This window comes from Pinus tabuliformis, chromosome 4_1 (genome assembly GCF_031772625.1).
Source record: "Pinus tabuliformis cultivar Carrire ecotype Pingquan chromosome 4_1, CPIR1, whole genome shotgun sequence".
NCBI lineage: Eukaryota > Viridiplantae > Streptophyta > Pinopsida > Pinales > Pinaceae > Pinus > Pinus tabuliformis.
This window is the reverse complement of record NC_142303.1, coordinates 56,966,181-57,038,269: the sequence shown is the minus strand read 5'-3', so window position 1 is coordinate 57,038,269 and position 72,089 is coordinate 56,966,181. Positions and strand designations below refer to the sequence as shown.

Genomic DNA, 72,089 nt, shown 5'->3' with positions numbered 1-72,089 from the left:
TGAAAGGAAAGAAAAGTATTAAAAGGAAAAAAATATTTATATATTTAATGGACAAAATCAAACATGATATATTTAATAAGAGATCAGAGATTGATTTTTGAAGATTATGTGGTGAGAATTTTGATTATTAGAATTTGGAATCAATTCCACAGTAGTCATTGTTTATGTCGACGTTTCGAGTCTACAACAAGACCGATCATCGAATCTACAACAAGACTCATCATCAAAACAATTTCCTTGTAGAAAAGAGTGAGAAATGATAGAAATTTATATTGAATGATAGAAATGAAAAGGAAAAAAAACCGACCATCTAAACCTAAAATTTTTATAATTAGGGAGAATTAATAGATTTAATTAAGGAGAACATCACATTGAAGAAATCATATTGATATTAAATATATGCATATTACTACTAAATATAAGAGTCAATTATTATTTTATTAATAATTAATAATAAAGTTATAATAATTATTCTTATTATTAGTTAATTATTATTATTGGTATTAATTAATATTATTATTGGTATTAATAAAGTTAATTAGTAATAATGATAATGATAATAATCATTTTTATTAACTTTGTAAGCTAATAATAATTATTATAAACTTATGGAGTTAATAATAATAATAATTATTAATAGAATTAATAATAATTATTATTGTTATTATTTGTAATAATTATTATTATAAATATAATAATTATTATTATAATAATTATTATAAGGGATGGTAATGTGATTGTTAGGGCTAATCAATAGAGATTGTTAGATGATGTAGTTATTAATGAGATAAGGAATTAGAAAGGGAAGAGGGACAAAAAAAAAGAAGAAGGAAGAGGTGAGAATATTCAAAAGGGAAATAAATATGATGGGGCGGGTTAGAGAGAAGGTCAAATGAGGGTATAGAACGAAACCAAGGGAGAGGAATAAGCTAAGGATGATTGGTTACTTGAGCGATTAAGAGGATCCAACTCCTGCTTACTTCATGTTGACCACTACCAGTCAACTACCCATGCAGTACCTCCCCTTTTCTTGGCAGAAAGGGGCAACACTTGATCGACGTGTCCGTGCCAGCCTGCAGTCATCAGCAGCTTGATCATTTTAATTGTAAACCCAGTCTGCATGTATAAATTTGTAAATAATCTTAGCAGATATGAGTCGTTTATGTAAAATTGCCTAGGTGGACCTAACTTTCTAATGATAATCTACGTCCCGGAAGGTTTTTCGTCTCACCGATCTACGATCGGCAGAGTTTTCCTTCAGCCTGACCCCAAAGCCGGGATGCATTTTGTTATTAGAACTTCAGGAGAATCCTAGTGTGTTAATCTGCTAGATTATAGTTGTGTCGCAGAAACTGGGTAATTTATGAGGGTCTATGTTAAATGGGTTTTTCCCCTTAAGATGTAAAATTGTAAAATTCATGATGTAATATGTCTTAAGGGTTGGAAAATGTTTTAAATCCCCTCATGAGTCCTAAGTCCTAGGTCCTAGGTGATGTTTCCAAAGGCTTAGTTCGATGATCCATTTAAGAAAATAAATAAAAATAAAATAAATTAAAAATAAAAAATAAAAAAATGAAATAAATAAAAAATAATAAAAAAATTATAAAATAAAGCAAAAACCCTAAATAATAAAATAATAATATTTTTTGTGAATGCATGCAAAATATCATTTTTTAATAAATCGACGGATGAGATTAAGAGATGTCTTGATCCTCATCGACGGTCGAGATCATTTCGACATGGATCACTCGAACTAGCCGTTGGGATCATTTCCTTTAAGTAGGGTGCTAGGGGTCATTTCAGCATATAGGATCTGTGAGTCTGGTACTGAAGAAGCTCTCTTGTAAATCTGTTTCTGGTTAATAAAAGAAGACTTTGGGGTCCAAATCTTGCTGGTGTTACTCTCTGGAAGTGCTGTGAGCTAATTTAGTTTCTGCATATTTTATTTTCAGCCATTAATAATAGCTTATTGTAGAGTATTGTGAGCACAGGTATCTTGTTCACTTGCTAGGGTTTGAGTGGTGTTACGGTTTCTGAAGTAATGGCAGGTATCTCCATTACTTTTTGAGATTTAGCAGCATTTTTGTCCTCTTTACTGATGGTTGAAGTGAGCTGTGCAGGAAAACTCTTACTGAAGAAGATTGTCGGGCGTTAGGGGAAGTTCTCGGCTGAACCAGCCAACTCCCGCAAGCATTTTTTGCTGAGCCCAGTTGGATTTGATCCTGGGTCTATCATTCAGTTTATTTTTTCTAATTTGCATGAGAGATTTTCTGAAGTTCTTCACAGTGAAAACCTGAAGTTTTTATTCTTTAAAATATTTCTGTGCTTATTGCTGAATTTGGTTGTTAAGGGGCCAAAAATCTGTACATTAATCAGCTGTTCTAGGGTTTCAAATTTTTTTGTATACAATTTTCATTAGGGTTTTGTCTCTTTGCAATTGCAGGACCGCTGTGAATCTTCTCGCCCACTGCACCTGTAATGATAAACGCCAATCTGGTATATTTATGATAAATCAATGACAGTTTGCACTGGATCCATTTCAAGGAGCATATGCATGTGCGTAAAGCAAAACTGCCAGCGTGAAAATATTCTGCTCCAGCATTTTGATCGATATTCATAGTGGACACCAGGTTACGTGCTGGGCATTGTATGTGCTGTGCGGAAGAGCATTCAAACACTAAATTCCTTTGGGTTTCGTGGTAATTATGATCAGCGTGAGGTGAAACGACACTCAGTTCAATTGCTCAGCATTTCGCACTGGCATCAGTAACATTGACCAAGACTCCTTCACGATTAAACACCTTTCTCCGTCAAGCACCAGTCAGCATTTAAATTCGGTTACGATTTCAGTGATTGCATGCGACCAATAGCTCGACATTCTCAGCTCCCAAAATGTTGCCGTCAAGGGTATCCGCAGATAGGTTAGAGATCCTCAATGACTGCGATCTGTCTGTCGACTTCACCATCGGGCCAGGGTTTGACGTATTCATTTCTTATGCAATCGTTGAAAATCTAATATACGCTGCTCTGTCCTCCGTCTAAATCGCACCTGCAAATGCACAAAGAAATCAAACGATACGGGCCAGGTAATCCGAAGCGTAAGGCAGGTAAAATCTGAAATCCGATTTGCATATTTTTCATAGCCGTCGACCGTGTTATCATTTTTGTTGCCTGCGTTAAATTTTTTTTTGAGCCGGGGTCACGATTTTTTGCAAATCTGTGGATTAGATTATCGTAGGTTGCAGTGCGCTTCGACTTCAGTGGCCAGGTCTTAGTTCTGCGTTCAATGGTTAAAAAATGCGATTTTACTTTTTTCATTTTTGACTTAGGTTTTCGTATAGTTATTTTTTTTTTTTTTTTGATTTAGTTTTGATTTTAAATTACACTTTAGATTTTAGATTTTATTGATAATAAAAAGAAAATTTCGAAATCGTTGTATTGTTTTTAGATTTTCATTTAGACTAGTTTTTAGGTTTAGGTTAGCATAGTTAATTGTTATATTAAAGTTTAAGATTAAATTAATTTATATTTTTTTTGTGTTAGACTTAGGTTTTCATTTAATGTTTTAGTTCAGAATTTTCTTAGGTTTTATTTTATTTAGATTTTAATTAAGTTTTAATTTTAGATTTAAAAAAAAATAAAAATAAAAATTTAAGTTTAGGAATTTAATTTTTGATTTAGTTTATTTTGATAAAAATAAAAAATAAAAAAAAATTGAAAAGCGTAAAAGCATCGTGGATATTTTTGCCAGTTTCAGTTGTTTTACTCAGGGAATTATCATGTTATATCTTTTATGTTGAGATTGAAATTTTCAAGTCTAGATACAAATATGATACCTGGTTAATGATTTATGATTCTCGTGGTGGTTTAAAGCATTCATCTTTTCAAAATTCTCAGTTGCTGGATATCGTTTTGGTCATTCTGAGAGCATTGTGAGTTTAGTTGATATCTTGTGATGACAAATGATTGCTGTTCACGGTTTATGTTTCTATATCATCTAACAAGTAATCGTTTTAACAACAATCTCTTAAGGCACTGGTCTACTAAATTAATCAAATCCATCTATTGCTTATCATATCGTGTCTCGTGTCTCCCAACCAACTGATCGACAGTTGGTCATCATCATCTCGCAGGGTCTACCCCCCTTAGCCGCGGGAGACAGGCTTAAACGGAGGGATTGGGGATCAGAGTGACAGCCCCCGATCTGAGTGTTGTCGTGTCAATCTGGGCGACAACATTTTTTGGTGCCGTTGCCGGGGAAACTTTTTTCTCGGCGTTTCAATGACAATCTTCCTTCTCATTTTTATCTTTTCGTCTGGCCCGGCAACGCCAACATCTTTTGGCGCCGTTGCCGGGGACATTTTATTCTCGGCGTTTCAACGACAATCATCCTTCTCATTTCTTATCTTTTCATCTAGCCTGGCAACGCCAACATTTTTTGGGCCGTTGCTGGGGACAGAGTTCTTCTGTTCCTGGAGTTTCATCGACATTCATCTTCTCATCGTTCTCATCTCTCATTTGAGCTGGAAGATTCAGCCTTTTTGGGTTATCATTTGGATCTTTTATTGCCTTATTTTTTTCGCCATATCAGCAACTACTCTTCAGTTCGTTTCTTGTTTGGATGGTGACTCCATTTTCTCATTTTTCCCAGACAAGAAGCCTTCTTCATATCTGCTTGTTGGTTGATTTTTGGATCTTAGAATCAGATTCATTGTTCAAGTGGCGACTCCACTTCTTTCATCTATTGACTTTCTTGAGCAGAGGTCTCGTTCTATCATCCTTTTGATCCCTTATCATTCATCATGGATTATTCATTTAAATCATGTCGTTTTACTGAACGTCTCCATGATTTTCCAGAAGAGGCCATTTCTAAATTACCTATTTTCTCAGGTGGTGATTCAATCGCTGTTAGAAGGCATCTAGGCTTGTTTACTCGCATAATGATCATATATTTAGACCCCCTCAGTTTAATCATGAAGATATCAAGATGCGTCTATTTGTCCTTTCTTTAGAAGATGATGCTTTGAATTGGTTTAACAATTTTCCTAAGGATTCTTTCACTTCTTTACAAGACATTGTCAATGCTTTTAAAGATAGATATGGTTATCCAAACAGCATGCCTTCTGCCCCTAAAATTGTGCAAAAGAAAGAAAGTAATCTTATTAAAGGTCCAGCTATTGAAGAAAGATTTCAAGATCAGAATGTGTCATCCACCAGTACTATTGCAGATCAAGTCCATGATAGTGGAAAATCAGGGACAAATGACAATGAAAAGGAAGAGAAAAAGTAAATTATACAAGAACTAATGATGCTGGTAAAAAATATGGAGGTTAATCAAACTAATTATGTCAATGATGTGAGAACTTTATGCACCCACCTGGAAAAACGTAATAGAGAGATGGAGATCACGCAAAAGCAGCATGCTAAAGAAATTGAGGCCATGAAGACTAATCATGAAATAGAAATTAGATTCATGCAAAGCAAGATGTCAGGCTTAGAGGAAAATATGGCGACCATGAAAGCTGATCATGATAGGGAAATTGATTCTATGCAAAACAAGTTATTAATTATGGATGAAGAAATGACTATCATGACATTCAATCATAATAATCAGTTGGCTAACATGCAAGCAAATCATAGAGAAGAAATAAATTCCATGCAGCATTGCTTGATGAACATAAAGGAAAAGAGTGATAAAGTAATAAAAGATATGGAAGAACACCATGCCAGACAAATCAGTGATATAAAGGTTGAATACTCTAGTCAGATGGATGCCATCAAAATACAGGTTCAAAAGTTTCAACAATGGTCAGAAGATGAGAGAAACCAGGGGACATCAACGGATCAAGAACCTTCTCATTCATTGCAACAAGCTCCATCTTATTATGAGGAGGTCATTGGTTCAATTGAAAGATGGTTAGTTGAAGGTGATCCAAATAGACTTAAAAATGATAAAGATCAGATGCAAGATAAAGAAAGACATGTCACGCATATCTTACATACTTCATCTGGTAGCTTTGAAACAGAAAGTTCCAGGTCATCAGTAATTCAACCTGCCACAAAGAAAAAGCGCAAGAGAAAGAAAATGAGAAGAAGATTTGATGCATCAGACGGCCGTGAGCAGCTTGATTTTCGGATAGGAAAAAGTCCTACCATATGCAGAATTGGACATGGCACATCCGACAAGCAGCCGACAGATTTGCCTGAAAGCAGACAAATGCTCAGTATACATTATATTGAACACATCTTATGCCATGGGGCATCCTTTGTATTGTATTTCTAACCCTAATTGTCATTTCAGAATTTTCATTTCGGTTTTAGGATTAGATTTTCTTTTCTAGATTAGTTAATAAATGAAGAGCTTATATCTTTCCTGTGCTTAATGTTATATGATGATTTTTGGACGGATGCTACTTATATTTTGTTGTGTGTTGCATGGATGCAGATTCTGGATTCTCACATTCCTGCAGTGCAGCAACGTGTCCCCAAGTAGAGCCAGATGTTGACCACTACCGGTCAACTACCCATGCAGTACCCCCCTTTTCTTGGCAGAAAGGGGCAGCACTTGATCGACGTGTCCGTGCCAGCCTGTAGTCATCAGCAGCTTGATCATTTTAATTGTAAACCCAGTCTGCATGTATAAATTTGTAAATAATCTTAGCAGATATGAGTCGTTTATGTAAAATTGCCTAGGTGGACCTAACTTTCTAATGATAATCTACGTCCCGGAAGGTTTTTCGTGTCACCGATCTATGATCGGCAGAGTTTTTCTTCAGCCTAACCCCAAAGCCAGGATGCATTTTGTTATTAGAACTTTAGGAGAATCCTAGTGTGTTAATCTGCTAGATTATAGTTGTGTCGCAGAAACTGGGTAATTTATGAGGGTCTATGTTAAATGGGTTTTTCCCCTTAAGATGTAAAATTGTAAAAGTCATGATGTGATATGTCTTAAGGGTTGGAAAATGTTTTAAATCCCCTCATGAGTCCTAAGTCCTAGGTCCTAGGTGATGTTTCCAAAGGCTTAGTTCGATGATCCATTTAAGAAAATAAATAAAAATAAAATAAATAAAAAAATAAAAAAATGAAATAAATAAAAAATAATAAAAAAATTATAAAATAAAGCAAAAACCCTAAATAATAAAATAATAATATTTTTTGTGAATGCATGCAAAATATCATTTTTTAATAAATCGACGGATGAGATTAAGAGATGTCTTGATCCTCATCGACGGTCGAGATCATTTCGACATGGATCACTCGAACTAGCCGTTGGGATCATTTCCTTTAAGTAGGGTGCTAGGGGTCATTTCAGAATATAGGATCTATGAGTCTGGTACTGAAGAAGCTCTCTTGTAAATCTGTTTCTAGTTAATAAAAGAAGACTTTGGGGTCCAAATCTTGCTGGTGTTACTCTCTGGAAGTGCTGTGAGCTAATTTAGTTTCTGCATATTTTATTTTCAGCCATTAATAATAGCTTATTGTAGAGTATTGTGAGCACATGTATCTTCTTCACTTGCTAGGGTTTGAGTGGTGTTACGGTTTCTGAAGTAATGGCAGGTATCTCCATTACTTTTTGAGATCTAGCAGCATTTTTGCCCTCTTTACTGATGGTTGAAGTGAGCTGTGCAGGAAAACTCTTACTGAAGAAGATTGTCGGGTGTTAGGGGAAGTTTTCGGCTTAACTAGCCAACTCCCGCAAGCATTTTTTGCTGAGCCCAGTTGGATTTGATCCTGGGTCTATCATTCAGTTTATTTTTTCTAATTTGCATGAGAGATTTTCTGAAGTTCTTCACAGTGAAAACCTGAAGTTTATATTCTTTAAAATATTTCTGTGCTTATTGCTGAATCTGGCTGTTAAGGGGCCAAAAATCTGTACATTGATCAGCTGTTGTAGGGTTTCAATTTTTTTTTGTATACAATTTTCATTAGGGTTTTGTCTCTTTGCAATTGCAGGACCGCTGTCAATCTTCTCGCCTACTGCACCTGTAATGATAAACGCCAATCTGGTATATTTATGATAAATCAATGACAGTTTGCACTGGATCCATTTCAATGAGCGTATGCACGTGCGTAAAGCAAAACTGCCAGCGTGAAAATATTCTGCTCCAGCATTTTGATCGATATTCATAGTGGACACCAGGTTACGTGCTGGGCATTGTATGTGCTGTGCGGAAGAGCATTCAAACACTAAATTCCTTTGGGTTTCGTGGAAAATATGATCAGCGTGAGGTGAAACGACACTCAGTTCAATTGCTCAGCATTTGGCACAGCATCAGTAACATTGACCAAGACTCCTTCACGATTAAACACCTTTCTCTGTCAAGCACCAGTCAGCATTTAAATTCGGTTACGATTTCAGTGATTGCATGCGACCAATAGCTCGACATTCTCAGCTCCCAAAACGCCGCCGTCAAGGGTATCCGCAGACAGGTTAGAGATCCTCAATGACTGCGATCTGTCTGTCGACTTCACCATCGGGCCAGGGTTTGACGTATTCATTTCTTATGCAATCGTTGAAAATCTAATATACGCTGCTCTGTCTGCCGTCTAAATCGCACCTGCAAATGCACAAAGAAATAAAATGATACGGGCTAGGTAATCCGAAGCGTAAGGCAGGTAAAATCTGAAATCCGATTTGTATATTTTTCATAGCTGTCGACCGTGTTATCGTTTCTGTTGCCTGCGTTAAATTTCTTTTTTGAGCCGGGGTCACGATTTTTTGCAAATCTGTGGATTAGATTATCGTAGGTTGCAATGCGCTTCGACTTCAGTGGCCAGGTCTTAGTTCTGCGTTCAATGGTTAAAAAATGCAATTTTGCTTTTTTCATTTTTGACTTAGGTTTTCGTATAGTTATTTTAATTTTTTTTTTTATTTAGTTTTGATTTTAAATTACACTTTAGATTTTAGATTTTATTGATAATAAAAAGAAAATTTCGAAATCGTTGTATTGTTTTTAGATTTTCATTTAGACTAGTTTTTAGGTTTAGGTTAGCATAGTTAATTGTTATATTAAAGTTTTAGATTAAATTAATTTAGATTTTTTTTGTGTTAGACTTAGGTTTTCATTTAATGTTTTAGTTCAGAATTTTCTTAGGTTTTATTTTATTTAGATTTTAATTAAGTTTTAATTTTAAATTAAAAAAAAAAAAAAAAAAAAAAAATTTAAGTTTAGGAATTTAATTTTTGATTTAGTTCATTTTGTTTAAAAAAAAATAAAAAAATGAAAAGCGTAAAAGCATCGTGGATATTGCAAGTTTCAGTTGTTTTACTCAGGGAATTATCATGTTATATCTTTTATGCTGAGATTGAAATTTTCAAGTCTAGATACAAATATGATACCTGGTTACTGATTTATGATTCTCGTGGTGGTTTAAAGCATTCATATTTTCAAAATTCTCAGTTGCTGGATATCGTTTTGGTCATTCTGAGAGCATTGTGAGTTTAGCTGATATCTTGTGATGACAAATGATTGCTGTTCACGGTTTATGTTTCTATATCATCTAACAAGTAATCGTTTTAACAACAATCTCTTAAGGCACTGGTCTACTAAATTAATCACATCCATCTAGTGCTTATCATATCGTGTCTCGTGTCTCCCAACCAACTGATCGACAGTTGGTCATCATCATCTCGCAGGGTCTACCCCCCTTAGCCGCGGGAGACAGGCTTAAACGGAGGGATCGGGGATCAGAGTGACAGCCCCCGATCTGAGCTTGTCGTGTCAATCTGCGCGACAGCACTTCCAAACACCAATATCTATTAAGATTGCGAGGATGTTTAATAATTTCAAGGGCTTCGTGGATCTTTTGCTTATATTGATGTTTTTCTTTGGCAATTATCTTTGTGTTTTCAAGGCAAACCTAGTGAGAAGGCTTATATGCGAGTTCCACAAGAGCTGAAGATCAATTTCTACCATTTTTAATGTCAATGCCATGTTCTTTGAGTCTAATTTTGAAGGATCTCTCTGTCTCTCCAATATAAAATTCTCCACATTTATAAACCCCTTTGTCTTAGAGGTGATCAACACTGCATTTTACTGATCTCATCTTTTGTCTGATGGTTGTTAAGGGCTTGAAAGAGGTATCAAATTTTTTCTTTTTGAGAACCCTGGCTAGCATATCAATGACTCCTTGAATGTATGGTAGATATGTCTTGATACTAGCAGGTGGGGAGTTTGTTGAAGAGGACCTTGTTTTATTTTTGGTTCTAGCTTTTTTAATGGTTTTTATGATGTCTTAATTTAATAAAAATACTAATAATTCAACCTTATATAAGGGCTAAAATTTTATAAGTTTTTTAAAAAAGATGATGATTAAAATTATATGGGAAAAATAATTTCATATTTAACATAAATCCCATAAAAATATAAACTTTAATATAAAAATAAATAAATTCTATATACTACACCCTGATTTAAATTTCATTGATAAATGAAAATGTCTCGTCTTTCATATTTTTGCTTATTCTCAATCCCAAAATTATAACCTTTTATATATAATCGAATCTCAATCCAATTACACTTTGAACGGCATACATTTCTAGCGATAATTAAGAACGTAATATTTGACATTGTCTCCTCATATGATTTGACAATATTACTTTCTCAAAATGATTGTAATCATTGTGGGGACATGATTATAAGGTATTGCTTTCTCAAAATCAGAGATCGTTTTGCTTCAACAACTCTTCTTCTTTTCTTTATTTCATAAAGATGAAAATAAAGCGACCACAAGGTTGGAAAAACGAAGATGAACGGCCAGAAGGCTGCTGTGACATAATATACCTTCCTAATTGAATCCACGTGCACATCACCTTCTTTTCCGTTCCCTGCGACTGCGAACAACCATTCTACATGCACATGCAGCTTCTTTTCCTTGTATTTGTTTACCAGAGAAAAGTGGTGGTATTTAAATGTATCTTTGTTTAAATTTTAGGGTTAGTACTATGTGGCTCTATCACAGTTGTCTAAAATTTATTAGTCACAAATGTCAATTTAAATTTATTAGTCACAAATGTCAATTCAATTTTATTTTTATTTTGGTATTCTATATAAACACAACTATAAATAATTTCACATTGAAATAAGCTATATTCTCGCTGAATACCATAAACCAGTACACCATAAATTTTCACACAAATGGAACTCATAAGAGAACACAGTGTGTAAGAAAATCACACAAGAAAGTCTCTACAAAATGACATACTTTTCATGGTACGGCTCCACATAATCTGTTCAATGATTTTCGATTTATGATGGTTGGTCAACAAGTCAATGATTACCGATCTGCTACTTCGCCAACCAGGGAAACAAGACTGAAATCTATCACTTGAGTCGTAGAATATTTGCGGTTCATAGATCTATTCATACTCTGTCACGTCGTAATTTTATGATCCATTACTGTTTCCTAATTTGATGACCCAAACGAGACAGACAAGCTGACATTGTCTGCAATCTGATCAATATTTCTCATACTAAGCATTGGATCCCATTTCACCTGTCCTTAGTTACAATTGGAAAATCACTATTTTCCAAATTTTTGTACGTTTACAGTGCTCATTGATCTCGGCACAGTGAACAATAATATAATTTAATTGTTTCTTTATTTCAGTTCCATCTTGTAGTATACATTCATATGTTAGACTTCTGCAGAAGTAGACATATGTTAGCACACCTGGTTCTAGCTTGGCCATAATGGGACGCAAGCCATGCTATAATGCAAAAGATGGACTAAATAAAGGCCCCTGGACAGAAGACGAAGATCTTCGCTTGATCCAATCTATAGAAGCTCATGGTGAAGGACGCTGGTCTGCTCTAGCCAAAAATGCAGGTAAGAATTCTGTAGAAATCTGCAATTTATAGTCTCTCAATATTACTGTGGATCTAATGAAATAAATCATCATCACTTACCTATTATTACAAACAATATATAGTGCATGAGTCTTAAGGGAGCAGTTAATTTCCTAGTTATTTATAATAATATATGGTGAATGATTTTTTTATTAATGGGCTATTGTTTTGATAATGAAGTCTTATATATTAAGAAATTTTAGATTAATTTTTTTTATTTACCTGAAATGCTATATATTTAGAGATTTGAAATGTTATGTATTCAGAGATTCTAGGTTAAAATCTTTTTATTTACCTGAAATATTATATATTAAAAGACTCAGGTTAAAATCTCTCTATTTAGGAAATTAAAAACCTTCTCTTTATCTGTAATTGCCTTAAAAAAGACAAATAAACAATTACCATTAAATCAATTATAGCAATTGACCCAGTATCATTGCCAGAACCATTTACCAAGTCCTCTAATCATAAACAATACAAAACAATATACATAGTAAATGTATTGGTGATCCCTGAACATCAATCGCATGACTGCATACAGGTCTGAAGCGTTGTGGAAAGAGTTGCAGGCTTCGTTGGATGAACTATCTTCGGCCAAACCTCAAACGTGGTAACATTTCACCGGATGAAGAAGAACTTATAATAAGACTCCATAAATTGCTGGGAAACCGGTAAGGAAATATCGATTTTCTAATAGATTATGTTGTTTCAGTTATGTTTTTAATCCATCTTTGGAGTTGTAATGGCAGGTGGTCATTAATTGCGGGGCGTATACCGGGCAGAACTGATAACGAAATCAAGAACTACTGGAATACTCGTTTGAACAAGAAAGCTCATGGCAATGTCAGCATTGGCAGATTGAAGTCCGTTAGACCGACAGAGCCAAATGTTAAGGAAGCGGCTGTGAATTTGACACAAACCTTAAACACCAACACCAACCAGTTGGGTGAAAGAGACGAAGTTATTGCTCAAGAGTTGAACAAGGGATCGACATCTTCCAATTCTATTGAATCCGAAAACTCAATGTGTCCCACGAAACAAAATCCAAGCTCCTATTTACATGCAGGTACCGTATCGGCAGAGATGAAGTTGTGGAATCAGTTGCAATTAAATTTTATCCTTCATTCATCATGGACCAATTCGAGTTTCCTGCATATTGACCACTCTAATGTTGATTCTTGTACCTTTGATACTGTAAATGTCTGTCAAGATTTCATTGACCAGAAGATGTATGCAACCCCTCACAGTTCTTTGCCCTTCCCTGAAGTTGTCCCCACAGACACTCTGGAGGATGAGTTTGCAGATTTCTTCAATTTTATTCCCTATCCATATTGATCTGCATCCCGGCACTGCATTCAAAGGATGACTGGGCAAGTACATAGTTGGGTTTCATGACCTATTGATGTTTTGTGAGACCAGGAAGTGGGAAGCTATTAGTGTTCAGCTGATTTTAAGAGCCTATATTTTTGGTTGGATTCAGAGTTGGATGTGGAGAGCTCTGAATGTTGTACAGAAGTTAATTGTATATGATGTACAGTATTTAATCGTATATGGTGATTAACGTCCAGCTACAGCATCTATGTTTTCATTGAAGTGAAATACCAAAAAAAATATTATATTAATATTCAATTTAATTGAATCGGTTAAATATATGTTAAAATCTTTATGGTTTTTTTTACCACCACAAATAAATTTATGATTTTTGCATTTTAGGTCAACATAAAATATTATAATTATAAATTTAAGAAAAATATACCTTGAAAATGGATCTTGAGTGGGGTTGTGGAAATTTTTTCATTGGTTTAAGAATAAACTTGTTACATGTATTAATTGTGTCAAGGAAACCACATGAAAAAATAGGATGTTCATGCTATAACCGGTTAATATGGGAGTTATATTATCAAAACATATATGGTGTATATGTATGTTTTGAATTGATATATTGGGTATTAATTTGGGAGTTATATTATCAAAACATATTTATATATGTTATAAATATGTTTTGAATTGATATATTAGGTATTTATGTTTAATTTAAATTTATTATAAATATATAATATTTATTTTTAAGTATTGTTGGGTTTTTACAGTGAATATATTATATATCATTTTTGGGATTTAACAACGTTAGGTAAGTTATTCATCTATGACCATTTCCATGTATATATTAGAAAACCTCTCAATACTTAAATTGAAGGGAACTCTACTTGAATGGTTCATGAGGCACAATAATTGCTAAGCAAATGGTGTAGCAAGCTATGTATAAATTCTCACTGTAGATCACCTAATAATGCAATGTTACTTGATCTACTTCTACTATCAAACTTTGCGGAAGCTTAATCAATTTGAGCAAGATCAATCAGAACACATATAACAGAGAAGAAGAAATCATACACATGAAACACACAAGAATACTCAGGGTAAAACCTCAGCTAAAAAAAACCCCACTATCTGTACTATCATACAAGTGGAAATATCTCAGGATTAGACAAAGCTTTAGCTCTCAAGCTATCCAGCGCTCAGTGCAATCCCTCACTCCTGCTCATAGACAGAATAGACAACACATATGCCTTCTTTTAGTCCTCCAAGCCTCCTATTTCCTTGCTCAGTTTCTCTAGGTCCTCAATTGGGTCTCTGTCTGAACTGCCATGCATGAGTTATTTATGAGAGAATATTTAGTTATCTAGAGAACACTAGTTGCATGCATACATGCATTTACTGACTGAACTCACAATTAGTTCCTCCAACTGTTTGGAACTAATTTAACTGGACTTAACTCAGTTAACTAACTAATTACAACTCAAATACAACTCATCCTTATCTCCTTAATTAAGGGATAACTTCCTCAATCAAAGGGATAATTGTTGCATGTCTTCACAAAGACTTCATGTTTGAATTTCTCCAACTAATTAACTCAAGATGAATTAATTAATTATTTTTCAAATAGCTAGGGAGACTAAATTTGAATTTGAATTTTCAATTTTGATTCAAGGACAACTCAAAATTGGAATATATCCCAATATTCTATTTATAGCAATGCTATTTTTAACATTTCTATTTTTTTCTATTTCCAACAGAGTTGGAGTATATCCTGAAATGCTATTTATATCATTTCTTGTTGTTATTTTCAATGCTCCCTCTCAACAAGAAAGGGATTATCCATCACCCCGATCTTATCTCTCTGGAACTCGAATTTATGCTTTGACAATGCCTTAGTTAAAATGTCATCATCTTGCTCCTCGGTCGAAACATACTGCAACAACATGATCCTCCTTGCCACACTGTCTCTAAGATGATGATACTGAATGTCTATGTGCTTGGACCTGTCATGAAATACTAGATTCTCAGAGAGTTTGATACAACTCTGATTATCACAATAGATCACAGTTGGATCCATCCTCTAATAAAAAAAACCAACTAGAATTTTCCGCATCCAAATGGCCTCACATGTTGCCTAACTTGCAACCATGTATCCAGCCTCTGTTGAGCTAAGTGTAGCTGACCTTTGTTTCCTGCTGTACCAAGAAACTGCAGTTGAACCAAGGTTGAAAATTCCTCCTGATGTGCTCTTCCGATCTGATGGACTCCCTGCCCAATCTACATCTGTGAATCCCTGTAGCTTCACTCCCTCTGACTGTCTGTACCATAATCCAAACTGAGATGTGCCTCTGAGGTATCTCAAAACATGCTTCGCTGCCTTCCAAAATAGCTTTGTAGTCTGAACCATAGCTTGACTCAGTTGGTTCACCGCAAAGCACAAATCTGGTCGTGTGTTCACTAAGTACATTAGTGAACCCACAAGTTGCCGATACACAGTAGCCTCTACTACCTCACCTGAAGTATCATCCTCCTTCCTCCAGTTACCTGCTAGAGGAGTCTGCATGGGTTTGCGCTTCTCCATGTGGAATTTCTTGAGTATCTCATTGGCATACTTGCCTTGAGACACAAACACTTCCCCATCGTTTTGCCACACTTCCATGCCTAGAAAGTAGTGCATGAAACCCATGTCTTTCATCTCGAACTCTCTTGCAAGGTCCTCCTTGCAAGACATGATCAACTGATCATCACCTGTCAATATCAGATCATCAACATAAAGAACAATGATCAACTGCTTACCTTCCACCATGATGTGGTACAAGTTCGCATCTGCTTCACTCTTTATGAAGACCAACCCGGTGAAGTAGTTGTCGATCCTGGTGTACCAATTATGGGGTGCTTGCTTCAGCCCGTACAAAGCTCTCTTGAGTCGGCACACATGCGATTCACGATCAAAGGTCTCAAATCCTTCTGGCTGCTCTATGTACACCTCTTCCTCAATCTTGCCATTGAGGAATGCAGTCTTCACATCCATCTGATGGATCTTACAATCCATCTGTGCTGATAGTTCCAAAATCGATCTGATATATGAGTACCTTGCTACAAGAGCAAAAGTCTCATCATAGTCGATCCCCTCGACCTGTGAGAAACATGGGCAATAAACCTTGCCTTATGTTTCTCCACACTACCATCAGCATCATGCTTTACCTTGTAAAGACAACGGGAACTCACAACTGACTTGTTCTCCGGTCTTGGAACCACATCCCAAACACTATTCCGAACTATGGAGTCATACTCCTCCACCATAGCATCAACCCAAATCGGTTGATGCACTGCTTCCTCAAAGGAAGATGGCTCGGTCTCAGCACATTCCCCAACAAGGGCCATGTATCTAGTGTACCTCTTAGGTGACCTCCTCTCTCTGCACTCAGAAGATGGTTCTCCCACATTCCCTCTCGCATCCGACAACAATCTATCAGCTTCTCTCGTACGCTTCCGCCCATCTCTGGAAGACTCTGCATGAGTGGATGTCTCCACTCCTGGAACCTCTACATGCGGCTGCTCTGCATCAGTCTGAGGCTCCCCCTCCTTAGGAACCAACAGTTCCTCCACAGCCTGTAGTTTGAGCTCCCTCTCAAGGGAAACTCGCATGGACTTCTGGTCATCAAACTTGAGATCTCTGCGAACCCCTATCCTCTGACTGGTAGGCAAGTACACCCAATAGTTGTGGGGTGTATCAATGTACCCCACAAGTATCCCCAACTCTTCTGTCATCTCGAGCTTCTTTCAGGCATCCTTGGTCACATGGAAATAAACCAATGAGCCAAAGATCCTGAAGTGTCTCACATCTAGTCTCTTCCCGGAGAAAGCTTCCTCTGGTGTCTTCATCCCAAGTATGTGATGTGGGCTTCTATTATGCAAGTAAGTCGTTGTGTTGCATGCCTCAGCCCACAAATGAAGTGGTAGGCCTTGGTCATGCAGCATTTCCTGAGTTGCTCCCATAATCATTATGTTCTTCCTTTTGGCCACCCCATTTTGCTGTGGGTTATGGGATGTCGTCAACTCCCGTTTAATTCCTTCTACAACAAATAAGTCCTTAAACTCTTGAGAGACATACTCTCCACCACTGTCACTTCACAAGGCCCCGATCTTCTTTCCTGATTCTTTCTCAACCAAGGCTTTGAACTCACAAAACCTTGAGAAGGTTTGATCCTTCTTTTGAATGAAATAGATCCAACATCTATGAGAAAAATCATCAATGAATATAACATAGTACCTTTGTTTAGCGGTGGAGGCTATCGAGAATGGTCCACACACATCTGTATGAACTCGCTCCAAGATTGCTTTAGCTCGACAGTCTCGATCTTGAAAGGAAGATTTTTCATATTTACCCAGGGTACAACCTTTGCATGTGTCCACTTGCTCAAGTTTACCTTTGGGAAGTCCGGCAGAAAACTGCTGCATTATCTTCAAGACCCCATGATGTAAGTGGCCCAACCTTCTATGCCATAACTCGCCAATATCTTGGCTTTGCACCAATTTTGCTTTGGAACTCAATGTAGCACAGTCATATACCTCCAGCTTGTAGAGATTCTTCACTCGAATCCCAATCCTCTTGGTCTGTCCCATGCCTATGTGTCTCAGGAATGCCATTCCTTTACTGAAGACAACATCGTAGCCTTTGTCCTCCAACATCGTGACCGATACCAAGTTCTTTTTCAGTCCTGGCACATACTTCACATCAGTCAGGGTGAGAGGAGCTCCAAGCTCCCTCTGAAACACAACTGTACCTTCTCTTGAAAAACGGTACTTTCCATCATCGCCCATCTCTATGCGCATCTGGAGGTCCTTCTCCTCCAAGGTACTGAATAAACTTTATCGCTGGTCATGTGGAATGAGGCTCCACTTTCAATATACCAAACACAACCCATCATCGATGACACCATGCATGCGAAGAGGGTAAAGTCCATTTCGAACTAAGAGGCCAATGGATCACCTACAGATCCTTCTGAGGATCCCTTCTTGACTTATTTGATGGGAAATTAGTTGCATAATGTCCCATCTTTTGAATTCGGTTTGAACATGCAACTTCGAACTTCAAACTTCAAATTATTCTCAGTAAAATGTTCACAACTATGATAACCTTTGCTCTGATACCATGTAGAACTTTTTCTACAAAACCTCGCTCTGATACCATGTAGAAATTCTGCTCTCTACACATCTTGTAGAGAAACTGTAGATTAGACTGATAATGCAATGTAACTAAAGCAAAATACTTGATCTACTTCTATTATCAAACTTTGCGGAAGCTTAATCAATTTGAGCAAGATCAATCGGAACACCTATAACAAAGAAGAAGAAATCATACACATGAAACACAAAAGAATACTCTGGGGAAAGCCTCAGCTAACAACCCCGCTATCTATATTATCATACAAGTGGAAATATCTCAGGATTACATAAAGCCTTAGGTCTCAAGCTATCCAGTTCTCAGTACAATCCCTCACTACTGCTCATAAACAGAATAGACAACACATATGCCTTCCTTTAGTCCTGCAAGCCTCCTATTTCCTTGCGTAGTTTCTCCTGGGTCTTCCAGCTGCAACCCGTGTGATTCTCACCTCACATACAACATTGACCTCTGAAGTAACTACGTAATCCTGAAGGAGTTAATTCCTTCTGCATGGATGAGTTTCCTTTATAGGAAAATTCCTCCAATTGATAGTACAATGTCCTTGTCTTTAATCTCAACTGGGTCTTTGTCTGAACTGACATGCATGAGTTATTTATGAGAGAATATTCAGTTATCTAGAGAACAATAGTTGCATGCATGCATGCATTAACTGATTGAACTCACAATTAGTTCCTCCAACTATTTGGAACTAATTTAACTAGACTTAACTCAGTTAACTGAGCTACCTAATTACAACTCAAATACAACTCATCCTTATCTCCTTAATTAAGGAATAACTTCCTCAATCAAAGGGATAACCATTGCATGTCTTCACAAAGAGTTCATGTTTGAATTTCTCTAACTAATTAACTCAAGATGAATTAATTAATTATTTTTCAAACAGCTAGTGAGACTAAATTCGAATTTTAATTCTCAATTTTGATTCAAGGACAAATCAAAATTGGAATATATCCCGAAATGTTATTTATAGAAATGTTATTTTTAGCATTTCTATTTTTTTTCTATTTCCAACAGAGTTGGAGTATATCCTGAAATGCTATTTACAGCAATGCTATTTTTATAATTTCTATTTTTAGCATTTCTTGTTGCTATTTTCAACACTCCCTCTCAACAAGAAAGGGATTATCCGTCACCCCAATCATGTCTCTGTGGAACTCGAATTTACACTTTGACAATGGCTTAGTCAAAATGTCAGCATCTTGCTCCTCGGTCGAAACATACCGCAACAACATGATCCTCCTCGCCACACAGTCTCTGAGGGGATGATACTAGATGTCTATGTGCTTGGACATGTCATGAAATATTGGATTCTCGGAGAGTTTGATACAACTTTGATTATCACAATAGATCACAGTTGGATACATCCTCTAATCAAACAAACCAACTAGAATTTTCCGCATCCAAATGGCCTCACATGCTGCCTGACTTGCAGCCATGTATTCAGCCTCTGCTGAGCTAAGTGCAAATGACCTCTGTTTCCTGCTATACCAAGAAACTGCTGTTGAACCAAGGTTGAAAATTCCTCCTGATGTGCTCTTCCGATTTGATGGACTCCCTTCCCAATCTGCATCTCTGAAGCCCTATAGCTCACTACCTCTGACCATCTGTACCACAATCCAAACTGAGATGTGCCTCTGAGGTATCTCAAAACATGCTTCGCTGCCTTCCAAAACAACTTGGTAGGTTGAACCATAGCTTGACTCAGTTGGTTCACCACAACGCACAAATCTGGTCGTGTGTTCACTAAGTACATCAGTGAACCCACAAGTTTGTCGATACACAATAGCCTCTACTACCTCACCTGAAGTAGCATCCTCCTTCCTCCAGTTACCTGCTAGATGAGTCTGCATGGGTTTGCACTTCTCCATGTCGAATCTCCTGAGTATCTCATTGGCATACTTGCCTTGAGACACAAATACTTCCCATCCTTCTGCCGCACTTCCATGCCTAGGAAGTAGTGCATGAGACCCATGTCTTTCATCTCGAACTCTCTGGCAAGGTCCTCCTTACAATGCATGATCAACTGATCATCACCTGTCAATATCAGATCATCAAGATAAAGAACAATGATCAATTTCTTACCTTCCACCATGATGTGGTACAAGTTCGCATCCTCTTCACTCTTTGTGAAGCCCAACCTGGTGAAGTGGTTGTTGATATTGGTGTACTAAGCATGGGGTGCTTGCTTCAACCCGTACAAAGCTCTCTTGAGTCGGCACACATGCGGCTCATGATCGAAGGTCTCAAATCCTTCTGATTGCTCTATGTACACCTCTTCCTCAATCTTGCCATTGAGGAATGCAGTCTTCACATCCATCTGATGGATCTTCCAACCCATCTATGCTGATATTTCCAACATCGATCTGATATATGAGTACCTTGCTGCAGGAGAAAAAGTCTCATCATATTCGAACCCCTTGACTTGTGAGAAACCACGGGCAACAAACCTTGCCTTATGTTTCTCCACACTACCATCAACAACATGCTTTTCCTTGTAAAGCCAACAGGAACTCTCAACTGACTTTTTCTTCAGTCTTGGAACCACATCCCAAACACTATTCCGAACTATGGAGTCATACTCCTCCACCATAGCATCAACCCAAATCGGTTGTTGCACTGCTTCCTCAAAGGAAGATGGCTCGATTTCAACACATTCCCCAACAAGGGCCATGTATCTAGTGTACCTCTCAGGTGACCTCCTCTATCTACACTCAGAAGATGGTTCTCCGAGATTCTCTCTCGCATCCGACAACAATTTGTCATCTTCTCTTGTGCGCTTCTACCCATCTCTGGAAGACTCTGCATGAGTGGATGTCTCCACTCTTGGAACCTCTGCATGCGGCTGCTCTACATCAGTCTGAGGCTCCTCCTCCTTAGGAACCAATAGTTCCTCCACAGTCTCTAGTTTGAGCTCTCTCTCAAGGGAAACTCCCATGGCCTTTTTCTCATCAAACTTGATATCTCTGCAAACCACTGTCCTCTGAATGGTAGGCAAGTACACCTGATAGTTGTGGGGTGCATCAGTGTACCCCACAAGTATCACCAATTCTGCTGTCGGCTCTAGCTTCTTCCGGGCATCCTTGGTCACATGGCAATAAACCGATGAGCCAAAGATCCTGAAGTGACTCACATCTAGTCTCTTCCCGGAGAAAGCTTCCTCTATTATCTTCATCCCATGTATGCGATGCGGGCTTCTATTCTGCAAGTAAACTGTTGTGTTGCATGCCTCAGCCCACAAATGAAGTGGTAGGCCTTGGTCATGCTGCATCGCCCGAGCTGCTCCCACAATCATTCTGTTCTTCCTTTCGACCACCTCATTCTGTTGTGGGTTATGGGGTGCCGTCAACTCCCGTTTAATTCCTTCTGCAACGCATAAGTCCTTAAACTCTTGAGAGACATACTCTCCACCATTGTCGCTTCGCAAGGCCCTAATCTTCTTTCCTGATTCTTTCTCAACCAAGGCTTTGAACTCACAAAACCTTGAGAAGGTTTGATCCTTCTTCTACATGAAATAGATCCAGCATCTACGAGAAAAATCATCTATGAAGATAACATAGTACATTTTTTTAGTGGTGGAGGTTGTCGAGAATGGTCCACACACATCTGTATGAACTCGCTCCAAGATTGCTTCAGCTCGATTGTCTCGATCCTGAAAGGAAGATTTTGCATACTTACCCAAGGTACAACCTTTGCATGTGTCCACTTGCTCAAGTTTACCTTTGGGAAGTCTGGTAGAAATTTGTTGCATTATCTTCAAGGCCCCATGATGTAAGTGGCCCAACCTTCTATGCCATAACTCGCCAATATCTTGGCTTTGCACCAATTTTTCTTTGGAACTCAATGCAGCACAATCATCTACCTCTAGCTTGTAGAGATTCTTCACTCGAATCCCAATCCTCTTGGTCTGACCCATGGCTATGTGTCTCAGGAACGCCTTTCCTTTACTGAAGACAACATCGTAGCCTTTGTCATCCAACATCGCGACCAATACCAAGTTCTTTTTCAGTCCTGGCACATACTTCACATCAGTCAGGGTGAGAGGAGATCCATGCTCCCTCTGAAACACAACCGTACCTTCACTTGAAACATGGTACATTCCATCATCGCCCATCTCTATGCACATCTGGAGGTCCTTCTCCTCCAAGGTACTGAATAAACTTTTATCACCGGTCATGTGGAATGAGGCTCCACTTTCAATATACCAAACACAACCCATCATCGATGACACCATGCATGCAAAGAGGGTAAAGTCGATTTCGAACTGAGAGGCAAATGCCTCACCTTCAGATCCTTCCGAGGATCGCTTCTTGAACTTCTTTGATGGGCAATTAGTTGCATAATGTCTTTGAGAATCTTTTAGAATCTTGAGGGAATCTTTCAGATTCCTTGGAGGCTTAAATTCGCTAGAGTCAGAACGAAACTAACTTTATACTCATTCTTCTCAGAATTTCACAAGGATCTCAATGGTGGGATCAGTTTTATGATTTGAGTTACAGATCTCCAGTCAACCCGGAGGAGGGAATCTTTGGAGAATCGTGAGGGAGTCTAAAAGATTCCTACGGGCCCAAATTTTGCCGGTGTCAGAATTCAGAAAATGGATAGTTGATTTTACACCTCTCAACGACACAAATTCAGTGGTGTAGTAAGTTTTTGCAATTACACCTTCTATTTTTCAAACATTTTCTATATTGCAGTGACGGTGTCAGATTTAAGAGTGTCTGTGCCATTCGATGCCACGACATCGATGGTGCATTCAGATCCAGCAATTGAGTATGTCATTCTTCAGCCAACAAAAGAGTTGAGGTATATGGAGTGTTGATGTCATGTACTTCTTTGATCATTTGCCATGAGATGTATGATGTTGTTTTGATTCCTGCTTGATGTGTGATGCAAAATCTTTGTGTCTATTTCATGTGAGATGTATTTGTCATGGATTATTATGTATGTTTTGATTGAGATCCCTTTGTTACCATGATGGTGGGATACTTATTATCACCATGTGTAAGTTTATGTCATGCTGATAGGAGGTCTGTTGTGAGTGATAGTTCCTGTAGCGAAACGTCTTGTGGAGAGCCTTTGCCACTCATGTAGAGGGCACATGTACTTGTATGAAAAAAAATATCATCCATGTACATCTTCACCATTTCCAGCACTGAATGAAGCGGCCAACACCATCTTCACACCAGGCCCGGAGACGCAGTCCACACTGGACGAACTCCGTTATCAATGTCTTTTGTTTTATGTTTTTGATTCTTGTCATGTCCCCTCTTCTTTACAACATGCATATGTGTTCATTTATGCTCTTTTAAATGCAAATCTAACAACATCACGAAAGTAAAAGATCTTGGTTAAATCCAAGAGTTGAGTCAACTCGGATCAAGTTTGGTATTAGAGTGGTCTTTGGTTGGATGTGAATTGCGAGTGTCAACAATTGAACATGAAACGATGGAGGATGACAAAGCAATGTACGAGACCATGCTTAGAATTTCCCAAAAGGTGGAAATAATGTATGAAGCTCTACAAAAAGAGACAGAGGAAAAGCAGCGAGTGCAACTCCAGTTGCAAGCCATGGAAGAGGCCCTAGAAGAACTAAAGCACAACAACCAAAGTCTTCAAGCAGATACCGTTGAATTGAAGATGCTTCTACAAGAAGAGAAAGAGGAGAAACATAGTTTGCTACGACAACTGCAAGCTAAGGACAAGGCCTTGGAGAAGATGTAGTGTGACCCATGTGGAGTAAAAAGTAATTCTCTGAATTCATGTATGTTTCCTGATAATGATTTCACTGTTTTTGAAAATCATACCACAGGAATTGGCTCTAAACTGTTGAAGAAAATGGGGTATGAAGGAAAAGGCTTGGGCATTAATGGCAAAGGCATTGTCAACCCCGTCAAAGTAGAGGAATTACCCTGTTGAACAAGACCTGGATATGTTGGAAAGGAAGTTGAGGAATGCACCAGGATAAATAGTGAACCACCAACAATAGATTATGAGAAGCCCTCATCAGTTCTTTCCAAATCGACAGTGGAGGTAAAATATGTTGATTTCCCTTCAATTTCGTCTTCACATAGTATGATTTCTATTGTAAATGTGGAGATACCAATTACAGGGACAAACATGAGGCTCCTTACCAAGATGAGGTGCAAGGAGGAAAAACTTGGTGTTAATAGCGAAGGCATAACTCAACCATTGAAGGTTTTGCAGAGACCTCGATTTGCAGGCTTGAGATACATCGAAGGAAATGCTCGAAGGTGTCATATTCTTTCAAGACATCATTGAAATCGTTGATGAAAGAGAATGATGGGAACACATTACCATCATCCCATGACAGTGCCCATTGAAGGGAAAGAGCTGAGGCAATCTCCCATCGCCATATTGACACCAGAGGAAGCAAGGAAGGTATAACCAGTCTCGATATTCGAATGTTTATTTCAATTACAATCAAGTTGTTAAAGATGAACATAAATCATGGAATCAAGAAACATGTACTTTTGTGGATTACATGACCATACATTTGTTGAGTCCTGGAAAAGAATAGTAGCACACAAAAGGATGAGGTGTGAAAGACCATCTCAACAACAGGCAAAGAAGAAGGTAAAAAAGATCGAGAGGAAGAAGACCTATTACGGTCATTGCAACAGAAGTGGTCACCAGAGGGCCACATGTGAAGGCTCCATCCAGAGCAGCGCCTTAAATACAAAGCGTCGATGCATAAACCAGATGAAACAGTTATTCGACAAGAAAAACCACCACAGGGGGATGACCCATTCACATCAATAAGTGAAAAATGGTTTCTAGATAGGTAAGCTTGTCATGGTCGTGCTTTTGTAAATCATTTGTTGCATTTTAAAATGTAAAAGTGATGATGTGTTTTCCATCACTTGTTAAGCAACAAAGATGTCTGGTCTTATTTTGTGATGCATTTTAAACTGTGAAAGTGATGTTGTGTTTCCATCACTTGCCAAAGAAACAATAGTGTTTTTCCTTATTCTTGTAAATCATGTGTTGCAGTGATGATGTGTCTTCCATCACTTGTTGAAGAAACAATGATATTTTGGCCTTGTTTTCGTTGCTGGGGTATTGTTTCCATTTTGATGTAAACTTGACCACCGAGTATGTGTTATAAACTTGTGGCAAGTACGGGATGCTTGGGTCATTAGTTGGTCTTGTAAGTTAAGCATGTAATTTGTAGAATTGTACTACAGGTTTGCAGAGGGTGCAGGTGTTGGCTCATTGCTTATGGCTCCGAAGGGAAAAGGTGAAGGAGAAGGAATGGTGATTTATCAGACACTTGTAAGTGCAGACAAGGTACAGAGAAGTTGCAGATTATTTTTCATGCTTTTGGAGGACCAAAAGCTCCTCAGTGGGGAGGATTGATCCAGGTGGCTCCAGACACAGGCAGAAGTCCAAGAGGACTCAGAAAGGGTCAAAATTCAAAGTGGTCAGATTTCTCCCAAACTAGCACTAGATCGAAGTGCTCGTCGCCTTGATTCCAATGGTGTGAACAGAACTCAAATCTGAGCTCGTATGAGGGAGATAGAGTGCTTCAAAGTTTGGCATGACAAGGGAAAAAGCGAGACCCACAGTGCATCACATGGCATCCCAGTCAGCAAGTGGGACTCACATGGAAGCCCATCAACCATTAACACTTGGCCTCTAGTCATTGGTTCATTTTCCCTGCAAAAAGATAAGAAAATAATATTAAAATGGCCTCATAAAAACAAAATCCATATAAAAACCAAAAAATCATTTTTAAAATATCAAAATATGGTTATAACCATATGAAATATCATTATTATTAAATGGGCATTATAAAACAAATTAAAAGAATATTAAAATGTGGTGGTTTATGGAAAATGGTTACCAATAAACCAACGAAATATATAAATGAGGTTATATGAGTGGGTTTGTTATATTATAAACCAAACCTTAACATATTACAACCATAAACTGTTTCAAATGAATATGGTTGTATTAATATAAAACCAAAAATTCTCGTGTACATAACATGTAACATCAAATGTGGAGTTGGCGGGGATTGAAACCACCCGGTCCACGTAAGCTGGCACCCGCTGGGCGGCCCCATGTGGCAGCACATTTAAATCTGTCCATATCACACACAACGGTTACAACATGCATAACCGCATACCCAAAATCATAACCCTGCCTCCATTTAAAACAAAATAAAAAGAACATTTATGGTTAATGCGCCAGGTTTGGCATGGGCGAGATTTGATCCCCCGACCCCATGCTTTTCATTCCTAATTTTCACCACTAAACCAGCGACCATTTGATTAATATCTTCGCCCAAAAACAGATAAATAAACCTTCCTCACACATTTGCACGGGAGAAGAACGGAGGTGGAAAGGAGGCCGAGAACGAAGTTTTGAGTAGTGGAACCATGACACAGTCCATAGAGGAGGAACCATGATGGCATGCTTTTCGAGACAAAATTTTGCAAAGAATCTTAAAGATTCTTTCAGAGGTAAAAATTCATTTTATCAAAATGTAATCAAGTTTACAGTCATTTTCCTAAGATTTTCATAGAGAACACAATGGCGAGGTCAGATTCACCTTTTGACTAGTAGATATGCAGATTCCCACCGGAGGAGAATGTTTGAGAATCTTGAGGGAATCTTCCAGATTCCTTGGAGGCTGAAATTCACCAGACTCAGAATGCAACCAACTTTGTACTCATTCTTCTAAAAATTTCACAAGGATCTCAATGGTGAGATCAGTTTTGTGATTTGAGTTGCAGATTTCTAGTCAACCCGGAGGAGGGAATCCTTGGAGAATCATGAGAGAATCTAAAAGATTCCTAGAGGCCCAAATTTTTCCAGCATCTAAAAGATTCTATGCCATTTGATGCCACGACTTCGATGGTGCATTTAGATCCAGTAGCTGAGTATGTCATTGTTTAGCCAACAGAATAGTTGAGGTATATGGAGTGTTGATGTCATGTACTTCTTTGATCATTTTCCGTGAGATGTATGATGTTGTTTTGATTCCTGCTTGACGTATGATGCATAATCTTTGTGTCTATTTCATGTGAGATGTATTTTTCACGGATTATTATGTATGTTTTGATTGAGATCCCTTTGTTTCCATGATGGTGGGATACTTATTGTCATCGTGTGTAATTTTATGTCATGCTGATAGGAGATCTGTTGTGAGTGAGAGTTCCTGTAGCAGAATGTCTCATGGAGCGACTTTGCCACTCATGTAGCGGGCACATGTACTTGTATGACAAAAAACATCGTCCATGTACATCTTCACCATTTCCAACACTGAATGAAGTGGCCAACACCATCTTGACACCGAGCCCGGAGACGTAGTCCACACTGGATGAACTCCATTATCAATGTCTTTTGTTTTATGTTGTCGATTCTTGTCATGTTCCCTCTTCTTTACAACATGCATATGTGTTCATTTATGTTATTTTAAATGCAATTCTAACAACATCACAGAAGTAAAATATCTTGGTTAAATCCGAGAGTTGAATCAACTGGGATCATCTGGTTATCACTAGGTGCCCATCGAACCCTTTGATGTGTGGAAGATTTCCTTCAAATCTAAGGAGGGCCTTTTCAAATGGTTGGTCATGCCTTTTAAGTTGACAAATTCCGCCACAACCTTCATGAGATTGATGGACAAAACCTTGTGACCCTTCACCAATGCATTCGTGGTAGTGTATTTAGATGACATCTTGATCTTCATCCAGGTTGGGAAGAACACCTCCACCATGCTTGATAGGTCCTTTAGACCATACAACAACACAAGATGTGTGCCAATTTGGAGAAATGAACTTTTGGCTTGACCTAGGTTCAATATCTGGGGTACATCATTAATGAGAAAGGTTTACATGTGGACCTAGCCAAGATACAAGTCATTCAGGATTGGCCAGCCCCAACCACTCTAATAGAGCTCCGCAACTTTCTGGGTCTTGCCAATTTCTACCACAGGTTTGTGTTGGGGTTCTCTCATATCACTTGGCCTTTAAGTCAAGTCACCAAGGGTAGAGCAAAAGAAAAGTGTTTTTGGTCTGAGACCCAACATAAGTTGTTTGCCGAGTTGAAGCATCACCTCGGCTCTGCACCAGTGCTCACATTACCAGACCTACAACAACCATTTGAGATTGAGACGAATGCCTCCATCTATGCTATTGGTGTAGTTATTACTTAGTAGGGGCATCCAATGGCTTACCACAATGAGACACTTTCAGGCACAGTTCAAAAGTATCCCACTTATGATAAAGAAATGTATTCCATTATGCATGCCTGTCGTCAATGGAAGAATTACATTTTGGGGAAGGAAACGGTCATCCACGCATACCACCGACCCCTGCAGTCCATATAGACACATGAGAATTTGAAAAATGAAATCCATAGGAAATGGTCCACATAGCTGCAACAATTCCATTTGAACATTAAGTACAAGAAGGAAAACACCAATAATGTTGCAGACTGCCTCAGCCGACCGCCAGTCATGGCACTGATCAGTGTGCTCGACTCCTATGGGAATGAGACTTCGGGGTGGCCACATCTTTACAAGAGTGATCCATAATTCAGCAACACATATGAGACACTCCTGGAAGGTAAGAAAGTTCAAAATTTTCACCTCCAAGATGCACTGTTATGCATCCTGGGACACATCTGTGTTCCTTCAAGCGAGTGTGCCAAGATTATTTGGGAGGTACACTGTAGTCAGGTTGCTGGACATTTCGGGATAGAGAAAACAATGACAGTCCTACAGAAGTATTTTTATTGGCCAAACCTTCATCCGGATGTTGGGAGGTACATTAAATCCTGCAGTTCCTGCGCCATTTCCAAACCAACCATCGAGAAGCAGGGCCTATATACTCCTCTTCCAACTCCTAGTCAACCTTGGGAATCCATCTCCATGGATTACATGTTGGGCCTTCCTTCTTCTATGCACGACAACGACTGTGTTTTCGTGGTCATCGACAGATTCTCTAAGATGGCCATTATGGCCCCCTCCAAGAAGAATATCACAATAGAGGCCACTACTAAAATCTTCTTTTATCGAGTGTGGGTACACTTCAGGATCCCACAATCCTTTGTCTTAGATCAGGACAATAGATTCTTGAGTGCATTTTGGTTAAGTCTTTGGTCGATGCTGGATACCAAACTTACTAAGTCCACAACTTTCCATCCCCAAACTAATGACCAAACAAAGGTCGTCAACAAGATGATCATACACATTCTGCACATGTATAACTCAACGCATCCATGCACATGGGATGAAAGCCCCCCTATGTCTAGCACAACTAAAACAGAACTCTCCACAACTCAACGGGCCAGAACCCCTTTCAAGTAGGGATGGGATTTTAGCCATTATGTCCCATTGATGTGGCCATACCATTTGTAGCTACTCATGCAGATTTGACTCACGTCTAGTGTGAAGCCGACAGAGCTAGCAACTTCATTGAGAACATTCAACACCTCTGCCAACAATTCCATGATATATTGGATAGAGCCAATGCAAAGCACAAGTAGCCCCATGATCAACATTGGGTTCTGCACAAGTTCCAGATGGGTGACAATGTTTGGTTACATTTGCAGAAAGAGTGCCTCACTAGACCCCACTGCAAGCTTCACCCGCTCCAATATGGGCCATACACCCTCACCAAGGATGTGGGGGATAATGCCTTCAAGCTCAACATTCCATTGTTCCTTGGTCTACACCCAGTGTTCAATGTAGACTACCTTTGACCATAATTTCCACTATTGCTGGACAAATCCGATATTGCAGAACAACTCACACAAACAGAGCTGAACCCAGACTGCATGAAATAGGCCACAACTGATTAGATAATGGATACACAGATCAAGAACACTCACCAACAGATGATCTAGTTATATCGAGTTTTCAAAGCAGGCCAACTCCTTCACGAGGGCAAGTGGTTCACCAGGGACAAGGTTCAACAAAAGTTTTCTCACATCATGGAGGCTCTACATGCTATGGGGACCATTGCTTCCTAAGGAGGGAGGACTGATCCAGGTGGATATTGGTGGCCACCTGCCTATTACAGCTTGACCTCCAACCATTTTCATATGTTTCCTTGTTTATTTCAACATTTACTATTTTTAGTAGTTTTTCGGGTCCTAAACTTCTGGAGTAGTTTTGACCCCCTAAATGGTGTTCTTTTGAGGTCCGCAGTAGGCTCATAGTTGTCTACGAGCCTATCGCAAATCCTATAGTATTAAAAGAGACCTTTCCAACAAGGTATCGTATGCGCCAAACGGAGATAATATGACCAAGCTACGACCCCGGGAAGTTGGCTAGCCAACTAACCCTAATGGGGCCCACAAACTCTTGGCGTTCCATCTCCTGGGGTTAGGATTTTGGTTGTTTAGGGTTTTCCCTTGTTGTTCAATAATTAATAGGCCCTAGAGCCTCATTGTAACGCATTTTAGAGGCATTTAGTAGCCACATCTCTTCTCAGAGATAAGCTACCATCACCCGAGATAATTTATTTCCATTCTAAATGACTCAAGTTAGACCCTCAACTCAAATTAATTGAACCAACTAAGTCAAATTAACTTAGTTAAGTCTCACAAGTTGTCTTGTGATGTGGAATTACAAATTTTTGTCCTAATTTAATTCAAGGGAAAATTAAATCAGGATTTTCTTGTTGCCATTTTCAACAATGAGACCTCAATCCTCTTCTCCTCCAACATTTGTTCACTTAAATATGACAACCCACACCTTTTCAACTAACACTTGCTGAATCACAATAAAAAATTAGTAAAACACATGATATGTCGATGTTGGAGATTTATTCCAACACCCTCTCTACAACTAAGCATACACCAAGTTAAAAAATGGGCACACCTCTACCCTTATCAAACCTCAAATGCATACATCCTCTAACACCCAACTTGGAGGCATGTCATTGAAGCTATATTTTCCACAATCTTATTTTAATGGTGTTTGATAATCCTAATGCATATAGCAACTATTAAAATAGTGTGACAACTTCATCATTGACCTTATCAATAGTGTTATCAATTAACATGCTTCTTCATTGCTATTTTTTCTAATAATGTATTTGGTACCTCTATCGATCGATTGTTTCCTTAGACATGTCATCTTTCTCTTTGACTTCTTATTCTATTGAGCCTTGGGTATAAAGAATCCTTATTTCTCTTCCCTCCTTTGACAACTCTAAATTTTAGTCTCATTCAAGCATATTTAGACATGGGACTTTGATCCAAACTTTTTTTTTTTTCAATCTAACAATTTATTTAATAATACTTATATACTCATAATTGGTTAGTCTTTGATTGATCGCCATTCTCATTGAAATTATATCTTGGATCGAATAATCTCATTCATAATATCCACCAAAACCATTTTAGACAAAATCTTGTAGCAACAACTATAACATTAAAATCACAACATATATTTCAATTCTAGAATCTCAAACTATTGTGTAATAAAATTGATTATTCTATTGCATTATTTAAATGAAATAAAAAAACTCTATAGTGCTACTATAATAGAATGGTTCATTTATTAGGTTTCATGATCTAACTCCTCTCTAATGGGAGTTAAGGGTTGCCAAAAACATTGATTCCATGTGCAAAATATTAAGAAGTTTCAAAAAAATACATAAATTACTCAAAATATATAGATTGTTTTAACATGTGGCATAACTTGAAATTGCTTTTATGACTATAAAATATCCTCTCACAACAATGTTTATTATCAACAAAAGAAATTAGATTCAAGTTATAAAGTTTCATACATTTTAAATATATTATGGATTATCTCTATGTATTACACATCTTGTAAGGAAGAGACATGTCCCCTATGAGTCTAACATGTTCATTTCAATTTGATAAGGAGAAATTTTGGTTGACACACACATTAAATGTAGAGATTGGATATTATTTCTAACCCAAAGTAATAAAATTAATAATATAACATTTTATATGATTTGGAAATAATTCTTACATTGGTAAATATGTAGATTAGTTTGTTGGTTTTGTTGAGAGATTCTCTCGTCAAGAAATTCCTTCTTTAGAATCTGTTGGATCTCATGAGCATTATTTATATGACTTGTAATTTGGTTTTGGTGTGAGTAATATGTATAGTTTTGTGAGTAATATTTGTACAATGACTGCTCCTCCAATTTTCTTGTTGGTATCAGAGTAGGTCTGAGCCTGACTCCGTCACGGGAGGGCTTAGGAGAATGAAAGAGATGTGAGATTTGATGTTTTGTACATAGGGTAGTTTGTGTGTGAGAATGTTTCCTGATTGCTGATGTGTTGAATTTGATATTTATTTTTGGTTTATTTTGCTGTGCATGATTGTGAGTACAAGACAAAAATAATAGATGACTCTCACCGTTGTGTCAAGAAGTTCTTTCGTTGTGGTGGCCTCAATTTATTTTCTCCAATTCCCGTATTAATTCGGTATAGGTTCCTTCAAGCAATTATGCTATCGCTGCTTTCATTAATTCTTTATAATAGCAAGTTACGCTATGGATGTTTCCATTAATTCTTTATTTATTTTCTCCAATTCCTATATTAATTCGTAATAGGTTCCTTCAAGCCATTACACTATGGCTTCTTTCATTAATTATTTATAATAGTAAGTTACGCTATGGCTGCTTTCGTTCATTCTTTATAATAACAAGTTTAAAAGGAAGTTATTGTATGCTCTGTTGAAATTAATGGAGAAATGTATTCTTCGAGAGATTTTGTTTATTTGTTATGTGTGAGCCTTAGATTAGGATTTAGTTCCTACTTTTGAGGACGTTGTTCTAACTCTCCTATTTTCTTGTAAACTATATATATATTCATGATGTTTAATGATGAGATGTAGAGCGTTTTTCCAGAGGTAGTCTCCAAGTGAAGCTCTGTTAGGTCCCTATACTACTAGTGTAACCCCATATTGTTATTAGTGAAACCCCCTTATTGTGTTATTGTGCCCATATAGTCTCCATGTTGTTATTATTATGCCCCATAGAAGCCCACTATTGTTATTGTTGTGCCCCTACAATATTATTGTTATGTAGGCTCTGATTGTATTGGGACCCCTTAGAATCCTATATATAGAAAGGAGGTCTTATCATTTGTATCATGCAAGAATTGTTCATTTGTAATGTAAAGGAGGTTTCCCCCTCGAAGAGGCTGTTTTTGAAGTCGTTGATCTATATTTTCTATCTTTTTGTGAGCTAGTTTCATAACATTTGGTATCAGAGCTTTGGATTATAGGGTTTCGCTTCTCCAAACAGGTCATCATGGAATTTTCGCCATAAATTTTTATATACGAATTTTCAGAAGCTAAAAGAAAAATCCATTTGAGCTGAAATCGTTCTGAACCTCAAGTCTGAATTTCCGATCTTGTCTCGCTATAATTTCAGAGATATGATTTGAGGAATTTAGGGTTTTTGCAAGCTACAGAATTCCATCTCAAATAGGTCATCGTGGAAATTTAGCTATACTTTTTTTTTACAAAGGTTTAGACGCTATAATTAAAATCCATTTTAGCCGAAATCTTAATGAATCTTGGGCCCAAATTTCAAATTTTTTTCTCTATATTTTCGAAGATATGGTCGAAGACGTTTAGGATTTTTGTAGGCTCCTGAATTACATCCCAAACAGGTGACCTTGGGAAAATCATCATAACGTTCTCTCTCAGCATCATATTTAAATTTCGTAACAAGTTATAGAAAGAGGATGGAATTGACTGTTCTGTGTATATTTTTTAGATCCGAAGGTCAAAATAGTGACACGTGGAACTTCATACAACTTCACTCTACTGAAAAGGTATATAATCAGGCCATCTTGGGAGATTTGGCATAAATCTTTCTTGGAGAATCCAATTTTGATCAGATTGGTGGCATTGGAAAGAGAATGTAGAGGGCTACCACATTTCGTAGTTTCAGACCTTGGAGATGCCAAATTTCAGAGATACAACAGATTCAAGATCGAGATCCTAAAAACAAAAAAACTAATCACTCGAATTAAGAAAATAGAAACACCTAGTAAGCAAAATTGGAGGGATAATTTGAAGAATGTGATCAAAGATATGTTCAATAAGACAAATGGTATATAAGAAAAATTGAATGGAAACAAGGAAGATTTGAAGAAAGACATGGAAGGTTTGAAGGAAGGTGGGACAAAGTCACTACAAGAAAGCCTTCCTAATGTCGAAAAGGTAGTAGAGGAAACTCATGATGATAACAAATAAATGTTAATCATGATTTCATAGACTCCAATGCTGGATTGAAGACCCACCATATTCCAGATATAGATATGAGGAAATTTTATGGCAAGGATCCGGTAACTTGGATACTACAAATGGAGAAATATTTTGATCTACATGATGTGCAACCACCACAAAAGGTATGTATTGCATCTTTATATTTAGAACTGAATTATTTTGTATGGTATGGATTTGTTGTCATAAACAACTTGTCACCTGGTTAATTTTCACGGAGGAAATTATAGCACATTATGAGGATACAAAGAGCAACACCTTCTTTAGCCAATTGATAAATCTCAAACAAAAGGGTTCAATGGAAGAGCACATTGAGGACTTCTAAAAATTGAATATAAGGGTTACAAAAATTGAATATAAGGGTAGATGATATTCTAGAGAAGCATAGGATTGAAATATTCATAGGTACTTTAAATGATTACATCCAACATGAGGTTTTCCTTTGGGAACCTGATTCCTTGGAGAAGGCATATAGGTTGGCAAGAAAAATTGAAAGAAAAATTATGGCAACAAGGAAGCCTACCACTCATAACTATAAAGATGGAAGTGTTGTTGCTCCTAACCTTTCACCACCTACAAGGTTGACACCACAACAGTTGGAATAAAAATAGAAAAATGGCTTTGTTACAATTGTGATATAGAATACACTAAATGTCATAAGTGTGTTGAGAAGAAATTAATTTACATAGATGGGGAAGAGGAACAAGAAAAGGAACAAGAAACGTCAAAAGAAAAGGATATACACTAAGAACCAATCCAAGAGAAAAAAGAAATGAATCTGACAATATCTTGTAATGCATTGACAAGAATTACCACTCCTCAAACTCTCAAGATTGAAGGGTATATCAAGAAGAAAAAGGTAATAGTGTTGATTGATTCGGGTAGTACCCATAATTTTATTCATTGTAAGATAGCTAAGGAATTGAATTGCTTCCTATATCCAACACGAGAGTGTCAAGTAATGGTTGAAAATGGAGGAACCATAAATTGCTCTGGAAAGTGCCATAATATCAAGCTATCCATGGGAGAATATGTCTTGAATAGTCCAATGCTTTCCATTCCAATTGGTGGTGCAGATGTTGTACTAGGAGTCTAATGGCTACAATCTTTGGGTATGATAGCTTTTAATTTTCAAGAACTTTTCTTGAATTTTTTTTGGGAAGGAAATGAACTTGAATTAAGGGGTATTGCAGGGAAACTGGGAAATACAATCAACTCTAATAGGATGAAAAAGCTTCTAAAGAAAGAACAACGGGGCGTAATTTCACAATTATGTTCACTAGAGGTTCCCACATCAAAATCATCTATTTCTCCAGATCTCAAAAACGTTTTGGACAATTGTTCCAATGTATTTGAGACTCCCAAAGGTGTCCCACCTATTCTTGATCATAATCATGCTATTTATTTGATTCCAGGAAGTATTCCCACAAACATAAGGCCTTACAGATATCCTTATTCCCAAAAGGATGAAATTGAATGGAAGAATGATGAAGAAGAGGCTGTCAGAGGCCTGCACTGCTCTGTGTTAATGTTGATGATGGTTGCCCAAATGATGAGGACGTTAACCGCATTATTTAATTAATCGGTTTATGCATCGTTGAATTATTTAATTAATCGGTTTATGCCAGTGAAAAATAACAGGTCATGGTATCTACGCATCGGTGGATATTGAACGGTTCATGGATCACATCAGTTCCGGTGGAGATCGAACTGTGTAGTTTGATCATGGATCAAACTGTGTGGATGCTCCGATCTCATTGCAGAGCTACTGGATTGAGGTGGCACATCAGAAGCGTGGTGTGGTCTGTCCACAAATGTGTATATTTCTTGCAGAGTCATGGTAACACTTTGGTGAACTCGGCTGGGTATTTTGTCATTATATCTAACCTCTATTTTGGCAGATCGGTGCTTTGAATTCTAATTGACCAACAAATCGGTGAGTTGTGACCTCGATAGCAGAGCTTTTTTAAATATTGGCTAGAGAGGCAACGAGCATTGATACGTCAAAGTTGAGAAGAGGGTATTGTTCAAATATGTTTTATTTATTTTCAATCGTGCTCAATTGAGGTAGTGGCCTTCACGTGTGGTCCACTTGGTCCACGATCTTCTGTTGAAAGGGAAATGACTTACACTATAGAGTGCAGCCTTGTGAAGCGAAATGGGAATTGGGAGTTGAGCCTCATGTCACCATTTTCCAGTGTTGAAATGAACCATCAAATCCCTTCTGCCAAGTCTGCCAAGCATCTCCCGATGGAGCACAATGGGTTTACTATAACCATCGTTGTAAATCCATGAATCCTTGTTTTACTTTTCTAGCAGTGCCGTGGAAACAAACGGTAAAATGAATTTGATCCAGTGCTTAAGAATTGATTTCGTTCACCTTACAGGATTGCAAGTGAGCATGATATACTATGTTATCACTGAAAATTCTGTTTCCAAAAATTGCTCAGACTAGCTTAAGGATAAAGTGTTTTCGCAGCGCTACATGTTTAGGTGGTTTCGTAGCGTGCTACGAAATTGGGGATTTGTTCAAACAATAAATCAGGTCATTACTTTGGGTCGTTTGTGAGGTATTTTTCTAATTTACTTCCACCTAATGATAAGGTTTCTGCCCGAATGGTGCTTACTACTATTGACACTGCAGGGTTTAGAGCCATACCAGAGCTTTTTTGGTCTATCACAAACAGTTGTTCAGTTGCAGCCCATTAAGATTAATCTTCAAGAGGAATCATGTTTAAGAATTACTTCTTTTGTGGCTGATGGCATTGTGGTAAATCCTGGTGATGTTTCACCTGATACTTCAGTGAACGCCCTTTACTTCAGTCTCAAGGAGATTGACCTTACAATTCCGGTAGATGCAGCAAAGCTAGATCAAGACATTTGCAAAATTGTTGATAACTGCTTCACAGGGGCAAGACTTCATGTTGAAAGATTGATTTTTATACAGTCACCATATTTGTCATTTGAACTTCTCAATCTTGAAAAAGATCCAGCTTGTTTTTCTTTATGGAAGGGCCAGCCTATTGATTCCAGTTAAAGAAAATGGTTTTTGCGGGCAACACACTTGAGTTTATCTCTAGGACGGGAAGTACTTGTTTTTCTCAGTCCGGCTGCTAGAAATTCACATAACCCAAAACCGATTCCAGATGTGCCAGATGACTTTTATGAGTTTACTACAGAGGATTATAATCGACTGTTGTCCAGCAAGAAAGAAGGTGATTTTTAGTTTGGTTTATGGTTTCTGGAATTCAGGATTCATAGGCCGATAGGTTCACAAATTAAATATATTCTGCAAATAATGAAACTACTGTTTGATGAATTGTGAACATGCCACCATGCATACTGGAGACATGGTTATTGTTTCTTTCCAAAAGGTGCTGGCAATAGGAAAATGCAGTCACTCCCTAAAGCTGTTATATACATAGAAAATGCACTTTTAGCTAAAGGCCGCAATGGTGAGATGTCGTGGCTTATGAAACGGACTTTCCGCATACCATCAGAGCGGGGTAACGAGCACGCGGCACTTTAAATTGGGATGCCTTTTATTATGGATGAGATGGCACGTGAATCATTGTCATTTTGGGTGAAAGCCTTCTCTGAGGATACTGCTAGGAGGCTTGAAAACTTCGGCTTTCTACAGTTTAGACCTGGAGGTGAATATCACGGCAATAATCCAGAGATGTCAAAATTGTTACATAAAGCTTTTCGTGAGAAAAATGAAAACGCATTTTCAGTCTACCAGCAACACTTTGCTAACCGGCCAGTAAATGTCCTTCGTGACCTCCTAGAATTTGCAAGTGATCGGCCTTCTATTTCTGTTGAGAAGGTCGAACCAGCTTCAGAAATTGTGCAGCGCTTTTGCACTGGGGGCATGTCACTTGGTGCTATTTCAAGGGAAACACATGAATCGATTGCCGTGGCAATGAACAGAATAGGAGGAAAATCAAATTCAGGGGAAGGTGGTGAGGATCCTGTGCGTTGGAGACCTCTATCAGATGTAGTTGATGGATATTCATCAACATTTCCACACCTTAAAGGTCTTCGAAATGGTGACACTGCCACTAGTGCAATTAAACAGGTTGCTTCAGGTCGGTTTGGTTTACTCCAACCTTCCTAGTTAATGCAGATCAGTTGGAGATCAAGATTGCACAAGGAGCAAAGCCAGGCGAAGGAGGGCAACTGCCTGGAAAGAAAGTCAGCACTTACATAGCAAGATTGCGTAACTTTAAACCTGGTGTACCTCTGATATCACCTCCTCCACATCATGATATCTACCCTATTGAGGACCTTGCGCAATTGATGTTTGACCTTCACCAGGTCAATCCAATGGCAAAGGTTTCTGTCAAGTTTGTAGCAGAGGCTGAAATTGGAACTGTTGCCTCTGGAGTTGCAAAAGGCAATGCTGATATAATACAGATATCAGGACATGATGGGGGCACTGGAGCAAGTCCAATAAGTTCTATCAAACATGCAGGTGGTCCTTGGGAGCTTGGTCTTACAGAGACACATCAGACACTTATTGAGAATGGGCTGCGCGAAAGGTGGCAGAGCAGTAAAAATCTCAAGGGAAATGGAAATTGTTTACAATAGTTTCGCAGTTTCGTAGCGCGCTACGAAATTGCGAAACTGCTGTAGGTGTTGTTTTTAAAACGTAGGCAAATAGTTTGAAGGAAGAATCAGAAATTTGCAAAGGGAACACCTCAGTGACATGAAAGGGATCAAAGGAAGCTGCTACAGCCATTCAACATTTGCCAGGTGTACCTTTAACAAAAGGTGAAATCTTTTAACCTAAGTTTAAGATTTTTGGTTATAAAGCCACTTTATTCTCGGTGATTAGGGTTTGGAGAAGAGCTGCATACGAAAAGTTTTGGTTGGCACACCTGTCTACCAAGGAAGCCTCCAGCATATCAGGAGCATGGTGTTACCCTATTCTCTTGGGTTATTAAAGAATTAAAGTATCCACTGCTGCATACTCGGTGATGGGGGACCAGAACCGAAAATTTAGGGATATTTTCAGCCAATACAGAACAGATCAAAGCCTTCGGTATTCAAAGCCAGCATGGGACATTAATTGCCCATCTTATGCCATCTCATGCCATCTCAGCTGATGCCATCTCAGCTGAATGAAGAGAAAGCCAGGTGTCAAAGCTGCGAGGAGGATGAAGTTTGAGTTTTGATTAAATTAGGACTCTTTGTAATTACAGTTTAGCACTTATGTAATTAATGAATTAGTTAAACAGTAGATAGGGGTAGTTAATAGCAGCCTTCGAGCTCCCCTCATGCTGGAGGAGGAAGCTCGAGGTGGTTAAGCATGTATTCCTATATATGGATCAGACTTGGATATAATTGGGGTTGGATGTTTTGATAAAGAACAAGTCTATTTTGGTTTATGTAAAGCAGATTTCAGTAATGCAAATAGCTGTTGTTTCTTCTCAGGATTCTCAATAGATCATATTGTTCAAATGTATGGTGGTTTATTCTCTTAATGTTCTTTTACAGTCTTGTTATGGCATAATCACTCAGAACTCATGCATCATGCTCTGACTTCCTGTATGCTTTGGCAGACTGTGTTTTATGTAAGTTGTGTTTGAACATTAGATGTAAAGAGCCCTGATTTCTATGAAAGGATAGTGTTTTTTTTGTTTGCTGAGATGTGTGAGACTCCATAAGCCCAATGGGAATCACTTTGATATTTGTCCAGCCAGCTTATTTTTCATGTGTTTTTTAAGAGTTAGCCATCTTTCCTTGTCATTAGTCAATATTCATAGTCTGTGAGAGAGCCCTCTCTGACTAAGGAGGCTAAGCCTTAGTCTAAAGCCTGGTTTGAAATAGTTACACAGAATCTTGCTGATTGGCAGCCTTCAGTACCTGATTTTGTGATAACATTTTGGTGCGTCTGCCGGGAGCCTGAAGATTACTCATTCCCGAAATCATGAAGCTGAACTTCTGAAGGTAGCAGGAGCTCAGACATCTATTTGAGGCTGCAAAACTACCTTGGCGACTCCACACATCAAATAAGAAATTGGAAGGTGACTCCACTGCTAGAAGATCAGTAGCTTGATGAAGTTTCAAGATGGATTCTACTGCAAGAATGAATGCCAGGTATGCTCCTATGGATCGGTCTCATATCCCTGGTTTTCCAAATCCTTTGCCAAAGGTTGATTGGTTAGATGATCTTCCAATATTTAAAGATGAAAAGAAGGATGATGCTGCTCTCCATTTGGTTAAATTCCATATGCATGTACGCAGTCTTAAGGTTCATTTCCCTGAGGATTGTCTCATGAAGATGTTTATGACCACTTTAGAAGGAAAAGCATGGTCTTGGTATAAAAGTGTGGAAAATGGTTCAATATATTCTCTTGCTGATTTCCATGATGTGTTCTATGAAATGTATAAAGAATGTTATCCTTCTTTATTGCTGCTCAAAGATTGCTGTAGGCATTCTTTAAATCTTATTCAGTATTTGGAGGATTGTTATGGTGATGATGAATTTATGGATGAAGAAATTTTAGAGGCTCTCCATAACAATGCATTTCAGCACCAAGGAGAAAGTATATCATCCCATGAAACGCAGCATGAGGAGCAGCAGGGGTTCACTTGTGAAAACCGTGTTTCATCCCTTGATATGAATGAAGAGATGCAGCAGTATTCTGAAGATGAAATTGATTGCAAACAGCAAGAAGAAGTACTGGAAGATAGCTTTTACGACCCTCAGGCAGAGGAAAAGCTTGTTCAATTTTGTAATTCCTTGCAGCAGCTTTCTTCAAATAATAATCATAATAGTGAGGAAAATTACATTGTTTGTGAGCATCATTCAGAAAGGCAGTTGGATAGCATATCAAATAAATTTGGTGTGGCTGAAGATAAGTTGTCTAAAGATACAGAAAGTTTTGAGAATCAGCAAACTAACCATGTGTTTTTTGACGTTATAGCTGAATACATGGAAAAGATTTACTGTTCAGGCGGCTTCCAGTTATATTTTCATGTTGAAGAACAGTTACATCTCATGCTGCCTCGGTTACTTCAGTATCTGATTTATTTTTGTTTCAAGCATAGCCAAAGAATTCAAGTGTTAGATAAGATAAATGATTGGCTACATTGGAAATTTCATATTGATTGAGCTGAAAGAAGTTTGAAATTGATAGGGTAGGTAGGTAGGAAATTGCAAATAAGCTCAAGGTTGACTGAGCATTTTTTTTAGTAGATGTAGTTTTCTTTCTCCTACAGTGATCATCCAGCTAAAGCCCGAGGTGAAGGCCCAAGGAAATTAAAGAAGATGTTTGTCAAATAAATTTTATAAGGCACTGGACCTGCGAGTTCTTAGTGTACCACAAGGGCACACTATCCCAAGTGGAGCCACTGTTATCACTGAAAATTCTGTTTCCAAAAATTGCTCAGACTAGCTTAAGGACAAAGTGTTTTCGCAGCGCTACATGTTTAGGTGGTTTCGTAGCGTGCTACGAAATTGGGGATTTGTTCAAACAATAAATCAGGTCATTACTTTGGGTCGTTTGTGAGGTATTTTTCTAATTTACTTCCACCTAATGATAAGGTTTCTGCCCGAATGGTGCTTACTACTATTGACACTGCAGGGTTTAGAGCCACACCAGAGCTTTTTTGGTCTATCACAAACAGTTGTTCAGTTGCAGCCCATTAAGATTAATCTTCAAGAGGAATCATGTTTAAGAATTACTTCTTTTGTGGCTGATGGCATTGTGGTAAATCCTGGTGATGTTTTACCTGATACTTCAGTGAACGCCCTTTACTTCAGTCTCAAGGAGATTGACCTTACAATTCCGGTAGATGCAGCAAAGCTAGATCAAGACATTTGCAAAATTGTTGATAACTGCTTCACAGGGGCAAGACTTCATGTTGAAAGATTGATTTTTATACAGTCACCACATTTGTCATTTGAACTTCTCAATCTTGAAAAAGATCCAGCTTGTTTTTCTTTATGGAAGGGCCAGTCTATTGATTCCAGTTAAAGAAAATGGTTTTTGCGGGCAACACACTTGAGTTTATCTCTAAGACGGGAAGTACTTGTTTTTCTTAGTCCGGCTGCTAGAAATTCACATAACCCAAAACCGATTCCAGATGTGCCAGATGACTTTTATGAGTTTACTACAGAGGATTATAATCAACTGTTGTCCATCAAAAAAGAAGGTGATTTTTAGTTTGGTTTATGGTTTCTGGAATTCAGGATTCATAGGCCGATAGGTTCACAAATTAAATATATTCTGCAAATAATGAAACTACTGTTTGATGAATTGTGAACATGCCACCATGCATACTGGAGACATGGTTATTGTTTCTTTCCAAAAGGTGCTAGTAATAGGAAAATGCAGTCACTCCCTAAAGCTGTTATATACATAGAAAATGCACTTTTAGCTAAAGGCCGCAATGGTGAGATGTCGTGGCTTATGAAATGGACTTTCCGCATACCATCAGAGCGGGGTAATGAGCACGCGGCACTTTAAATTGGGATGCCTTTTATTATGGATGAGCTGGCACGTGAATCATTGTCATTTTGGGTGAAAGCCTTCTCTGAGGATACTGCTAGGAGGCTTGAAAACTTCGGCTTTCTACAGTTTAGACCTGGAGGTGAATATCACGGCAATAATCCAGAGATGTCAAAATTGTTACATAAAGCTTTTCGTGAGAAAAATGAAAACGCATTTTCAGTCTACCAGCAACACTTTGCTAACCAGCCAGTAAATGTCCTTCGTGACCTCCTAGAATTTGCAAGTGATCGGCCTTCTATTTCTGTTGAGAAGGTCGAACCAGCTTCAGAAATTGTGCAGCGCTTTTGCACTGGGGGCATGTCACTTGGTGCTATTTCAAGGGAAACACATGAATCGATTGCCGTGGCAATGAACAGAATAGGAGGAAAATCAAATTCAGGGGAAGGTGGTGAGGATCCTGTGCGTTGGAGACCTCTATCAGATGTAGTTGATGGATATTCATCAATATTTCCACACCTTAAAGGTCTTCGAAATGGTGACACTGCCACTAGTGCAATTAAACAGGTTGCTTCAGGTCGGTTTGGTTTACTCCAACCTTCCTAGTTAATGCAGATCAGTTGGAGATCGAGATTGCACAAGGAGCAAAGCCAGGCGAAGGAGGGCAACTGCCTGGAAAGAAAGTCAGCACTTACATAGCAAGATTGCGTAACTTTAAATCTGGTGTACCTCTGATATCACCTCCTCCACATTATGATATCTACCCTATTGAGGACCTTGCGCAATTGATGTTTGACCTTCACCAGGTCAATCCAATGGCAAAGGTTTCTGTCAAGTTTGTAGCAGAGGCTGAAATTGGAACTGTTGCCTCTGGAGTTGCAAAAGGCAATGCTGATATAATACAGATATCAGGACATGATGGGGGCACTGGAGCAAGTCCAATAAGTTCTATCAAACATGCAGGTGGTCCTTGGGAGCTTGGTCTTACAGAGACACATCAGACACTTATTGAGAATGGGCTGCGCGAAAGGTGGCAGAGCAGTAAAAATCTCAAGGGAAATGGAAATTGTTTACAACAGTTTCGCAGTTTCGTAGCGCGCTACGAAATTGCGAAACTGCTGTAGGTGTTGTTTTTAAAACGCAGGCAAACAGTTTGAAGGAAGAATCAGAAATTTGCAAAGGGAACACCTCAGTGACATGAAAGGGATCAAAGGAAGCTGCTACAGCCATTCAACATTTGCCAGGTGTACCTTTAACAAAAGGTGAAATCTTTTAACCTAAGTTTAAGATTTTTGGTTATAAAGCCACTTTATTCTCGGTGATTAGGGTTTGGAGTAGAGCTACATACGAAAAGTTTTGGTTGGCACACCTGTCTACCAAGGAAGCCTCCAGCATATCAGGAGCATGGTGTTACCCTATTCTCTTGGGTTATTAAAGAATTAAAGTATCCACTGCTGCATACTCGGTGATGGGGGACCAGAACCGAAAATTTAGGGATATTTTCAGCCAATACAGAACAGATCAAAGCCTTCGGTATTCAAAGCCAGCATGGGACATTAATTGCCCATCTTATGCCATCTCATGCCATCTCAACTGATGCCATCTCAGCTGAACGAAGAGAAAGCCAGGTGTCAAAGCTGCGAGGAGGATGAAGTTTGAGTTTTGATTAAATTAGGACTCTTTGTAATTACAGTTTAGCACTTATGTAATTAATGAATTAGTTAAACAGTAGATAGGGGTAGTTAATAGCAGCCTTCGAGCTCCCCTCATGCTGGAGGAGGAAGCTCGAGGTGGTTAAGCATGTATTCCTATATATGGATCAGACCTGGATATAATTGGGGTTGGATGTTTTGATAAAGAACAAGTCTATTTTGGTTTATGTAAAGCAAATTTCAGTAATGCAAATAGCTGTTGTTTCTTCTCAGGATTCTCAATAGATCTTATTGTTCAAATGTATGGTGGTTTATTCTCTTAATGTTCTTTTACAGTCTTGTTATGGCATAATCACTCAGAACTCATGTATCATGCTCTGACTTCCTGTATGCTTTGGCAGACTGTGTTTTATGTAAGTTGTGTTTGAACATTAGATGTAAAGAGCCCTGATTTCTATGAAAGGATAGTGTTTTTTTTGTTTGCTGAGATGTGTGAGACTCCATAAGCCCAATGGGAATCACTTTGATATTTGTCCAACCAGCTTATTTTTCATGTGTTTTTTAAGAGTTAGCCATCTTTCCTTGTCATTAGTCAATATTCATAGTCTGTGAGAGAGCCCTCTCTGACTAAGGAGGCTAAGCCTTAGTCTAAAGCCTGGTTTGAAATAGTTACACAGAATCTTGCTGATTGGCAGCCTTCAGCACCTGATTTTGTGATAACATACTATAAAAGATGCGATCCCCATCAGATTGTAATAAGTGAAGTCCTGAGCTTCAAGACCATGTTAGCTCTCGCTCCTTTGAGGTTTCCTGAGAGAATCACGATTATTGGTGATTGTGGTCGCTTTTATGGGATGAATAAAATTTATTACATGTGGAATTATTTTTTATGGAATGTTGTCAATGGAATTGTCTTTATTGTGACTTTTTGGAGATTCCAGTGACGGAACCTAGCGGACACAATTGAGGTTAAATCTTGATTTGTATTATTGAAAATGGTTTTTTAACTGCATATTTGGATTCAACACCCTGAAAAACCCCTAGGACGCTTTGATTGTGCAGAAATTAGCTATCAAACTTGCGATTTCAATAAATTGTTGCCGGATTTTAGAGAAATTTGACTGGAAAAAACCCACCAGCAAAGCTTCCAAAAAGACTCACTAAAGACAACTTCGTTGTAAATAGGTGCCTTACCATAGTTTTATGCAAAATTCTGTTGACATAAATGTGACATAAATTCAACTTTGTAATGAACAACCCACATGGATGACTATATCAGTCAACTAGTTACGAAAACAACAAATGGGATCAAATGATTGCCAATGATTTTTAGAGCGGTCAACTATCTTTTGGCTCATGTGTGCATAGTGCCTTCTTCCGCCCTCTTCGTCTATAAATGGGGCTTTAATTCACCTTTGAAACTGCGTCATCAAGGCTGGGTTTCATCTCTACAATGAAATGGACAAAGATCTATTCTATATAACCCGGGAGTTGGTTTGGATTCGTTAGCATCCCTTTATTTTCCTTTATATGCTATGAGCAAGGCGATTTTTCCAGATTATTTGTTTCAATCAATTTTCTCCAACTACATAGTTTGAAGGAACCAATTTTGAAGAGCATTGTTCACATTACACAAAGTGGAATAGAGGAGAGCAGTTATGGACTATGATTGGTTTTGTTTTTATGGGTTTTATTGTCTTCTTTTTTAAGTCATTTGTTTGATTGTAAAAAGTGCGGAACCAATTAATTGACAGAGAAATATAATGCAAATTAGTAGTTCTCGATGTTCTTCGGTGTCGAGAGAACGTATCATTAATTTTATTGTGTGAATCTGTTATTCGCTGATGGATCTTTTTGTTCTTCGAGATTCAAGAGAAATGAGATCCATGTGTGTAGAAAGGTCAGTTGCATAATTGACTACTGGATACAATCCAATATCGAGATTGTCCTTCAAGAGATCGAGAAGCGTCAATTATACAAAATTCATCAAAGATGATTAGAGATGATTATGTCTTAAATGAGTTGAATGGGAATCTCAAAGATTGTGGTGGTGAATAGAGCATTGTCCATGAGACTTAAGTGCGAGGAAGGCCAGTCAGACAGTTGTGACATATGAATTGTAATTTGTCATCTTTTGTATTAATCCTTGTAATGATGTAAATGTAAGAATTAAAGGGGGGACTTTGAAATAATGGTCACATTAGTAAATTGGTAGATCAGTTTGTTGATTTTATTGAGAGATTCTTTCAACAAGCAATTCCTTCTTTGGAATGTGTTGGATCTCATGAGCACTATTTATATGGCTTGTAATTTGGTTTTGGTATGAATAATATGCATAGTTTTGTGAGTAATCTCTGTACAATGATTGCTCCTCAAATTTCTTGTATTTGGTGAATTGTGTCGACTAATTCACTAAGTGATTGTGACTTAATTGATGCATAAATGAGGCATACATGGAGAAAATCTCAAAGATTGAGAGGATGTGACAATTTCATTTTTTAATATGCATGTGTTTATTGTATTCAAAGACAAAAAAAATGTTGAAAGTAATTTTTTATTTTTTATTTTTGTATTCTATGGAGAAGAGGAAAAATATCCTAATTTATATTCATAATTAAAAATAAAATTACATTTTTCAAATACATATTACATCTTCACATAATATTATATTTCCCACACGCTAAGAATATATCCTTTATTCTACAATTATAAAAGATAATCCCATATTGTTTACATATACTTCCCCATTTCATAAGCAAATTGTATTCAAAATATTACAAAAGGGGTCCTTTATAAGAGTCTTTCATAAGCTATAGACATAAGAAATTGTGTATCACCATTATTCTTTTTTTTTAAAGCATTATAAAAATCAATAATTTTAACCTCATTATGGTTACTTTATTGGTTGTTGATATTATAACCCAATGGAATAAACCTCACACAAACCAATTGGTCTACACCTCATGAGTTTTAATTGAAATCACTATAAAACATCAATAATCCCAACCTCATAATTCACTCACTAGCAGTCATAAAAAAAATATTGCAATGTCCACATGATATAATATAATTTCATATCAACTTTAAAAAGAGATAAAGTAATTAAAATTAAAGAGAAAGATGTTTAAACCTTATGCGTATACTTAAAAACATATTAATAACAAAAAAATAATTTTAATGTGGACAATGTAGTCCATAAATACAATGTCTCAATGCCCATGTTATGTAAAATATTTTAATGTCGACTATGTATATATTATGTATTGTTTAAAAAAGATTATGCATGTCATATAAAACAATCCAAAAAAGATTTTATTTTATTTTATTTATTTATTTATTTATTTTTTTTTATGGTTAAAACATTTGAATTAGTCTCACTATCTATATATATATATATATATATATATATATATATATATATATATATATATATATATATATATATATATATATATATCAAATTTCCCTTTAATCTAACAAATATTTTTTGAACTTACAAGTTTAACCTCTGTACTCTATATAACATTAAAAAATAAGCATATATTATGTAAAAAAAAATTATGTCAACTATGCATATATATTATATATTGTTTAAAAAATAGTGTATATATCTGTTGTAGCGGCTACAACCACCCTCCAAAATTTTGCCTTGCTTTGTCAAATTCACAAGCTTCAGTGTTTTGCTTGCACAAAGGCAGCATGTTGATCATAGCTTGATGCATTCCTCTCGCAAGTTGTTCACCCGGACTTGGTTCAGCTGCAGGGTGAGCAGCTTCCCCAAGAAAATTGTGCATTTCTGGAGGGTAACCAGCCTTCCCTCCAGAAATTACGCAATCCTGTCTTGCAACCTGCTGGGCTCCAAGATTGCGCAATTCTTCCAGTCAACACTCCCAGCTGGAATTGCACAATTTTCCCCAGCAGGGTTGCTCAGCCCAAAATTTGTGCAAATCTAGGCAGCAGTCAGCTACTCTGCCCCGAAATTGTGCAAATCTCTTGGGCAGTCAGCCCATCTCCTAGCCCAAAATGTCCATTTCCTTCAAGCAGTCAAGCAGTCTCTTGCATGTGCAGCTAAGTTGAACGATTCCCTGCGAGATCGAGCAAAAATAACTTACATGCATAGGCTACTTCTCCCAAGGTAGTATGCAAAGGCATCCTTGGCTTCAGGGATCTATGTCTAGCAATTGGAGATTACATGCAAGGGTCATTTCAAAAACCTCAAACCAAGTGTCGTTGTCCCTATATTTGTGGCATTCGCATCACAACCTCGATGTTATCGAAACTCATCAACCGGATGCTGCAGAGCTCTTTCCTCATATCAACCTTGCAACTCTAACATCCCACATCACATCTAGGAGAAATTGGCACATTCAGCTCAGTTGTTTTGGGGTAATCCTGCTTCCCATGCCTTGTGTTCCAATTTTGTTTCTTTTTGTGTTTTCGCTTGTATGAGTACTATTTTCTTGATTTCTTTGAGCGCCTGCTGTCATTTACATGTATATTAGCTTGTCTTAGCACCGTCTTAGTTTTCCTCAACATCTCACTGTTGTCGCATACATGAAATTGTTTTTCACGAACGGTCACCGATTCGGCAACTCGCCTCACCCACATGCATGTTGTTCCATTTTCTAAATCTGTCATTCACCATTTTCATGCATTATCATTCACTTATGCTTACACTTAGTATCAACATGCTTCACACTCACATTCACTTTCAGTTTCCCGTCGACAAGTTTGGGCAGTGTTGGCCCAAACTCTTCCTCACCAAGAGCCTCACCAAGACAGCATTGCGCAATCTTGAGAGGGAAGGCTCTACCTTCGTCTCTAGAAATGCACATTTCTGCCCAACAATTGTTCTCCAGGCCTACTTTTCCTAATCCCGAGGGATAGTGATTATTGGCCAAGAAAATTGTGCAATGCAGTCACTAAGCTTGCAACCATTGCCAACTGAGATTATGAATTGCACAATCCCATTAGTCAGAAGCCAGAATGGACTATGCATTGCGCAGTTCTAGCAGTCATTCAGTCTTCCAGCAGCTTAGACTGTGCCTTGTGCAGTCTTGGCAGTCGATCTCCTGACCTCTCGGCGGAAATTGCGCAACCTTCATGGTCAGTCACACATGTATGTTTCCAGTCAGTTCTCAATTTCATTTTGGTTTTCGACTGAAATATTGCTATCCATGAGTGTTGCCATGTCTCCAAGTACTGTAGGTGTTCGTTTGCCTCTCAACAGTGCAGGTACAATGGTTTCCAAGAGAGCAGAGTCGAAGACACTGTCCAAAACACACCTGGAGATGCAATCAACTAGATGTCTATGAGCTTGCCTTCTCATGAAGATATCAACTTGTTCATAGGCAAGGACATTAAGATATGATAGCAACAACATCACAGCAAGCAAAATCATGAACAGTAGCTAAAGGCAGTATACCGAATGCAACGAACACATCGAATGCAGCGAATGCAATGAATGTAGCGGATGTAATGAATGCAAGAGAAAGGTTATTGGAAACATAGAGGCAGAACAAAGTTGCAAGCTCAAGCAGATCCACTGATGATGAAAGCAACTTTGGAGACTCAGGCTATGAGGTAACGGTATGACATGAAGATCGCGCGAAGACAAGGAATGGAACAAAGAATGAGTTCCATGTGCTGAAGCAGCAACTCAAGGAAGAACATGAAGCTGCACAGACAGACGAATGAATTGCAACAGGATCAGGAATAACAGTGGGCGCAACGTGCACTCACGGATGAAACTACACCTGTACAAGCTAAAGATTCATCCTAGTAGCTAACACAGAGCAAACATGGTGAGCAGTGTTGTTGATCACATGCAAGGGATTCAACAATGTGCATGTCATTGTGCGCACACATGCAACCCAACCCATTCAGCACACTCACCAAGGCGAAGACAAGAAGAAAGTCCAACTGGTGCTGAACATGTACTTTAGCAAGTTGATGCGCATGACCACCAACACACACTTGAAGATCAGGATGGACATTATGAATCTGTATGCTGTCAGTTCAGCTGCACCCAAGAGACCATGTGCATGTTAGCAAACGAGTTTGATGAAGGGGCTGAACAAATGCATTGGTTGCAACAGAGGAAAGAGTTCGCTTCAGCAAGATGTCACCATGAGGTGCATGCACACCATCACAGACGACCAAGCTTGGCATCAGCTCACCACCTTCACAATCACAAGCATGTCAAAGAGTTGGTCTCATCACAACAGATCGAGTGTTAATGATGTCTTACATGGCTTGCTCAAGCCATGTTGTCTCACATGAGTACATGTGCATTGTAATGTTGAGTCATGTCAAGTGTCAATAGTTGGATGTAACAGTCATAGAGTAGGCGAAGAGTCATGAGGGTAGCTGAACTGTCACAAAGGGGCATGTCAAGGGTCACCCCACCCTTTGCTATAAATAGTCTCTCATAACTCATTGTAAGGGCTCTTGGTCAGCGAAGCTTCTGATAAGACTATTCTTGGAAAGAGCTTGGATAGTATTGTAACACGCCTTGGCTTCTCCACTACACGGAGCTAGTTCATCTCTTTGGAGGAGCAAGCATATGTGGCTATAACGTTCCATTGTTGGGGCTAGCAGGTTTACATAGATGTATTGTATGATTGGAATTTACACTTATTTATATAATAAGAGCCAACACATTTTCACACATGTATTGTATCTGTTGTAAGACTGATCTTTAACACTTGTAAGGCATGTTTCTTTAACCTATATTCTACATCTGAACTGATTCATTTGTTGTAATGCATAATCTATTAATGGAAATGTGTTGTATATGCTGTTAATGTTGTCCTATCCATGTCGAATGATCTGTCGGACATCAAACATACCTTTCACATGAACCTTGCTGTAACAACCATTGCACTCGTTCAGACTGATCCGTGATTGTTGTACGTGTTATCTTACCTTGTATGTTGTGACTACCGCATCTGAGTGGACTGCTCCACTGGAAGATGTGTATGGCCTGTGTGTTGTGTGTTCCTAGCCAAGTTAGGACTGATCCCTTTCAACCTGGAACTCACCTTCACCCTCATCTCAACCCACCTGTGTTAGAACCTCTCATGCACCTTCCTTGACTCACTATAGCGGTCACACCCTTGCTACTGATAGAGTTATCTTACTTGCCTCTGTGCGACATCATAGTCAAGGCATTACCTTACGACCCACTGCTGGGACTCCTACACCAAACGGTCTGAGGTCTAATGGGGACTTCTTACCGGGGAGATCCCCTTACATGTTGGCGGGTCCAACATCATCAACAATATCATACAAAGCAATTGAAAACAAAACTTTTTATGGTCACAACTTTTGATGTAATCTCACTATTTTCCATTTTGGTCTTTTTTAGGAATTTTTTTTGTCGATTTTCCCTGAAATCCAACAAAGATTTTTTTGATATATATATATATATATAGAGAGAGAGACTACATATTCATTATGATCTATCAAAACTGGTACAATTTTCTTTCAAATTTTGCACTTGAAAAGAGGTTTGCACCTAAAGAGATTTGGTCCCTCTCAACACAAGCTAGCTGTGTGCTTAAGATCAACTGGAAAATAAGTTTTTATGGTTAAAACCTTTGAAATAGTCTCACTATTTTTTAGGTAATTTTTTTTTCCAATTTTCTCTGATATCCAACAAAGATTTGACTTACAAGTTTAAGTTATGTACTTTATATAGCATTCAAAAATACAATTTAAACAATGAATATATATATATATATATATATATATATATATATATATATATATATATATATATATATATATATATATATATATATATATATATATATACACACACACAGAGAAATATGCAAATATTTTTTCAAATTTTGCACTCTAAAAATGGTTTGCACTTATATATATACACACACACAGATGCAAATATTTTTTTCAAATTTTGCACTCTAAAAGTGGTTTACACTTGAAGATATTTGATTCCTCTCTGTGCATGCTAGATCCGTGCTTAAGATGGATCTATGTTGGTGATAATTAATGTCCATTAAGACCAATATGGTTTATCAGACCTTGTAAGAGATTAGTCATAATTCTTTAGCATTTTATTTATATGCTCAAAAAATATTAAGAGAAGTGTTCCACGATCACCATAGTTTTGTTGACTTAAAACATCAAGAAGGTTCGTAGTGTGACAAATATTTTAAAAATCAAATTGAATGTGAGTATATTGAATAGACAATCTAAGAGAAAATGCTTTTCATCTTCAATCTCTTAGCATCGCAAAAGTGACAAACTCTCAATCTCTTAGCATCACAAAAGTGACAAACTCTTTCATCTTAGGGTGTTTTAGGAATTGACCAATGCCCAATTTGACTATGAAGCTTATGAGAATTCGTTCTTATTTTAGCAATGTTAATTCGCTTCTTAACATTAGTCAAGACATATAGATAATTTTGATTTTTGAGATTGGGGTTGATCACCTACTTATAATTACTTAGTTCTTTTTTCCCTATAACTCTTTATCACCCAACAATTTCTCAAATTTGGAAGTAATTTTTTTAATATTATCTTTATTTTGCAAAATGATCTCCTCCTTTACCCCCAATGATCTAGCCAAGACTTGTGATCCTTATGCCATCATTGCTTGAGCTTAAAGTGGGGGTTTAGGCTAGAGTTAGAAGCAATTTTATGAAGCCTCCTTGCTTCCATGTTGTTTAACTTCTTCTTCTTATGCATAAGATAACTAGTCATAGCCATACTTTCAATGGGGGAAATGTTTTCTTCAAGCTAAAAGACATGATAGGGAGTATTTCCTTTAATCTTGAAATTATAAGTTGTAAACCACTTTCGGATATGTTATATCTTTTTCCACAATTCTCTGGAAACATTACAACCCCAAATCACACATCCATATAAAATAACAAAATTAACAATAAAATATAATCTATCAACAATTATAACATCAAATATATTATTATAATAATTTTAATCATTGTTATTAAATATCCTTATACTGTGGAAATTCTAAAATTACAATACCATCCTTAACATAAAAGCAACTAGTTAAAACTAAACTTAAAATGAATTTACACTTGCACCCAAGTGGAGATTGGATGCGGTTTAGACTTGAACCAAACTGGAGACTCGTTGCGGTCATTACCTAGTTTCAGTTTTGTGAAGTGTTTAGCTTCTAAAGCATTGGTAGCATTAAAAATTTCATATTTTTGATAAAAAAAGGGAAAATTTCAAAACAATTTATTTATTTTAGCATAAAATCTTTGATGAAAAAGAAAGACCCCGTGTTATATTTGAAAAGCAATGCTATCCGGATGAAAAGAAGGTTAGAGCACCTTAAATTTGACGAGTGTCCATGCTAGGACATGTCAAGGACAACGAAAACACGTAAAAGGTGGCAAAAGCTAAAATAGCAACTGTTGGTGATTATTGCGATAAATAGCGGCCTACCCAATACATTAACTTCTACACATTTTCCCACAAACTTTTACAACTCTTTCCACAAAGTTGCATCTGTAGTTGAACTTTTACAACTCTTTCCACAGTTTTTTTACAGGCATTGTAGAATCTGTAATTTAACTTTACAACTCTTTCTGCATTTATCTTGATGTGATACTGAAACAAAGGCTTCTTGGTTCTGTAAATGAGATGCACATTGAAGTCGTCCACCGTCCATGAACTTTTACAACTCTTTCCACAAAGTTTTTTTTTACAGGTATTGTAAAATCTGTAGTTGAACTTTTACAACTCTTTCCACATTCTTTATCATTAGGTGATACTGAAGTCGTCCAACGTCCATGAACTTTCAGTAAGGGTAGCTTGCATCCACAGACTCTGCTGAAGGTACATAATGATTAGTGCCTTGCAGGTCTAGATCAATATAGACATAATCATTAATTAGTATTATGTGTTATAACTTCGATAAAGGATCATCTACGATCATTTGTTTCTCATGAACTGTAGTCCTTCCCTGAACGTCTAGTACGCTCCTAAATTATTCTTTAATTTCATTATTGCAATCCACAATCACACATTTCATCCAATGTCTATCAGTTTTAAATACTAGCAAATTGAAGCAATATACAGATTTTAACTTCCTCCTCAATTCGTTCTGAGGTTAATGTGAAAATAATGCAGAAAATAATGCAGAAATAGATTTAGTTATGAAGCAGTTGAACAAAATTAGTTATGAGCAGTTGAACAGAATTAGTTTGTGTGGTTAGGAATTGGTTGCACATATTTCCTATATAAGTGTGATGTAACTGAGCAAATAAGTTAATGAAGTTGTGTGTCTTTGTGTTGTATTTGTTTTTAATGAAGTTGTGTGTCTTTGTGTTGTATTTGTTTTTAATTTGGTATCAGAGCACAGAGCTCTTTTGTTTGTGCCTCTCTTCTCTTCGTGGGCAGGGAGTGACTCTGCCATTAGAGTGTGCGTGCAGAGACCTGTGTGCGTGAATTAGTGTGTGTGTGAAGAGACCTCAAGAAGGCTGCGTGGAGTGCTGTGTGGAGTGCGTCGAGGTTTTTAAACTGTGCTGCGTGGAGTGCTGTGTGGAGTGCGTCGAGGTTTTTAAACTGTGCTGCGTGCCTCAAGAAGGTTGCGTGGAGTGCTGTGTGGAGTGCGTCGAGGTTTTTAAACTGTGCTGCGTGGAGTGCTATGTGGAGTGCATCGAGGTTGGCCCTATCCAGGCCCTGTCCAGAACCCGGTGCAGAGGTGAAGACCCTCGGAGCATTTGATTCCAGTGAGTTGCTGCGTCAGCGGTGCAGAGGTGAAGACCCTTGGTATGATCGATGAGGAGGCCGGTGCAGTGTCGCAGTGGTGTGCTGTCGAGAACCGTCGAGAAGTCTGAGAAGCGTTGCATTCGTGAGGCTGTTGGGTAAGATTAAAAAATAAGCAGAGTTTTTTTTTTTCTGTTATAATTCCTTCGCATAGCGGCAGCGCTTGTGCGTTTGGTTTTTGAACAAGTCTAGGTCTGTAGCAGAGTTTTATTTAGTAAATTTCTCAGGCAGTGAGGCCTGCAGTATTATTGTTTACGAAGCTTGCGATTTTGGATTGAATTTGGTCATTGGTGGAGAAATGGCTAATCCCCTTGCAGATTCATATTTAAATGAGTCTTCAAAACTTGATGGAGAAAACTATGTAAATTGGAAATTTAAGATCATCACAGTACTGGAGGCATACAATCTCTGGCCGATTGTCAAGGGTGACGAGACCAAGCCTCAACCTCCTACTAACACTCAAGATTGGGAGAAGCATGAAATAAAAGCAAGGGTGCTGCTACGCATGTCAGTGAAGGACAATATTATTCCTCACATTCGGGACTGTGAAACTTCGAAGGCGACATGGGACACTCTCAAAGGTTTGTATGAGACTTCTAATGCAAACCGTATTTTATTTTTAAAAACAAAGCTACTATCTATCAAAATGGATACCAATGAAAGTATTAGCAACTTTGTTTCCCGAATTAAAGACTTTAGTGATAAGCTTGGTGATATTAGTGAAAAGGTTTCTAGTACAGACTTGGTAACTGTTACGTTAAAGGGGTTAGTCCCAGACTATAAAGTCTTTATTTCAGCTCTCTCAGCTAGACCGACACCCCCTACATTTGAAGAATTGGCTGGAATTCTTCTTCAAGAAGAAGAGCGCATGAAAACTTTTGAACTGTAGTCAAATGGTTCTGATTTGGCTTTGACTGCAAGAGGCCAAAAACCAGTCCGAGGGAGACCATGGGACAGAAACAGAGTCCGTTTTCAAGCAAAGCAGAAAGGTATGGCACCTCCTGATTCTTATGTTAAAAGGAACATTGAATGTCATTATTGTGGAAAACCTGGACATCTGGCTAAAGATTGCTATAGGAGAAAGAATAATGAATCAAATCTAAGACATAGCAGGCATAATCGAAATTACATAAACAGAGACACCTCAGTGAATGATGGATTTAAAAATCTTAAGTTATTTCTTTCTGATGCTGCATTGTCTGCTGAAACTGATGATGAGAATGCTTGGTTTATAGATTCTGGTGCATCGGCACACATGACTTGTAATAAAGAATGGTATGATAAATATTATGAGAAATCTGATGGTACACACATTTACCTAGGAGATGATAGGTCACTTAAAGTTCAAGGCTATGGCATAATAAATGTGTACTTACCTAATGGACAAATGCGACAGATTCATAATGTGATGTATGTACCTGCTCTTAAAAAGAATTTGCTATCTGTTTCCACTATCACTGATAATCATTTAAAAGTAGAATTTGGTAAATTGGGGTGTATAGTGAAAGATGTTCAGGACCACTACAAGGTTGTTTCTACAGGTACCAGGGTTGGAGGATTATACAGATTGGATGTGACAGTCAAGCGCCATGTTGCATTGACATCCCAAGAGACATCGACAACAGAATTATGGCATCACAGGTATGGGCACCTAAATTACAATGATTTATCGTTGTTACAAAGGAAATCAATGGTTGAAGGTCTTCCTGTTATGAAGTGTGAACATTTACCATGTGAAGCTTGTGCACTTGGTAAGCAGCATAGAGAAGAGTTTCCTGTTCATACTGAGAAACTGAAGTATGATATTCTTGAATTAATTCACACTGATGTATGCGGACCTATGCAAACTAGGTCTCTTGGTGGTGCTTCATACTTTGTTATTTTTATTGATGATAGATCTAGATATACCTGGGTCTATTTCATTAGAAGGAAAAGTGATATATTTGAGTATTTTAAAGAGTTTCGAAATATGGTTGAAAAACAAACAGGAAAGTGCATTAAAATACTCAGATCTGATCAAGGGGGTGAATATAAATCAAAAGCATTTAACACCTATTGTAAATCTAATGGAATTCAACAACAGTTCACAGTGCCACATACCCCTCAGCAAAATGGTGTTGCTGAGCGATGGAATAGAACCTTGGTGGAATCTGCTCGTAGTATGCTGCAAGGTAAGAACATCTCTAATGGTTTCTGGGCAGAAGCCATTAACACTGCTGTTTATCTGAAGAATCGATGTCCCACTAAGAAATTAGTTTTTCAAACTCCTTTTGAGGTTCTTTATGGTTATAAACCTGATGTGAGTCATTTCAAAGTCTTTGGATGTACTGCTTTTGCTCATATTCCTAAGGCTAACAGAAGCAAACTTGATTCCAAGTCCATCAAGTGTGTTTTCATTGGATATTGTACGGATCAGAAAGCCTATAAATTGTATGATTCAAGTTCCCATAAACTATTTGCAAGTCGTGATGTATTGTTTCATGAGCAGACTGATAAAAGTAACACAAAGAATGATACATGGCCTATATCTAATGATGCACATCTCAAGCTTGATACTTTGATTAAGCAGGAACAGGAACAGGTCCAGGTACAGGTACAGGATCAGGATGATAGCAGCAGTACGAGCACATCTAGCAGCAGTGAGTCATCACAAGGGGGTGATACACCTCAAAGCCGACGAATCATGGATGAAACACCCACACCAAGAAGGTCGTCCCGACAGACTCGGCCTCCTGCAAGGTATAGAGACTATGCCTTAATGTCTAATATAATGAATGTTGAAGAACCAATTGATTATGAGCAGGCTAAACAACATGAACCATGGATTAATGCTATGAATGATGAGTATGCTTCTATTATGAAAAATCAAACATGGGAATTAGTGGAACTTCCTGAAAATAAAGTTCCAATTGGAAGCAAATGGTTGTACAAAACGAAATTTAAAGCAGATGGTACAATTGATAAATTTAAGGCAAGATTAGTAGCAAAAGGATATGCTCAACAGGAGGGAATTGATTATGAAGACACTTTTGCACCAGTAGCTAAGTTGAATACAATTAGATTACTGATTGCCTTAGCCACAAAACATAATTGGAATATACATCAATTGGATGTCAAATCTGCTTTTCTCAATGGTGATTTAAAGGAAGAAGTTTATTTGGTTCAACCTGAAGGGTTTGTCAAACAGGGACAGGAGCATCTGGTTTGCAGGTTAAGAAAGGCATTGTATGGTTTGAAACAGGCACCAAGATCATGGTATGTAAAGATTGATACCTTCTTTCTTCAGAATGGATTTGTGAAAAGCAAAAATGATCCTAACTTGTATTTTAAGAAAGATGAAAAAGGAAATGTTGCTTTAATATCTTTATATGTGGATGATCTCATTATAACAGGCAGTGCTCACAAATTAATTGAAGAAATTAAAGTTCAGTTGTCACAGGTTTTTGAAATGAAAGATTTGGGTGAAATGCATTACTGCTTAGGAATTGAGGTATGGAGAGAACCTGGTAAAACTTTGATCACTCAAAGCAAATATACAAAGGAGATTCTTAAAAAGTTCAATATGACAGATTGCAAAGCTATGTCAACTCCCTTAGAACAGAATGCAAAGTTGTACAAAGAAGATGGATCGAAAGAGGCGGATGGAACATTATATCGTCAGTTAGTGGGAAGTTTGAACTATCTCACCACTACCAGACCAGACATTGCATACACAGTCAGTATCCTTAGTCAATTCATGGCTAAGCCTTCAGGAAATCACTGGATTGCTGCAAAGAAAGTTCTCCGATACTTAAAGGGAACAGTGAATCTTGGTATTATGTATACTGATATATCTGATGTTGCATTGACAGGTTTTTCTGATTCAGATTGGGCAGGAAATCCAGATGACAGACGATCTACCTCTGGCTATTCATTTCATATTGGATCAGGGGTCGTATCTTGGAGTAGTAAGAAACAACCAACTGTTTCTTTATCATCAACGGAATCAGAGTACAAAGCTTTGACCAATGCCACCTGTGAAGCTATTTGGTTGCGGAGAATTCTTGCAGATCTTGAAGAAGCGCAAAGTGGTGCAACATGTATCAATTGTGATAATCAAAGTGCTATCAAATTAGCACATAATCCGGTTTACCATGCTAGAACAAAACACATTGAGTTACAGTACCACTTTGTACGTGAGAAAATTGAGTCAAATGAAATTGGATTGATACTTTGTAACACCAAGGATAATGTGGCTGATATATTTACTAAGCCCCTTGGTAAAATCAAATTTGAAGTTTTTAGAAGTCAGTTAGGTATTGTAGAAAATCCATTTCTCCATTAAGGGAGGATGTGAAAATAATGCAGAAATAGATTTAGTTATGAAGCAGTTGAACAGAATTAGTTATGAGCAGTTGAACAGAATTAGTTTGTGTGGTTAGGAATTGGTTGCACATATTTCCTATATAAGTGTGATGTAACTGAGCAAATAAGTTAATGAAGTTGTGTGTCTTTGTGTTGTATTTGTTTTTAATTCTTAATTTATGATTATATATATATATATATATATATATATATATATATATATATAAAGGACAAGGTTTTCCAAATTCTCAACGAAGCTGCAAATTAGAACCATATTTGAAGTTAATTCTATAACAATTTTTTTTTTTTAATGAATTTTGTAAAAACATAAAATTAATATGGATGTGGGGAAATTTACATTGAGTAAAAAAAAAAGAATTTGATATGAATCTAATGAAAGTATAAAATTGATATGGATATGGCCAAATTTATATTGAGGAAACAAATGGAAGTTAAGACTTAAACAATTATTAAAAAGTGGCTATCCTTCCTGGCTTACAAAATTATAAAAAATCGTTAGGAGATATTATTTGAGTATAGTCAATTAAGAAAATCATACAAAATAGGATAGGTTTTATTTAAACATTATGTTAACTGTGTTTGAAAGGAAAGAAAAGTATTAGAAGGAAAGAAATATTTATATATTTAATGGACAAAATCAAACATGATATATTTAATAAGAGATCAGAGATTGATTTTTTGAAGATTATGTGGTGAGAATTTTGATTATTAGAATTTGGAATCAATTCCACAGTAGTCATTGTTTATGTCGACGTTTCGAGTCTACAACAAGACTGATCATCGAATCTACAAAAAGACTCATCATCAAAACAATTTCCTTGTAGAAAAGAGTGAGAAATGATAGAAATTTATATAGAATGGTAGAAATGAAAAGGAAAAAAAACCGACCATCTAAACCTAAAATTTTTATAATTAGGGAGAATTAATAGATTTTAATTAAGGAGAACATCACATTGAAGAAATCATATTGATATTATAGATGCATATTAGTACTAAATATAAGAGTCAATTATTATTTTCTTAATAATTAATATATTGATGTTTTTCTTTGGCAATTATCTTTGTGTTTTCAAGGCAAACCTAGTGACAAGGCTTAGATGCGAGTTCCACAACAGCTGAAGATCAATTTCTACCATTTTTAATGTCAATGCCATGTTCTTTGAGTCTAATTTTGAAGGATCTCTCTGTCTCTCCAATATAAAATTCTCCACATTTATAAACCCCTTTGTCTTAGAGGTGATCAACACTCCATTTTAATGATCTCATCTTTTGTCTGATGGTTGTTAAGGGCTTGAAAGAGCTATCAATTTTTTTCTTTTTGAGAACCCTCGCTAGCTTATCAATGACTCCTTGAATGTATGGTAGATATGTCTTGATACTAGCATGTGGGGAGTTTGTTGAAGAAGGCATTGTTTTATTTTTGGTTCTAGCTTTTTTTATAGTTTTTATGATGTCTTAATTTAATAAAAATACTAATAATTCATGCTTATATAAGGGCTAAAATTTTATAAGTTTTTAAAAAAATGATGATTAAAATTATATGGGAAAAATAATTTTATATTTAACATAAATCCCATAAAAATATAAACTTTAATATAAAAATAAATAAATTCTATATACTACACCCTGATTTAAATTTCATCGATAAATGAAAATGTCTCGTCTTTCATATTTTTGCTTATTCTCAATCCCAAAATTATAACCTTTTATATATAATCGAATCTCAACCCAATTACACTTTGAACGGCATACATTTCTAGCGATAATTAAGAACGTAATATTTGACAATGTCTCCTCATATGATTTGACAATATTACTTTCTCAAAATGATTGTGGCCACATGATTAAAATCATTGTGGGGACATGATTATGAGGTATTGCTTTCTCAAAATCAGAGATCGTTTTGATTCAACTACTCTTTCTTCTTTTCTTTATTTCATAAAGATGAAAATAAAGCGACCAGAAGGTTGGAAAACGAAGATGAACGGCCAGAAGGCTGCTGTGACATAATATACCTTCCTAATTGAATCCACGTGCACATCACCTTCTTTTCCGTGCGACTGCGAACAACCATTCTACGTGCACATGCAGCTTCTTTTCCTTGTATTTGTTTACCAGAGTAAAGCGGTGGTATTTAAATGTATCTTTGTTTAAATTTTAGGGTTGGTACTAGGTGGCTCTATCACAGTGGTGGTATTTAAATGTATCTTTGTTTAAATTTTAGGGTTAGTACTAAGTGGCTCTATCACAGTTTGTCTAAAATTTATTAGTCACAAATGTCAATTTAAATTTATTGGTCACAAATATCAATTTAATTTATTTTGGAATTCTATATAAATATTATTATAAACAAAACTATAAATACTTTCTACCTTTAATAAGCTATATTTTCCCTGAATACCATAAACAACACCATAAATTTTCACACAAATGGAACTCATAAGAGAACGCAGTGTGTAAGAAAATCACACAAGAAAGTCTCTACAATATGACATACTTTTAATGCTACGGATTCACAATGAGTCCACATAATCTGTTCAATGATTTTCGATTTATGACAATTGGCCAACAAGTCAATGATTACCGACCTCTGCTACTTCCCCAACCAGGGAAACAAGACTGAAATCTATCACTTGACTCGTAGAATATTTGCGGTTTATAGATCTATTAACGTCGCAAACAAAACTGAAACCTATCACTTGATTCGTAGAATATTTCCGGTTCATAGATCTATTCATACTCTGTCACGTCGTAATTTTATGATTCATTACTGTTTCCTAATTTGATGACCCAAACGAGACAGACAAGCTGACATTGTCTGCAATCTGATCAATATTTCTCATACTAAGCATTGGATCCCATTTCACCTGTCCTTAGTTACAATTGGAAAATCACTATTTTCCAAATTTTTGTACGTTTACAGTGCTCATTGATCTGGGCAGAGTGAACATTAATATAATTTAATTGTTTGTTTATTTCAGCTCCATCTTCTAGTATAAATTCATATGTTGGACTTCTGCAGAAGTAGACATATGTTAGCACACCTGGTTCCAGCTTGGCCATAATGGGACGCAAGCCATGCTATAATGCAAAAGACGGACTAAATAAAGGCCCCTGGACAGAAGACGAAGATCTTCGCTTGATCCAATCTATAGAAGTTCATGGTGAAGGACGCTGGCCTGCTCTAGCCAAAAATGCAGGTAAGAATTCTGTACAAATCTGCATTTTATAGTCTCTCAATATTATTGTGGATCTAATGAAATAAATCATCATCTCTCACCTATTATGACAAACAATATATAGTGCACGAGTCTTAAGGGAGCAGCTAATTTCCTAGTTATTTATAATAATATATGGTGAATGATTTTTTTTTTATTAATGGGCTATTGTTTCGATAATGAAGTCTTATATATTAAGAAATTTTAGATTAATTTTTTCCATTTACTTGAAATGTTATATATTTAGAGATTTGAAATGTTATGTATTCAGAGATTCTAGGGTAATTTTTTTTAGTTACTTGAAATGTTATATGTTAAAAGACTCAGGTTAAAATCTCTCTATTTAGGAAATTAAAAACCTTCTCTTTATCTGTAATTGCCTTAAAAAAAGATAAATAAACAATTACCATTAAATCAATTATTGCAATTGACCCGGTATCATTCCCAGAACCATTTACCAATTCCTCTAATCATAAACAATACAAAACAATGTACATAGTAAATGTATTGGTGATCCCTGAACATCAATCGCATGACTACATACAGGTCTGAAGCGTTGTGGAAAGAGTTGCAGGCTTCGTTGGATGAATTATCTTCGGCCAAATCTCAAACGTGGTAACATTTCACAGGATGAAGAAGACCTTATAATAAGAATCCATAAATTGCTGGGAAACCGGTAAGGAAATATCGATTTTCTAATAGATTATGTTGTTTCAGTTATGTTTTTGATCCATCTTGAACCGTTGTAATGGCAGGTGGTCACTAATCGCGGGGCGTATACCGGGCAGAACTGATAACGAAATCAAGAACTACTGGAATACTCGTTTGAACAAGAAAGCTCATGCCATTGCCAGCATTGGCAGATTGAAGTCCTTTAGACCAACAGAGCCAAATGTTAAGGAAGCGGCTGTCAATTTGACACAAACATTAAACACCAACGCCAACCAGTTGGGTGAAAGAGACGAAGTTATTGCTCAAGAGTTGAACAAGGGATCGACATCTTCCAATTCTATTGAATCCGAAAACGCAATGTGTCCCACGAAACAAAATCCAAGCTCCTATTTACATGCAGGTACCGTATCGGCAGAGATGAAGTTGTGGAATCAGTTGCAATTAAATTTTATTATCCTTCCTTCATCATGGACCAATTCGAGTTTCCTGCATATTGACGACTCTAATGTTGATACCGAGGAAAATGGCCATCCATATTCTTGTACCTTTGATACTGTAAATGTCTGTCAAGATTTTATTGACCAGAAGATGTATGCAATCCCTCATAGTTCTTTGCCATCCCCTGAGTTTGCAGATTTCTTCAATTTTATTCCCTATCCATATTGATCTGCATCCTGGCACTGCATTCAAAGGATGACTGGGCAAGTACATAGTTGGGTTTCATGACCTATTGATGTTTTGTGAGACCAGGAAGTGGGAAGCTATTAGTGTTCAGCTGATTTTAAGAGCCTATATTTTTGGTTTGATTCAGAGTTGGATGTGGAGAGCTCTCAATGTTGTACAGAATTTAATCTTATATGGTGATTAACGTCCTGCTACAGCATCTATGTTTTCATTGAAGTGAAATACAAAAAAAAATTCTGTTAAATATATGTTAAAATCTTTATGGTATTTTTTATCACAACAAATAAATTTATGATTTTTGCATTTTAGGTCAACATAAAATATTATAATTAATTAATTATAAAATAAATTTAGGAAAAATATACATTGAAAATGGATCTTGAGTGGGGTTGTGGAAATTTTTTCATTGGTTTAAGAATAAACTTGTTACATGTATAAAATAGGATGTTCATGCTATAACCGGTTAATAAAATAGGATGTTCATGCTATAACCGGTTAATATGGGAGTTATATTATCAAAACATATATTGTGTATATGTATGTTTTGAATTGATATATTGGGTATTAATTTGGGAGTTATATTATCAATATATATATATTTTGAATTGATATATATGTTTTGAATTGATATATTAGGTATTTATGTTTAATTTAAATTTATTATAAATATATAATATTTATTTTTAAGTATTGTTGGATTTTTGTAGTGAATATATTATATATTATTTTTGGGATTTAACTATGTTAAGTAAGTTATTCATCTATGACCATTTCCATGTATATATTAGAAAACTTCTCAATACTTAAATTGAAGGGAACTCTACTTGAATGGTTCATGAGGCACAATAATTGCTAAGCAAATGGTGTAGCAAGCTATGAAGAAATTCTCACTGTAGATCACCTAATAATGCAATGTAACTAAAGAAAAATACTTGATTTACTTCTACTATCAATCTTTGTGGAAGCTTAATCAATTTGAGCAAGATCAATCACAACACATATAACAGAGAAGAAGAAATCATACACATGAAACACAAAAGAATACTCTGGGGAAAACCTCAGCTAAAAACCCCATTATCTGTACTATCATACAAGCGGAAATATCTCAGCATTAGACAAAGCTTTAGCTCTCAAGCTATCCAGCACTCAGTACAATCCCTCACTGCTGCTCATAGGCAGAATAGAAAAAACATATGCCTTCTTTCAGTCCTCCAAGCCTCCTATTTCCTTGCTCAGTTTCTCTAGGTCCTCAACTGGGTCTCTGTCTGAACTGACATGCATGAGTTATTTATGAGAGAAAATTTAGTTATCTAGAGAACACTAGTTGCATGCATGCATGCATTTACTGACTGAACTCACAATTAGTTCCTCCAACTATTTGGAACTAATTTAACTGGACTTAACTCAGTTATCTGAGCTAACTAATTACAACTCAAATGAAACTCATCTTTATCTCCTTAATTAAGGGATAACTTCCTCAATCAAAGGGATAATTGTTGCATGTCTTCACAAAGACTTCATGTTTGAATTTCTCCAGCTAATTAACTCAAGATGAATTAATTAATTATTTTTCAAATAGCTAGTGAGACTAAATTCGAATTTTAATTTTCAATTTTGATTCAAGGATAACTCAAAATTGGAATATATCCCGAAATTCTATTTATGGCAATGTTATTTTTAGCATTTCTATTTTTTCTATTTCCAACAGAGTTGGAGTATATCCTGAAATGCCATTTTTAGCATTTCTTGTTCTTATTTTCAACGCTCCCTCTCAACAAGAAATGGATTATCCATCACCCCGATCTTACCTCTCAGGAACTCGAATTTACGATTTGACAATGCCTTAGTTAAAATGTCAGCATCTTGCTCCTCAGTCGAAACATATTGCAACAACATGATCCTCCTTGCCACACAGTCTCTGAGATGATGATACTAAATGTTTATGTGCTTGGACCTGTCATGAAATATTGGATTCTCAGAGAGTTTGATACAACTCTAATTATCACAATAGATCACAGTTGGATTCATCTTCTAATAAAAAAAACCAACTAGAATTTTCCGCATCCAAATGGCCTCACATGCTGCCTAACTTGCAGCCATGTATCCAGCCTCTACTGAGCTAAGTGAAACTGACCTCTGTTTCTTGCTGTACCAAGAAACTGCAGTTGAACCAAGGTTGAAAATTCCTCCTGATGTGCTCTTCCGATCTGATGGACTCCCTGCCCAATCTACATCTGTGAATCCCTGTAGCTTCACTCCCTCTGACTGTCTGTACCATAATCCAAACTGAGATGTGCCTCTGAGGTATCTCAAAACATGCTTCGCTGCCTTCCAAAACAGCTTGGTAGGCTGAACCATAGCTTGACTCAGTTGGTTCACCGCAAAGCACAAATCTGGTCGTGTGTTCACCAAGTACATCAGTGAACCCACAAGCTGCTCATACACAGTAGCCTCTACTACCTCACCTGAAGTGGCATCCTCCTTCCTCCAGTTACCTGCTAGAGGAGTCTACATGGGTTTGCACTTCTTCATGTGGAATCTCTTGAGTATCTCATTGGCATACTTGCCTTGAGACACCAAACACTTCCCCATCATTTTGCCACATTTCCATGCCTAGAAAGTAGTGCATGAAACCCATGTCTTTCATCTCGACCTCTCTTGCAAGGTCCTCCTTGCAAGACATGATCAACTGATCATCACCTGTTAATATCAGATCATCAAGATAAAGAACAATGATCAACTGCTTACCTTCCACCATGATGTGGTACAATTTCGCATCTGCTTCACTCTTTATGAAGCCCAACCCGGTGAAGTAGTTGTCGATCCTAGTGTACCAAGTATGGGGTGCTTGCTTTAGCCCGTACAAAGCTCTCTTGAGTCGGCACACATGCGACTCACGATCGAAGGTCTCAAATCCTTCTGGCTGCTCTATGTACACCTCTTCCTCAATCTTGCCATTGAGGAATGCAGTCTTCACATCTATCTGATGGATCTTACAACCCATTTGTGCTGATAGTTCCAACATCGATCTGATATATGAGTACCTTGCTACAGGAGCAAAAGTCTCATCATAGTCGATCCCCTCGACTTGTGAGAAACCACGGGCAACAAACCTTGCCTTATGTTTCTCCACACTACCATCAGCAGCATGCTTTACTTTGTAAAGACAACGGGAACTCACAACTGACTTGTTCTCCGGTCTTGGAACCACATCCCAAACACTATTCTGAACTATGAAGTCATACTCCTCCACCATAGCATCAACCCAAATCAACTGATGCACTGCTTCCTCAAAGGAAGATGGCTCGGTCTCAACACATTCCCCAACAAGGGCCATGTATCTAGTGTACCTCTTAGGTGACCTCCTCTGTCTGCACTGAGAAGATGGTTCTCCCACATTCCCTCTCGCATCCGACAACAATCTATCAACTTCTCTCGTGCGCTTCCGCCCATCTCTGGAAGACTCTGCATGAGTGGATGTCTCCACTCCTGGAACCTCTACATGCAGCTGCTCCGCATCAGTCTGAGGCTCCTCCTCCTTAGGATCCGACAGTTCCTCCACAGCCTGTAGTTTGAGCTCCCTCTCAAGGGAAACTCACATGGACTTCTGGTCATCAAACTTGAGATCTCTGCGAACCACTATCCTCCGACTGGTAGGCAAGTACACCCAATAGTTGTGGGGTGTATCAGTGTACCCCACAAGTATCCCCAACTCTGTTGTCGACTCTAGCTTCTTCCAGGCATCCTTGGTCACATGGAAGTAATCCAATGAGCCAAAGATCCTAAAGTGACTCACATCTGGTCTCTTCCTGGAGAAAGCTTCTTCTGGTGTCTTCATCCCAAGTATGTGATGTGGGCTTCTATTCTGCAAGTAAACCGTTGTGTTTCATGCCTCAGTCCACAAATGAAGTGGTAGGCCTTGGCCATGCAGCATCGCCTGAGTTGCTCCCACAATCGTTCTATTCTTCCTTTTGGCCACCGCATTTTGCTGTGGGTTATGGGATGTCGTCAACTCCCGTTTAATTCCTTCTACAGCAAATAAGTCCTTAAACTCTTGAGAGACATACTCTCCACCATTGTCACTTCGCAAGGCCCTGATCTTCTTTCCTGATTCTTTCTCAACCAAGGCTTTGAACCCACAAAACCTTGAGAAGGTTTGATCCTTCTTCTGAATGAAATAGATCCAACATCTATGAGAAAAATCATCAATGAATATAACATAGTACCTTTGTTTAGCGGTGGAGGCTTTCGAGAATGGTCCACACACATCTGTATGGACTCGCTCCAAGATTGCTTTAGCTCGACTGTCTCGATCTTAAAAGGAATATTTTGCATATTTACCCAAGGTAAAACCTTTGCATGTGTCCACTTGCTCAAGTTTACCTTTGGGAAGTCTGGTAGAAATTTGCTATATTATCTTCAAGGCCCCATGATGTAAGTGGCCCAACCTTCTATGCCATAACTCGCAAATATCTTGGCTTTGAACCAATTTTTCTTTGGAACTCAATGTAGCACAGTCATATACCTCTAGCTTGTAGAGATTCTTCACTCGAATCCCAATCCTCTTGGTCTGTCCCATGGCTATGTGTCTCAGGAACGCCTTTCCTTTACTGAAGACAACATTGTAGCCTTTGTCCTCCAACATCGTGACTGATACCAAGTTATTTTTCAGTCCTGGCACATACTTCACATCAGTCAGGGTGAGAGGAGCTCCATGCTCCCTCTGAAACACAACCGTACCTTCACCTGATAAACGGTACTTTCCATCATCGCCCATCTCTATGCGCATCTGGAGGTCCTTCTCCTCCAAGGTACTAAATAAACTTTATCGCCGGTTATGTGGAATGAGGCTCCACTTTCAATATACCAAACACAACCCATCATCGATGACACCATGCATGCAAAGAGGGTAAAGTCCATTTCGAACTAAGAGGCCAATGGCTCACCTACAGATCCTTTTAAGGATCCCTTCTTGGACTTCTTTGATGGGCAATTAGTTGCATAATGTCCCATCTTTTGAATTCGGTTTGCACCTACAACTCCGAACTTCAAACTTCGAATTATTCTCAGTAAAATGTTTACAACTATGATAACCTTTGCTCTGATACCATGTAGAACTTTTTCTACAAAACCTCGCTCTGATACCATGTAGAAATTCTACTCTCTACACATCTTGTAGAGAAACTGTAGATTAAACTGATAATGCAATGTAACTAAAGCAAAATACTTGATCTACTTCTACTATCAAACTTTGCAGAAGCTTAATCAATTTGAGCAAGATCAATCGGAACACATATAACAGAGAAGAAGAAATCATACACATGAAACACAAAAGAATACTCTGGGGAAAGCCTCAGCTAACAACCCCGCTATCTGTATTATCATACAAGTGGAAATATCTCAGGATTACACAAAGCTTTAGCTCTCAAGCTATCCAGTTCTCAGTACAATCCCTCATTGCTGCTCATAGACAAAATAGACAACACATATGCCTTCCTTCAGTCCTCCAAGCCTCCTATTTCTTTGCGTAGTTTCTCCTGGGTCTTCCAGCTGCAACCCGTGTGATTCTCACCTCACACACAACATTGACCTCTGAAATAACTGCGTAATCCTGAAGGTATTAATTCCTTCTGCATGGATGAGTTTCCTTTATAGGAAAATTCCTCCAATTGATAGTACAATGTCCCTGTCTTTAATCTCAACTGGGTCTTTGTCTGACTGACATGCATGAGTTATTTATGAGAGAATATTCAGTTATCTGGAGAACAATAGTTGCATGCATGCATGCATTAACTAACTGAACTCACAATTAGTTCCTCCAACTGTTTGGAACTAATTTAACTGGACTTAACTTAGTTAACTGATCTAACTAATTACAACTCATCCTTATCTCCTTAATTAAGGGATAACTTCCTCAATCAAAGGGATAACCATTGCATGTCTTCACAAAGAGTTCATGTTTGAATTTCTCTAACTAATTAACTCAAGATGAATTAATTAATTATTTTTCAAACAACTAGTGAGATTAAATTTAAATTTTAATTCTCAATTTTGATTCAAGGACAAATCAAAATTGGAATTTATCCCAAAATGCTATTTATAGCAATGTTATTTTTAGCATTTCTATTTTTTTCTATTTCCAACAGAGTTGGAGTATATCCTGAAATGCTATTTACAACGATGCTACTTTTATAATTTCGATTTTTAGCATTTCTTGTTGCTATTTTCAACACTCCCTCTCAACAAGAAAGGGATTATCCGTCACCTCGATCATGTCTTTGTGGAACTCAAATTTACACTTTGACAATGGCTTAGTCAAAATGTCAGCATCTTGCTCCTCGGTCGAAACATACCGCAACAACATGATCCTCCTCGCCACACAGTCTCTGAGGGGATGATACCGAATGTCTATGTGCTTGGACCTATCATGAAATATTGGATTCTCAGAGAGTTTGATACAACTTTGATTATCACAATAGATCGCAGTTGGATCCATCCTCTGATCAAACAAACCAACTAGAATTTTCCACATCCAAATGGCCTCACATGTTGCCTGACTTGCAGCCATGTATTCAGCCTCTGCTGAGCTAAGTGAAATTGACCTCTGTTTCCTGTTGTACCAAGAAACTGTTGTTGAACCAAGGTTGAAAATTCCTCCTGATGTGTTCTTCCGATCTGATGGACTCCCTGCCCAATCTGCATCTCTGAAGCCCTGTAGCATCACTCCCTCTGACCATCTGTACCATAATCCAAACTGAGATATGCCTATGAGGTATCTCAAAACATGCTTCGCTGCCTTCCAAAACATTTTGGTAGGTTGAACCATAGCTTGACTCAATTGGTTCACCACAAAGCACAAATCTGGTCGTGTGTTCACTAAGTACATTAGTGAACCCACAAGTTGTCGATACACAGTAGCCTCTACTACCTCACCTGAAGTAGCATTCTCCTTCCTCCAGTTACCTACTAGATGAGTCTGCATGGGTTTGCACTTCTCCATGTGGAATCTCCTGAGTATCTCATTGGCATACTTGCCTTGAGACACAAATACTTCCCCATCCTTCTGCCACACTTCCATGCCTAGAAAGTAGTGCATGAGACCCATGTATTTCATCTCGAACTCTCTTGCAAGGTCCTCCTTGCAATACATGATCAACTGATCATCACCTGTCAATATCAGATCATCAAGATAAAGAACAATGATCAATTGCTTACCTTCCACCATGATGTGGTACAAGTTCGCATCCTCTTCACTCTTTGTGAAGCCCAACCTGGTGAAGTGGTTGTCGATCCTAGTGTACTAAGCACGGGGTGCTTGCTTCAACCCGTACAAAGCTCTCTTGAGTCGGCACACATGCGACTCATGATCGAAGGTCTCAAATCCTTCCGGCTGCTCTATGTACACCTCTTCCTCAATCTTGCCATTGAGGAATGTAGTCTTCACATCCATTTGATGGATATTCAAACCCATCTGTGCCAATAGTGCCAACATCGATTTGATAGATGAGTACCTTGCTACAGGAGCAAAAGTCTCATCATAGTCGATCCCCTTGACCTGTGAGAAACCACGGGCAACAAACCTTGACTTATGTTTCTCCACACTACCATCAACAGCATGCTTTACCTTGTAAAGCCAACAGGAACTCACAAC

At 37.6% G+C, this 72,089-nt stretch overlaps 1 protein-coding gene and 2 pseudogenes across 1 annotated transcript; all 3 read left to right on the top strand.

Annotated features, from left to right (window-relative positions):
- Positions 1-38,171: 38,171 nt before the first annotated feature.
- LOC149174145 (ferredoxin-dependent glutamate synthase 1, chloroplastic/mitochondrial pseudogene) lies at positions 38,172-39,205 on the top strand (annotated as a pseudogene).
- A 3,905-nt stretch (positions 39,206-43,110) lies between these two features.
- LOC149174144 (ferredoxin-dependent glutamate synthase, chloroplastic pseudogene) lies at positions 43,111-62,892 on the top strand (annotated as a pseudogene).
- LOC149174143 (uncharacterized) lies at positions 62,884-64,420 on the top strand. The gene is made up of 3 exons (XM_089420752.1): positions 62,884-63,064; positions 63,629-63,758; positions 63,838-64,420. Exons 1-3 carry the CDS (start codon positions 62,929-62,931, stop codon positions 64,418-64,420), a joined length of 849 nt encoding a protein of 282 aa, XP_089276878.1. The 5' UTR covers positions 62,884-62,928.
- Positions 64,421-72,089: the final 7,669 nt, after the last annotated feature.

Coding starts and splice junctions, on each gene's coding strand:
- LOC149174143 (XM_089420752.1), top strand. CDS start 62,929: ATGGGACGCAAGCCATGCTATAATGCAAAAGACGGACTAAATAAAGGC. Junction 63,065..63,628: donor TGCTCTAGCCAAAAATGCAG/GTAAGAATTCTG, acceptor GACTACATACAG/GTCTGAAGCGTTGTGGAAAG. Junction 63,759..63,837: donor CATAAATTGCTGGGAAACCG/GTAAGGAAATAT, acceptor TTGTAATGGCAG/GTGGTCACTAATCGCGGGGC.